At 41.9% G+C, this 72,089-nt stretch overlaps 1 long non-coding RNA gene across 1 annotated transcript; it reads left to right on the plus strand.

Annotated features, from left to right (window-relative positions):
- Window positions 1-8,878: 8,878 nt before the first annotated feature.
- On the plus strand, window positions 8,879-36,462 carry LOC127931050 (uncharacterized). Its single transcript, XR_008139662.1, has 2 exons — window positions 8,879-9,091; window positions 32,696-36,462. It is a non-coding gene; the product is annotated as an uncharacterized LOC127931050 (long non-coding RNA).
- Window positions 36,463-72,089: the final 35,627 nt, after the last annotated feature.

Consider the following 72,089-nt stretch of genomic DNA (forward strand, 5'->3'; position numbering starts at 1 on the left):
ATTTGTTCTTAACTGACATGCCTAGTTAAATAAAGGTTAAATAAAAAATAAAAAACGAATAAAAAATATATGCAATCAGCATGGAAAACTGATTGGATTTGAAAAAAGTCATACATTTAAGGGAATTTAATATTTTTTTCACTCAACTTTTAACCTAAATCCAATGACATTGTGAAATGTCGACAGAAGGTAACAAGTGATTCTCTAAAAGCTGTCTGAGTTTAAAACATCTTCTATATTACAGAAATGATAGCGTCAGAATTAGATTACTTCCCAAGCAAAGTTCATGTTTTGTCTTCTCGGCTATACAAGGTTGTAGATCAGACTCTAAATGTCATAGAAACTAACCAAAGATGTTCTTATATTCATCGGTCATGAATTTTTAAGGTATTTTACAGCTAGTTTCTAGCATAAAGCATCGCTGACCAAAGTGTTATTGTAGAGCACTTTATATAATAGAATCCATGTTATTTTCTTCAATATCTTAAGTTACGATTTTTGCCATTTGCTTTAACAAAAGGTAAGCCTATGGCATATCCTCACTTACCCCCTGCATTTGAGTCCTGGATTTAACTTAACACACCAAGCAGTTTACTGACAAGGAGGTAGTCTGTACAGTGCATGGTAGGTGGAGGATTTTTCCAAATCTATGGATAGCAGCCTATAGCCTAATTTGGTCTGTCAAACAAGTAAGCCTACCTCGCATTACTTAAATAGGAAGAAATAGGTTTCAACACCTAAGTCTTCTTGTTGCTAGTAAAGTCTAATTAAAATGAAGGCAGTTTAAATGAATTAGGTCTACTCAAATTTGCCTACTTTCAGCACCATGAGCTGTCCATCTCCGATTGGTTTAGCAGCGGCTGCTGCTTCAGGTTTCAGCACCACAATGTAAGTAATTGAATCTGGCTCATTGTGAGGTCAGTAACTCAGATAAATACCTTAATAGTGGGAAAGAAACATTGTTTTTACTCAAATCAATTATAGTGCTAGCAAGCTATCAAAGTTGACCCCGGTCTTCATCTGAACACTCTCCCTCTCAAACTAAACATAATATACAGTGGGGAGAACAAGTATTTGATACACTGCCGATTTTGCAGGTTTTCCTACTTACAAAGCATGTAGAGGTCTATAATTTTTTATCATAGTTACACTTCAACTTTGAGAGACGGAATCTAAAACAAAAATCCAGAAAATCACATTGTATGATTTTTAAGTAATTAATTTGTATTTTATTGCATGACATAAGTATTTGATACATCAGAAAAGCATAACTTAATATTTGGTACAGAAACCTTTGTTTGCAGTTACAGAGATCAGACGTTTCCTGTAGTTCTTGACCAGGTTTGCACACACTGCAGCAGTGCCAGAATGGTAAGTGTATGGTAATGGACCTCAACATCATTTTCTGACATGATAACACTATAATGTTAAACTTGCAATATTTTCAACTTCATATTAATTATCTTAAGCACCACCCCAACATCAACATATGTGAAAATGTTGTGTTTCTATGTCTTGTAGCAAAAAAAAGAGGAAGATAAGTGTTTCCAATGACATCATCAACCAAATAGTAGTGAATTCGTTGGCAATTAGTCGGCAATGTCTACTCATAGTTGGTTAAAATCACACGATGCACACCGGTGATGTCATTGGAAACACTTCTGTTCCTCTATCATTTTTACTATAAAACATAGAAAGTGCAATTTTCACATGTTGATGTTGGGTTGGTGCTGGAGATGGTGAGTTTGACATTGAAATATGACATATCCAGCCAACTTCTCAGACGAGCTCAAGCTAGGCGTTTATTGACGGTTCTTTGAGACGGATTCTGACCTGCTTAGTTGATATGTTGAAGCATGCCAAAGAGGGGTTTGTGCATCTCACCATGAGACGCCCATCACCACCCACCTCAGCCCACATTGCCACACAAAGTCTTCATGCACCTGAGGTAGATAAGCTGTGATGCCTTACACACCTCTATCATCTAAGAGACTACCAGCCCTGCTCTTGGCCTCCCATTTGGAAGCTGCAGAGGAAATAAAAGGACCTCCGTCATGAGCAGGAAGAGCACAGGAGGTCATTCTCTAGGCAATCCCAGCCTGAGTCACTGCCGTGGGAGCAACGTTAGCACCGCTACTCTCCTGACCATCACAGCTCTAGGCCCTTCCAACTAGAGCCATGGTCATTGCCACACCAGCTGATTCTCCCAGAGTAAGCCTGGCTACTCCCCTGAGAGACACAATCCCATGCGTCCTCTGCTAGCACATTTGCCACCTCAATGGGACCGTTGAGACTTCCACTATGTCCCAAGGTGGCCCAGCTATTCACCAGATCGTCATCCCTACAGGCTTCCCCGGCTAGACCCTATGTCGTATCTACTACAGCCTTCAGGGAGTGCCACTAAACCCCGAAGTGACCCAGGTGCTCTCCCTACTGACACACCACTAGGCCCCCACCGGCCTGAGCCACCAGAGCACCGGGTCCACATCTGCTTTCCAGACAATTCCAGTGTGCACAGTCCACCACACCAAGGTCTGCAGTCCCCTCAGCCAGATCCTTAACTAGGGAGACTCCTTCTCCAGTTGTGGAGAAGCAGTCAGCCGCTGCCATATGACATGTATTGGCTACCGTTGTTGTCCTCTCCTCCCAATGCAAACCCCCTGCTGGTCGAGACTGACAACCAGCTCGAGCAACAGCCTGCAGCTCTTGCAGAAGTCAAGTGCAGCCCGGACATTGAGGCCTTTCCAATCACAGCCTAGTTCGATGAGACCCTTCTTTCCTTCGAAGTTAAGCCTGTGGCCACAAGGACACGCTCCTGCTGGCCTTGTGCTGTCAGCCCCTGCCATGGTCGGACCCACCAGTACCAGGCCAGGGGTCCCTGCTGGCCCAGCCTGCTAGCACCCTGCTAGTTCCAGCTTCGAGGATCCTTCCAGAACTCACCTCAGGGGCCATTCCAATCCTCTCCTTGGGGGATCCGCCAGACATCACCCTGGGTGACACACAAGAAGTCCCCCATGATGTCCCCATGGACCTAGACGTCCAGTTCCCTGCCCTCACTGCAGGGTCAGATTCAGAGTTCCCTGCCCCCACAGTAGGGTTAGAGTTTCAATCCGGCCTACCCGGTAGGTGTAGAGGGCTCAGGTGTAGAGTGTCCCGCCTCTAAATTAGGGCTAGTGTATCATACCCCCTTGGTCTAGGGTTCCCTGCCTTCCTGGTAGGTCCAATGTATGTTTTCAGCCTTAGCTGGCCCTCAGTCTCTGACCCTAGTTGCAACCTCACACAATTCTGGCTTAGGCCCCTGGACTGCTGCCTTAATACTAGGGCCCCTGTTATCTGCCAAGTCCAAGGTCCCCTGCAGTAGTAGCCTCTAAGTTTTCTGCTCTGCCAGGCCCTAGGTATTCTACCCAAGTAGTCCCCACTTTTACGTCACCACCAGATCGGCAGTCTCCTGCCCTGCTCGGATCTGGGGCCCCTGGCGTATCATGTATACAGTTCCCTATTCTGCCAGGCTTAGAGACCCCTGCCATCTTAGGCCCTACATTAGCTGCCCGGTTTTCAGGTCTGCAGTCTCCTGATCTGCTCAGATTGCAGCCCCCTGCCTTAGTTGGTAGGCAGTTGCCTGGCTTGCCAGGTTTAGGGCCTCCTGCCCTTCTAGGCTGCAAGTTACCTGTACTATGTTCTCAGTCCTCAGCCCTCTTCAGCCCTCAGTCCCTAGCCCAGGTTGGTCATCAGGCTACTGCCTGACTATGCTCAGAGTGACCAGCTTCTCTAGTAGGGCCAGAGCTCTACCGCTCCCCTAGCTCTCGGTTTGTTTCCCAGTCAAGTCCAGAGACATTTTCCAGGTCAGGTCAAAGTCCGTTTCTTTGTCAGGCCAGGAGCCAGTTTCCCTGTCAGGTTCTGAGTCATTCTCCTTATCAGGTCCAGTCAGTGTTAGGTTTAAAGTCATTCTCCCGCTCAGGTTCTGAGTTGTATTTCCTGCCAAAGTTATCAGCACTCGGCTCCCAGCCTTCAGAAGTTCTAGTTTGCTGTCTCCATTCCTAGTCAGCCCTCACTGCTCCGCCAGGCTATAGGTTCTCTCTGCCCCACTAGGTCTGCAGTCTCTGCTCGCAATTGGTCCGCAGCCCCCAGCCTCAGCCGGCAAGCAGTCAGCATCCTCAGTGCTACTTGCCAAACCTCCTGATCTAGTTTTAGGTCCTGGGTCTCCTGTCCCACTAAGTGTGGAGTTATCTACTCCTCTATGTCTACAGTTCCTGCCCCAAGCCAGTTCGCAGTTCCCAGCCTCAGCTGGCACCCAGTTGCCTGTCCTGATGCAAAGCTCCAAGTTCCCTGCTCAGCTAGGTTTTCTGTCTCCGGCCACACCGAGCTTGCAGTCCTCAGTCTTAGTAGCAGGTGCTAAGTCCCTTACCCTGTCAGGCCCTGAGATTCCTGCCTTGTTTGGCCCTCAGCCCCTTGACCGGTGGAACGCACCATTCCCTGACCGGGAGGGGGGCCTGCTGTCTCCAGTTCTAGGGGGCCACTGTCCTCCTGCGCTGGAAGACCCTCCGGCCCTCGCACCTGGGGAACCATCTGACCTCTTCTCTTGGGACCAGCCGGTCCCTGCCTTCGAATCCCTCTTGAGACTCACCCAGGGGTCCACACCTGCTCCACCATCAGAGCCATGGCGAGCAGTGGTGAAAGAATTACCAACCTCTGCCGCAGCCAGTGAGCTGCCAACCACAGTTGTGGCCGACATGCCACAATCCTCCGCTGCAGCAGGAGTGCTCTGCCTCCAGCTACGGCCAGCCTCCAGTATAGTACTCTGTGCCAACTGATGGGCTCCAGCAGTCCTGCAGCAGCTGAGTTAGAGGGTCCTTTGCCACACCTGTGGCATTCCATGGGATGGGCCAGAAGTCTCTGCACCTCTGTGCACCTCCCTCGAGGGGCGGCCTCTAAGCTCCTTGTATGCACTTGAGCCAGCACCCTCCTGGCCACCATGGTCTTTAAAAGTGACAGTAGTAATCAGCTGCCCTTCTTGTTCAGCCAGATGCACACTAGGACTGCTGGATAGGATTAGGCCCTTTCAGGACTAAGCCCCTCATTGAGTCCTTTTAAGAAATCCAGGGGCTGTGTGAAAAAGTCCTTCATTAGTAACGTGGCTCTTAAAGACCTTCTCACATCTACTGGATCTCTCATAGAGCAGCCAACGTGTATCATTAGATGCTTTTTCCCCCTTCCACTTTATTCAAAGACCTTCGCTAAACACAGAATCAAGATGTTTAGGTTATGTGTCTGACTGTGACTGCCGATAACTTCAGAATGAAGTTAACTAGAAATGTAAAGTTGCCAAAGTATTTGCAATTGTTGCAAACTAGTGAAGGATACAATTATACTTCAAATGAAAACCGAGATGACTGCATTACAAGTTGGCTACATGGGCCTATATAACCTATTTCAATCATATTTCAACCAATTTCATGTTCAAAATTATATTTTGCGACTAAGCAGCTTTCTGTAATTTTTTGCCTTCATGTGTTTCGTAACGTGTGACAGACAACATGTGCGCAATGATGTGGCCAATCTGTGATTTAGTGCAATATTATTGGGTAAGCAAAATAAGTCGCCTAAATATCCCATTCGCAGCCATAGTTGGTCATATCTCTCTAGGAGATGATTTGTCATCAGTATTGTGGAATAATTCTAATGTTAAAGTAAGATTTGAACGCCGAAAGCTGATCCGAGACCAGCGACGCTTTTCTTTTGTTCCTATCACTATCGACACGTGGTCTAACCACACTTAGCGAACACTCTCTCTCTACGTGTTTTTTGGGGGGAAATTTAAAAAGTTGGCTCGTAAATAACGAGGCATCTGGAGCAATCATCATAATACGTAAATTACATCGCAACTTGGAAACAAGGCCCTGGGTTGGGTAAATTCCAATTTCATTTAAAATTCCAATTCAATTATTTTACTGATTAATGAAGTAGAATTTCCATAATGGTCAACTTATGAAATTGGAATTGAATTGGAATTTGACAATTTAGACAGTTTGAATTTGAATATAATTGGAATTGTAAAAACATTTAATAATTGGAATTTAAATGAATTGGAGTTCAACATTTGTACATTTCCAGTTAATGGAATTAATGCACATACTCTAGTATAAAAAAATGTACTGCAGTATTTGTTTAAATAATTTCAATTTGTAGTTTCAGTATAGCTAGGATATCTGAACAGTGAAATGATCAGCCTGAATGAACTGAATTCAAATTGGAATTTGTGGAATTATTGGGGATAATATTGAATTGGGATTTGAATTATTGGAATTGATGTTACATTGGAATTGAGAGGATATGGATTATATATTTGAATTCAAATACTATTCTGGAATTTGAATGGACTTAAATGGATTTCACAGCATGAGGTAATTGAATTAGATATATATTTGTGGAATTTAACCCCAACTCCAGTAATGACGCTTACATGCTGTGTTTCTATCTTCAAATGTTGTGCATCCATCAAACATGTCATTGTTGTGAAATGTGTATTTTGGTGTGTGCAATGTCTGACCCTCACAGGACTAGGCCGAGTTGTTTCGTTTAAGAGTTTCGTTTTTCATGGTTAACTTGTAGCTAATGTTAGCACTATTGCTTGTTCATGCATGCATTTTGTAATGCCATATACCTTATATACATTATATAAGTTTCCAGTAAAAGCCAGCTTGCTGTCTCTCGTGCTTCAGCGCATGTGCAGTAGCCATGCCTTAAAGGCCCTTCATGGTCATCTGACTTCTGCATTGGCCTGTAGCATTTACGGTGATATGGCCTCTGCAGAAGTCAGGGCATTCATACATACGTCTTGCGCTTCGTGGAGCAGTGCAGAGCTGTAAGTGAAGGAAGTTGTCAAGGAAGTGGGTTGGTGTTTACACAGGACCTCCCGCCCTCACCTACGATCAACGAATCTTGTCAATGTGGAGCTGTACTGAGCCCTCCGCATTGTTTGAACATTTGAGAGGGGTACGGCGATGCGGTACGAAGCCCAACGTGTCCTGCGTGCCTCCAGAGGCCCTGTAATTGCGTCACACCATCCATACGGGGCCTCCAACAACATAATCAGATCAAGCATTTATTGGCTCTTAGAGACGATTCTAGTCCCTTCTTTTGCTCCCGCACATGCGCGCTCTGTACTGCCGACATACAATCTGTACCCAGGCTGTGTAGAGAGAGCTGCGCCTTATTTGCCTTAAGGCTCGCACACACCTCACCGAATGTGGAACTAGCGCTCGTCTGCCGATATTTCAGCGGGCGGTGTTTTAGGGACCACCCACTTTAGACGTCTGACATTTTTAAAAGTAATTCTACATGTACATTCGCAATTTAAATTCAGAGGTGCTAAGTACTCTCGGCCAGAAAACGCTATTGGTGTGTCTGATCCCTCTTTCTGGTACCTGGTTATTTCTTATGATGTGTAAATATCCCCGTGTTGCATTTGTATAATATCATGCCTTATGTTTGTACATCTCCTTGCATGTAGACTTTGCATATTAGTACTATGGTTTATATGATTGTGATCCTAGTGATTGCGTACTCTGCCTTTTTTAGAATACACGATGTATGAAACATTCAAATGGAAGCAGCTGTGCCCGTGCATGTGTGTGTGGTGGTGACAAAGTGTATGGTAATGAGCCTCAACATCCCGTTCTGACAGTGCAACACTATAGCGAGCATATCTTACCGAATCACTTAAAGTTACAAGAGGATGAGAGAATATCCAGCCAATAGCTGGGACTATTTCCAGATAGATGTTTTTTCATAATAAGAATATTGGGAATAAGAAAACAAGTTACAAAAATAGTAGATTTCCCAAATCAGAAGAAAAGTTCCATCTTGCGACGGCTTTGCCATGCGGACTGTTTCCTTCTCAAAATAATCAACAATCGTTCCCTTCATGTGTCTGACAACAATGGAACAAGTGGCCAAACTATTACCTTGGGTGGTGAGACAGGTTTACACAAGCTTTGCCTACTAAAAGCAGTAGTGTAAACAGTGATATAGGCTACCGTCTGAAAACCCCGTCAAGTGGATGGAGTTTGGAAGGCTCTCGTCTTTTTTTATTTTATTTTCTTCCCCTCTTCAACTTTTCAAGCTGGTGTTAATTAAAGTGCTTTTAAGCGAGAAATGTCTCGCCTTTGTCCCGAAAGGCGTAGCCCACAAGTGTAGCCTAGTTTTGTCCCCTTGTCGATTTAACTCCCGAAGTGTTACGATATACTGTTACAATAGTAATATTTTAAAGTCCATGCAAATATATAATGGGATAAAATATACAATGGGATTAATTCATAACCCATTACGACAATAATACCATTAATCTTTTCATTACACATAATTAATTACATGGTAACATATTTATTTGGTGATGCCTATTTTAATATTCGTTTTCAATAATATCAACAACGACTTGAACATTAACACAACACTTGTTGTAGATAATATACCCTCAAGGGATATTCTATTAGTATTTTATTCCAATTCATGTAGTCAACATTTCGCTTAACGCAGAACAATAAATAAAATATTATCTTATTGCATACTTTTCTATCTTGTAATTTTTTTGCGTAACAATTTTTTTGTCGTTTTCCTCTACAAATGATTTGTTTGGACCAGGCGGACATTTGTCACTTGCCTCTCGCTCAAACACCCTGCAGTGTGCGGGTCAAGCTCCTCTCGCCCAACACGTCCCACGATGGAAACATATGTGAAGGCCTACATTTTAAACCATCATGTTGTCTATTCGGTGTCAGACAGACAGTTTCTGACTTTCTAACATCGAATAAGATGATCCAGTCTCTCCCTCTTCAGCGTGCTACGCAGGCAAGACCCAGAAAACTGGGCACATGTTCATTATCTAGGCATTTTGCCAAACTCTTTCTAGCACTCTACCTGGGTAGTATCTTAAATTACAGGAATACATGAGAAAACAGTAGAATCCAGTCGCAGTTGTAGATGCTACTTCACCCGGTCAGCTTCTACCCTCCGACCCGCCAAAGATGTATCCCTGGCTGGAACAGAAAACTTATCGAGACAGACATAGGCATTTTTTTCTGCTCAGCGCACAGTGAGTATGTACCCGCCTAATTGTCTAGAACGAAAATATTAAAACTGAACTATCGACTTCGAGAGAGTGAAAGGCTCAAAACGTTCTGTCCCGGTAGGGAAACGTCATAGAACGGACGTGGTGGATTTTCGCTTGAACTCAGGCATGCATATTTGGGGAAAGTTGGAGAAATGTGTTGTCCGGTTAGATTAGGGATTGGGTGAGTGGCTGTTCATGGTTTAGACGCCTAAAAGGAGGACTACCCTCTCCTCTCGACCCTCACTCAAGCAGCTGTGGTTTCACCTATTAGCCCCGATGTCTTTCCGAAAGGAGTGGTAGAGTTAAACATCCGACAATGGGCACGCCAGGGGGGCACTCGCCTGACCTATAACCGGTTTTAATAGTTTCATAGGAACTTCATTAAATAAATTACTTAGTGAGCACATCATCATGTATTTGTTATTAGCTGTGAAAAGCTTGATTTTTGTTACACCTTCAGAGAGGAAAACCCAGCGGGAATCGTTCGTGTCATACAAGTTATTTTTTGTTTGCCTTTAACTCACCTTGTTTTCACGGTGCACCAAAACCTCTCTCAACCTGGTATTCAGAAGATTAATTCAAAAGTAGCCTACTCGAAAAGGGTGTAAAGTTCATTCTGGTAACACGGTTTTGCGCCATACGTGTTTTCAGTTGTGAGGCATGCCTGATAACTTCAAAAGTAGCATATTTTGTATATTTTGTAAAACCGTCGAGGGGGCAATGCCAACATTAAGTCGACTAAAGTCACCATGTCAACGAAATATCTACTTTGAAAACTTCTCTTGTGACAGTTTATTATTCAGAAAAAGTGTTATTTTTCATTAAAGTATGATAAAAAGTGAAATAGTTGGATAGAAATATACATTTCTTAGGGTTATATAATACATATCCCACATATTACGGATGTTTATAGGCTTTGGGCTACATCCACAAAACAATCTTTTAACAAAAATGATCAACTGAATTTTCAATGAAATAGCCATGTATATGTCTAAACAACAACGTTGTATGTATTGCCTTTGAATTATTAATCTCAAGAGAATCACCTGAATTTGTTTGATGATCTACGTGCGGCTATTCTGATTAACAGAAATCGATTCAGTACTAGGCCTATCCATTAGTCCATTGCTTGTCAAGTATGAATACATGCAAATCAGTTAGGAACAAATTCTTATTTTCAATGAAGGCCTAGGATTAGCTGGGTTAGCTGCCTTGTTCAGGGGCAGAACGACAGATGTTTACCTTGTCAGCTCTGGGATTCGATCTTGAAACCTTCCGGTTAGTCCAACGCTCTAACCACTAGGCTACCTGCCGCCCCAGATATTCTAAAAGGCAAAGGACAAACCAAGTATCCATACCATTAATAGGCTTTTTCAACTGATAGAACTTACACAATATTTTTAATAATTATTGCAAATTGTTAAAGATAAAGTGATACTCTCCCCTTGTTGTCATTTTATGCTTAATCTTTGTGGACCTATTATAAATAATAAAATGTACAGTGGGCCGACGTGACAAACAACGCACCTACATAGAAGAAAGACTTGCTTCAATGCAAAAGGGGATAGAAAACTCTACAAGGCCATTTGAAGCAGAGTTTTCGCACATAGTTTTGAGCTATAGTTGGAATCAGCGTTCGATTATGTGTTAGGGTAACGTGGGGTAACTAGCCCCCCAGGGTAATATGTTTTAAGAGTCTGGTTGGATCCCTGACTTGCCCTCGACAAGATCAGCAGCAGACTCCATCACCGTCATTTACCATCCTCTAATCAGCTCACTCCACTCAAGCCATGAACTGACCCTCTCCATTTTAGGAGGATGCCACTTTCAAAGACTTGGCTTCTATTGGTTGACCTGTCAGGCTATTGCTTGTTTGTTTTTTGCTCCTGAAGTGCCCACATATTCTATGAAAAGCAATATATAAATGTAATGAATTATTAATTACTATTATTAGTTATTTCTAATCTAATTAAGTTAGATATATAAATATTTTGTATACAGTACCAGTCAAAAGTTTCAAGGGTTTTTCTTTATTTTTACTATTTTTTACATTGCAGAATAATAGTGAAGACATCAAAACTATGAAATAACACATATGGAATCATCTAGTAACCAAAAAAGTGTGAAACAAATCAAAACATATTTATAATAATATATGCCATTTAGCAGACGCTTTTATCCAAAGCGACTTACAGTCATGTGTGCATACATTCTACGTATGGGTGGTCCCGGGAATCGAACCCACTACCCTGGTGTTACAAGCGCCATGCTCTACCAACTGTGCTACAGTTTCTTTAAAGTAACCACCCTTTGCCTTGATGAGAGCTTTGCACACTCTTGGCATTCTCTCAACCAGCTTCACCTGGAATGCTTTTCCAACAGTCTTGAAGGAGTTCCCACAAATGCTGAACACTTGTTGGCTGCTTTTCATTCACTCTGTGGTGCAACTCATCCCAAACCATCTCAATTGGGTTGAGGTTGGGTGATCCAGCACTCCATCACTCTACATCTTGACTCAAATAGTGGAGGAATACTGGAGGAAACAGGAGGAAATATACGGGAGGAAACAGCACAATATCCGCTCCAGCTGAGATGTCTCCCCTAATCTACATTGGATGCACTCATAAATGTGCTCTAATACTCACAGCATTTGTTCAGTGATATCAACATATGATGCTTCAAACAACCAAGTAAAATACTGCCCGACTCGAGTTCTTTTCCTGTGTTTGGTCTGGACTGCGTTCTTAACTGCAGCAAATCATGTTATGACCACCCTTTTGAGCAAACCACGGTACGTTGTTTAGTGCACTCAGGAGTTTAATGAGCACCAAACGGACATAACCAAGGGGGTAAAAGCACCAGCATTCAGAAAAACTGCTCCAAAACAATTCAGTGTGAAAGCCCCAAAATAATTCAGCTAACAACACCATTACCATTGCATATTGTTGTGTGTATGGTTGCCTGTATGGCTACTTCCCACCCCATTCATCCACCCCAGTCAAAACCAAACAGATGCATCACTCTCCTCCTGCCTGTCTCCATACCAGAGAACATGACATAATATCTGGCCACTCTGTAACATCTGTGGGGGTAGAGACTTGGTGCCGGTCCAAAGGCCCCATCACCGGGACTGGGAGCCACTCCAAGGCAGTAGGTGAGGGTAGCAAGGTCGTCCATGGACATCCACATGAGCCGGGCCTGCTACCTGGCCGTACAGCCCACTGGCCAGAAGGTAGACACTTAAAGGGCCCGAGCTGCGCACGTAAGTGTACTACATCACTAGACTCTCCTCGTGTGTGACGGGGCCTCTCTAAAAGCCTGTAAACGCAGTTAGCCAGGTGGTAGGGGAACGTGGAACTGTGTTGCGGCTGGGTTGTATCCCGTGGGAGGAGGGAATGTTTTAGGAGATGCCGTTTTTTTCTTGGATGGTGTTACCGTGTTGCACTGGGGCCGTGTTTACCTTGAGCAGACCCTGCAGAAAGGTGTTGCTTAGCAGAGTTTTCCTTATTCAATCTTGTTCTGAGGGCAGGTCTACCTCAAGCGCAGAAATGAACGTGATGCTTAAATTGGTTAAGTTTAGGAAAGTAATCCCAGTTGGTTGAGGTTAGGGTTAGTGGTTGGGTTAAGTTTAGGCAATACATGTGATTGGTTTAGAGTTAGGGTAAGGTAAGAAAATAAAAACCACACCTGAGACAATGGGGTTGGTCTGTAGGCATTTCCTAGTAGGTACAAGGTAATGGTAAAGTCTAGAAAGGTTGTTTGCAACACAATCTCACAGTCAATTCATGCAAATATGTACAAAAAGTTTTTCAACAGATTTGGTTCATTTTTGTTTGTTTTTTTGTGTGGCATAATTTGTGTGAAAATACAGACATTTTTGTGTGACCTAATTTGTAGGAAAATACAATTCTTTCTGTGACTTCATTCATGGATAAATACATTTTTGTCTGGCAATCTTCGGAACAATCTTTTGAAAGTTAATGGAGAATTGCATTTTGGGCTATGGTGTTCAACACTCCCTTTTTCTGTGTTCCACATTTATTTATATAAAAAAACATGTCAACAACCCAATATTGTTAATCAACCAGGTTGTCACCGAAATACTTATAATATAACAGTAGCCTACATTTTTTTTATTAAACCACCTTTAAATTAAGTCACATAAAAACACACGAAAATGCAGAAAATCTGCTGAAATACTTTTTCTGAAATACTTTTTCGACAAACCCAGTCAGGTCACAGGTGATGAAGGTCAGTATTCGATGTCCACGTCTGAAGATGTTGGGAGATAACGTGGAAACCGGCCACTAGAGGCAACAGTGAGCACTGTTACCTTCAAGTAGATTTCAGTTTGCTAGTACATTGTGGATGGGGATGGCGGATGGGTGTAAGCATCTGATTCCAAAGGTTGCAAGTTTGAATCCAGGTATAGAAAGTTCTTCCTGAGATTTTTTAAAAGTCTATCCCAAACTTTAACCCTTACCTTAACCATTCAGAGTTAACACCTAACCTTAATATTTCAGAGCTAAATGCCTAAACTTGACGTTTGCAACAACTTTGAAAATTTGACGGTTGACAAACATCTAATTCTGATGTGTGACTGTGAGAGCTAGTTGGACAAAACAACACAACAGGTATTGTCACTGACTTTTTAAAGTAGTGTAGCACACATAGGCACACACACATGCAATGCAAAATCTGAAATTATTATTTTGGTTTTATAGGTTTTATAGCTATCAATGTTTAAAGGGGCAATCCGAACAAACAATATGTTTGCATTTCTATTTGAACATCCACTGCCAGAAAAAAAGTATGCAACCAAATTGTGCAAATCTTGAACTCAAAGTTGATTTTCAAATAGTTATTTTGAAACACATTATTGTGTAAAGATACAGTGTATTTGGGAAAGTATTCAGACCCCTTGACTTCTTCCACATTTTGTTATTTTACAACCTTATTTTAAAATGTATTAAATCGTTGTTCCCCATCATCTATCGACACACAATACTCAATAATGACTAAGTAACAATAGGTTTTTAGAATTTTTAGCAAATTTATTCAAAACAAAAACTGAAATATCACATTTACATACATTGATTCTTCCTTTAAAAGTTGCATAGTACTGCAGCACAGCTTGCAGGCTGCAGCAGAATTCTAAGGCACTTTATTTAAGTGTCAGCCATTGTTGGCATTAATGCTAGTTAGTGCTAGTTTGACCACCAGAGGGCATCTTTTGGAAGTTAAGTTATGAAAGGACATGGGTCCTGTTTACTGTAGCTGTTTTAGCGTAAATAACCTATTGGAAAAGCATACAGTACAAGTCATCCATGTCTTTAAATACAATCAAGCATTTTAGCTAGAAGATTAAATTACAAAGGGAGCCTTGAATAATTAAACAATGAGTAAACTGCAACATGTCGGCTAAAGCGATTTTATTCACAAATGCATTTGACTGTTTTTAATATTGGCTGTACTAAAGACTTAAAAATGTATATATTTTGTGAGAACAGACTATATGGGATTGCTATTTAGAAATGTAGCTTAATTTAATTAACCTTATGGTGTTTCTATTCAAAGAAAAACGAAAATTCATTTTTTACTGTAGTTGTTATAGCATAACTTACTTATTGGCATAAAGGCCTACTTCAATATACAGTATGTCAATCAATCACTCATTAATTTGTGCATGTTATCACACAGCATACAAGTCATCCATGTCTTTAAATACAGTCAGTACTTTGTTTAAGCCCATTTGACAGCGATTACAACCTCATGTCTTCCTGGTCCTGATGCTACAAGCTTGCACACCTGTATTTGGGGACTTTCTCCCATTCTTCTCTACAGATCCTCTCAAGCTCTGTCAGGTTGGATGGGGAGCGTCGCCGCACAGCTATTTTCAGGTCTCTCCAGAGATGTTTGATCAGGTTCAAGTCAGGTTCCTGGCTGGGCCACTCAAGGACATTCAGAGACATTGAAGCCACTCCTGTGTTGTCTTGGCTGTGTGCTTAGGGTCATTGTTCTGTCAGAAGGAGAACCTTCAAATCAAACATTATTTTCCACATGCACCGAATACAACAAGTGTAGACTTTTCCGTGAAATGCTTACTTACAAGCCCTTAACCAATTGTGCAGTTCAAGAAGAAGAAAATATTTACCAAGTAGGCTAACCTTCAACCCAGTCTTAGGTCCTGAGCACCCTTGGAACAGGGTTTCATCAAGGATCTCTCTGTACTTTGCTCCCTTCATCTTTCCCTCAAACCTGACTAGTCTCTAAGTCCCTGCCACTGAAAAACATCCACCCAGCATTATGCTGCCACCACCATGCTTCACCGTAGGGATGGTGTCAGGTTTCTTCCAGACGTGAAGCTTGGAATTCATGCCAAACAATTGAATCTTGATTTCATCAGACCATGGTCTGATCTGAGAGTCTTTATGTGCCTTTCGGCAAACTCCAACTGGGTTGGCATGTGCCTTTTACTAAGGAGTGGCTTCCGTCTGGCCACTCTACCATAAAGGCCTGATTGGTTGAGTGCTACAGAGATGGTTGTCCTTCTGGAAGATTCTCAGTTTGGAAGAGTATTGGTGGTTCCAGACTTCCATTTAAGAATGACAGAGGCCACTGTGTTCTTGGAGACCTTTCAATGCTGCAGAAATGTTTTGGTACCCCCTCCCCAGATCTGTGCCTCTGTTCACTGTACATTAGACTCCAACAAAATCAATCTCCAAATGTATTTCTTAACCTTTAAATTGATCCCATCACAATTCCCCGCCGCCCAATTTCAAATCTTTATCTTTTTTTGCTTTCTCCAAATCTGTATCTTAATGACACACCTTGTGGATGGGTCAAAACATTTCAACGTCACTTCTCGGATACGCCTTATCTCTCTCCCTCCATTCTCATCCCTCTTTTTCCCCTGCCGCCACTCCTTCCACCGTGGGCACAGATAGGGATCTCCACCAGATTTCTGTAGAACTATCACAGTCCACACATCAGAGGCCGGGGCCCTGAATGCTTCCCCTCTCGTTGCGGATAAGGTCAACGTCGAGAGTGGAGAAAATCATTCTCTCACAGCTGGAGAGGAGTTGAGGAGAGCAGGAACATCTCTCTGGCAAACAAGGAGGCCAGGATAAAAAAAAACAGAGGGAGAGGGAGGGGAGAGGCACAACCAGGCAGAGAAAGAAAGGAAGATAGAGAGAGGATGGCACAAAAGGTATGAGTGGCACAAAATAGATAGAGAGATAAAGAAAAGGATTAGAGAGAGAGGGAAATTGAGGGTGGCGTATGCAGAGAGAGAAAGAGAGGGGGGAGAGAGAGAGATAGTGAGAGAAATAAAAGCAGAGGCCGAACAAGACAGAGCCAGACAGACAGAAACAACCAAAAACCTAACAATGGCTAAATCCGACCAGCTCTAATGAGCTTGCGTTCAAGCAGGGGCACTCCACGTCCGGAGGCGGGGGGGTCTGACTGACTCCCACATTGTTTCCCTCCTCTGTCGCTCATTGTGGGCCTGTTTGCCAAGCGTGGTCCCCAAATAACCCCAAACCCCCATGTCTTCAATGGGGCTCTAATCCGGGTGCGATAAGCCCATAAGCTAGCAGTGAAGAGTCCCTGGCGCGAGTCAGGGCCTAATTGCGTCACCGGGGCCATGCAGAGTGGAGGTGGAGAGACCTCCCCCTGGCTCCAAGCTGTAGACCAGGACGGGATCCGAAACATCACTAGCAACAGTCACTCTCTCTCCAACTTACATGGGATAGACTATTACAGATATGATGCTGTATAGGCTGTAATAACTGATATGGTGTATGCAACAGAACTGGGATAGGTAAGAAAATAGGCAGAAGAGAGAGGCTGAGAGATTTAAAAAGGCCTGTGTGTCCCATACTGAACTGGACTAGGCTATACTAAGAGATATGCTGGCTTTGGCTTTCGGGGGCTTGCTCCAGATAGGCCAATGTTAGGCTAAGAGTCATCAGAGATGAATGAACATCATAATAGTTTCTTGGTACACTTTGATGTGGTGGACTAAGCCAGTACATGGTCAACTGTGCTACCTATGGGTTGTCGTTGGCCAACGACGGTCCCTCAGAAGGCCAACGATGCCCACTTGAGGATTTACAAATGACCTAGAGGTAGTCAGGTGTGATAAACATGTTTTCAACAGCGGATCATGTGACTTCAACAGCGGAATGGGTCACATCAAGTGTCTAATTCTTGGGTTTCGCCAAGAATTGGTATCTTACAGAATGTATCTATTGTAGTCTTCTGTTCTCTGGCCCCGAGACTGGATGATGGACTGAATTCACCCATCTCCTTCTCAGCGATCACCCCATGTAACATTCTCGCTATAGCTCTGCCTTTCTCTCAGTCACATCCATGGCTGGCTCCTGAATGGGTTTACTGTGCTATTTCTGTATTTTATTTTATTTTATTTTATGTCATGTTTATTTATACAGAGAAGTCCCATTGAGACCAAGTCTCTCTTGCAAGGGAGCCCTGTTTCACAATGTCATCGCTTTAAGATGGTCAAACAAAGGATCATTAAGCAATTTGATTTACAATTTTTGGAACCCTTTTAAGTATAAAACAAATATTGTAAAAAATGATGTGATAAAATATTGAATTTGGCGTTTACTACTATAGCCCATGGAAAGGCATTGAATAACGCATTCATAATTGGCAAAAGAAAAAGACAGTCAAATAATAAATCATAAGGAATATGGTTTTGAAGTGGAGATTTAAGAAAGCGCAGGAAATAGATACATATTTATTTGGGACATATTTGACCCCTTATTTTTGGTTTACCGCAAAATGACGTCAATTTTTTCCATGAACTTGTATGGGTTACCTTCAGATAAGTCCTGTGACACTTGTAGGGGTCATAGAGCATATTAGTTTGGGGCCCAAACGGTTCAGATGCTACAGACAGAAGTTGGCACATCAGTGCTACCGACTTCAGAGGACTCCACGTTCAGACACTACAGATGTTTTTGCGAGAAGACCCATTTCCGAGGTGCCTCCTGGTCTGACAAACAGCACTGTAGATCTGCCACCTTAGATGCAGCTCATGCAACATATATCAGATATCTCTAGCTTGTGTGTTATGTTTATTGGATTGATGCACAGGTGCGTCAATAGACTCTCCCAAGGATTTTAAGGAAATACTGACACAATTATGACAAACAAAGGCGAGAGCATAAAAATCCATCATGGGTTATTAACCAATATCATTAAATGGCCGAAAGGCACTGGGTATGTTAGAAGAGATGTGACATATTATGGTAGTTTATAATATGGTAGAGCAATGTGCCCTCACTACAGCAACAGAAAGGCTGAGAAACATACTTCTCTCTGTTTTGAAAAGGTCTCCCCCTTTAGAAACCCTAAATTCAACCTCATCGAACAAACCCTAAATTCAACCTCATCTAACAAATGAATAGCAATAAACTAGTTCACCCATCAGGGTCCAGTCCTCCTTGACATCCTATCAAGCTGATGATGGCCCTAATGTTGTGTCTCAGTCGGTCCCTCAGGACACTTAGGAGTGGACTGTCCCCATCAGAAGACTAATAGTGTAATTAGGCCACCCCCATTGGGGACAGGCACCTTTTGTCCCTTCCTTGACACTAGCAATGGTAAATGACAGCACATCTCTCCAACTAACACCATAGATCCATCTTAGGAGCAAGACATCTTAGCAGGCAGAGCACATCCTCAACCAGACAGTCCAACTTCATCTTTATAAGTCAAATGTATGTTGTTTTTGTTTTTTTTAAAGATATGTGCATTCTCACTTAGAGAAAGCATTCAATCATATTTACACAGACAGGAGGGATCTGTTAAGCATGTTCATTAAGCTAATGGCACCTGTATAGAGATGTGTGAGGTCACGCCATGATAGTTATAAGGGGTGATCAGTGCCCCTGGTACTGTCATCCAGAATGTAGGACTTGCACCCTTGCCTTGAGTAGCCTTCTCCCACATTTGACATGTGACCAATTGCACCGTAATTAGTTAAGTGGTTAGGCAACGTAAGATTTGTGGCTTTGGGAATAATTCCTCGGGGCTTAGCTGCATCCAGGCCCATAGACTATAGCATAGGCTACTCCTTGCAAATTGGTCCTGATATCGAGGGGGTCGCTGAAGAACTCTAACAATTCCGTAATTTCCCTACATTCCTCTCAAACATTCGTCCTCATCTCAAACATTCACATATACAACAGACCCCCTCCCCCTTTCGGCCTCACCGCGCGCATCATTATCGTTGTCAAAACTTGCACGCTGGACGTGAACTCCCGGTGAAAGGGCTGCGGCAGGCGTGGCCCTGGGGAGCCGGCAAGTGGAGGTGTCGGAGCGGGTTACGCCACCTCCTTACCCGGGAGGGCCCCACAGGAACCCTCATTATACCAGATCGTGGAGCAGTGAGCTGTGCAGAGAGGTGGGGAGAGGCGGAGGCGTCTCCACACCTGAGCGTCTACCACTCCCAACCGGACACTGGCAGTCCGTGACAGCTCAGATTCGAAACAGTCATGATGGAAATAATAATGAGGATAATATGAGCATGCTCTCGTATCAGACGACCGGATGTCAGTTGCCTATAGTGTGGTGGTCAATGAGTGAGGCAAAAGTAAACAAAAACGTTCTATAAACTCCAAAACAAGACACAACTGAGAGAGAATATACATTAAGCATGCTGTTTACATTATTATTAGCCTATGTGATATAGCCTACAGTGAGGTAGAGTAAATTAGTAATAATAATTTTACTACAACACTAAACGAAATTGACAGCTCTGACAGCTCTAATTTTTACTGTGGTGAAAGTACTCCACGGATGAAATAAGTTCATGAAAGTATAGCCGTGAGTTTTGAACTAAACGCCTAATTATTACAAGCCCCCAAAATAGTAGTTTGTGTAGGCCTATATAAAATACATTCGCCCAAGGTCTAACCAAACCAATATACCCATAATCCCTGCCCAATTCGGTTTACAACGTACAATATACAACAGAAAAATGGGAACTGAGTTTGATCCAAGTTTGATCCAAACTTCGACGCTGCATACTGTGCCGGCGACTCAGAGGGCAAGTGGAGCTTCATTAACTGTATCCCCATTTACCTTAGTTCTCTCCGGAGACTGCTCCATAGAGAGCGCATTAATGTCAGTTAGGCCTTACCTGTCATTTCTGCATACTATACACACAATATAACCTAGTGATGTTGTGAAAAGTTCACTGCGCTGTTGGTTATCACATTATAGGCTAAACTCGTTCTTCACACATTCTCTCCGAATGTATTCCGATGCAATATTGACCCATAATCAATTGTCAATCACTGTCACCAAGTAAATGGCTTATCTGCAACAAAATATCTCTTTGGAAGTTAGTTCCAAAGAAACATGGGACAATATAAAGTCATTTTCACAACTATAGACAACATTTCAAACGTCGTAATAAGTTACAAAAGAATAATGTTGCAATAAAACAATTTTAATAAGTTTCGCTATATTAAATGGCGAAGTAATTGATTCATTAATTAACCCCAATAGGTGCATTGCACTGCCCGTGCAATGGATTCCCCATTTGACGTTCTATAACAGAAAACCTTCTCACACAGACAACTGTAGGCTACTGTTAGCAGGTTGACTGTAAAGATAGCCTACCACCGTTATCTAATTACTTAACATGTATTAAAATACAGGAGCTAAATTGTTGATGCTGTCCCCATCAATTATCCATCACTCAGTAGAGCGGCGTCATCAGTAAGCTGCCATAACCCTATACAACAGAGGTTACACCTGAACGGAAACGCACAATAAGCAGGACGACCGCAGCTATAAATAGAACAACGTCTATGGTGGATTTCTCGGGAAATTAATAATGGTATGAATTGTGTCATTTCAACTAGAGTGTAAGTTCTATATCGACACTGAGAACAATTTAATTGCAAACAAAAAAAAACTGACAATTGAGCAAATTCCAAATAGGCTACTTGAAATATGTTGCCAGGTGCACTAATATGGCATGTAAGGAAACATTTAACACATTCTTTTTCGTTTACAATTGACTTTTGGAAGTCATAAATGGACATATACAAGAAGGGTTGCGATTTCAAACGGTAGGCTTTTTTTAGATTTAGGATTTAGGTTATTGGTTATACTCCAGGGATTCATTATTGGGTCATATTTCTGCGTTGAAGGATTGAGAAAATGATTCGTGTTCTTCACGATACATCCAGGCCTATGTTGATATTGCCAATCAAAAATTAGCAATGGCAGGTAACCTTACAATTTTCTCATATAGGCTCACAACTGAAAACTTTTGTCCATGGATAATGTGAAGCTTTTGAAGCTGAGGGTCTATAGACCTAGGTCCCGTTTAAGATAAGAGTCCTCTACTCCCGCTTTCACATAAAGAAAGTACGCTTGTACTTGATGGGTTACCGTGTTTAATTGGATTACCATACATGATGTCAGACCGAACTCTGAAGTACGGTCTACTGTATTTCCCGAGATATGAAGGAGGGTCAGGAGCGGTGTAGCGAAACATAATTCTACTTTTCAATTCACATGAAATCCATGCCATACCTTTCGTTGTGGATGGCAACTCGACAGTCTTGGTCCGCATCTCAAATTGAGCGTAAATATCACAGTAACCACTAGCCAGTAACCACAAATTATTCTCCAAACTTTTCTTCTAAAATATATAACACTATTGAATAACTCAACAATTCACAAACATGTATGCGAAGACAATGAAAGGGTTTATTTTCTCGTCTGTTTGCTACACTCATTATATTTGAGCTTCAAGACAAAAGCACAGAGTTGCTATAACAACATGGTCTTCACCAAGTAGCCTAACGTTAGCCTATAAAAAGAGTGAACGATTAACCCTCTCTCATATGAACACAAAAGTTCAGTAGGCCTACCTTAAAACATTACAACAAAGCAGGCTTCATTTTCTATCAACATCATGCAAATAATTGCGTGTGTTAAAAGCAAATAGCATTTGAAAAAGTGGTATAAGTGAATTCACGACGAGCTGTTTTATATGGATGCTCATACCTACCAATACAAAAATACTACAATAAAATGCCTCATGATTTGTCAACGTGCACAATTAGTCTGTGCTTCAGTCTGATCAACTGTAGCCTACTCATAAGAACCACAGCTGCAGGTAGCTTAAAGAAGCCTATACCGATCTGGGCCAGGGGAAACGTAACATCATGTTTTTATAGCCTAAGCTATTTATTTATAGCCTCAAACAGCCCCATTTATTTGTGTTCTGAGAAAATGTGAACCTGATCAAATTTGGTTTATATTCACACTTCGGGTGGCTAGGCCTTTTTAATCCTTTAAAAATGATTGACTAGAATTAATCAATCAAAACAATACTGATGACATACTGTATGTTTATCTTTTTAATTACCGATGCAATGACCTACAACAAGCTCAGCCATGTTAGTTTATGTCAGCTATTTTAAAAACAGTGATTTGCTATTACCATTTATACTGTAGGAGTGTTGGCTCAATGAGACAATTCTGTTCACACCTCCCTGCTTCAAGGGAGGAAATGGTCGGGCCAGTGTCACGCGCTTCCTCCAGAGGTAGAGGTCGAAGCGTAGCATATACACACGTTTACATTTGAATAATATTTGTAGTCGAAGGTATTTTTATGTAGTAAGTGTGAAGAGGCTGATATGACTAGGTTCACCCAGACAGGCACAATAAACAATAAACAATTATAAACAATGACATGTAAGGCCAATTAATCATGTACAAAACAACAACATCGTTTTAAGCCTATATTATGGAAATTGTTCCATAACAATTGATGTATTTATAAACGTGTGTGTTATGCATTGTGTGAGACCTACAACTTTGTATGACTTTTTTCCGACTAGACCTAGAAAAAAGCAATGCATCTCACCAATCAGCTACTTGAATTATGGAGGCAAAACAACAGCAAAAAGTTGGTGAAATCTTTGCCTCCATGTTATTTTATAGGTAACTGATAAAAACAGTTGATGATTCGTATGAAATCAGTCCCCAAACAGTTAAAAAATATAGCCTATATTATATTTCATTCAGAAAATCATTCTTCACAAGGACAACAAGTTATCACTGTTGCTAAGTGGAGTCCCCAGTTTCATTTTCTGTAAGTGTGTGACGTCAGCACTCCCATAACTTAAGACCTATAGCCTCTATTCTCGGTCATCAGGTGCTAATAAATAACTTGCAAACTTGAAATAGACTACATGAATGATCTTAATATCTATGGATGCGGTAGATTTAAGAATAACTTTTCCAGACATATTGTCCATGGGACAATGCAAGGCGTGCCTCAAATCAGTCCAGTCACACTTTACAGTTTATACAGTCGAAACTCATTAACGGTTTAGTTAACATTGACGTGTAGGACAAACATGAATACCACGATGGCAGGGATCAAGAAAATAGGGATGATGACATCCTTTGCTCTAGATCTCACTCTCTAAAAACACCCTGTTTGTCTATCGGTTTCTCTGTCTGTCTGTAGCCCAAATACTGATGAGTGCTAACTGAAACGACAGCGAGTGGAAATGAGCTAGAACTGAGAACATAAGCTCAACCCGGGGAACGGAAGAAGAGTTGGAATGTGATTGTTGGCCGAGCGTCTCGCTGTCTGTGGTCATGCGGCGGCGGTAATGACAAGGTGCGCGCAGCTGAATGCACAGGTGCCCATGTCGCGTGCCCGGCCTCCACCTGTTCCTAAGGCGCGCACTGGTGTGTGTGTGTGTGTGTGTGTGTGTGTGTGTGTGTGTGTGTGTGTGTGTGTGTGTGTGTGTGTGTGTGTGTGTGTGTGTGTGTGTGTGTGTGTGTGTGTGTGTGTGTGTGTGTGTGTGTGTGTGTGTGTGTGTGTGAGAATGTCTATAAAAAATGATATCATATTTATACCCTTTCATACACTATTGACGCATCCTCTTCAGATGGGGCAAGAGGAGGCCCGTGCACAAGTTTTCCATCTACGTTATTGCAGCATCATAATGACATATTTTAGGCCCTCTTGAAAAGTCATCCTGGATTGGATATCAAGCCAGCCAGGGGGATAGACAGGTAGTCAGGGGGATAGACAGACATACAGACAGACTCACAGACAAAAAAGGCCCTCTTGCACCATTCTCATTATCATGTCAGAATAACTTAGTTGGAGGAGATACTGACCGGTGCTTGTACAAATGGAGTGTTGGCTTTTAACCTGGCGTTTTAATAAGTGACGTAATCTGCTTTTTCAGTCAACACGATGCCTATTGTGCAATGGACACGCGGGGGATTAGGCTCACCTCTCCTCGTGCCCGTCCGTCCATCACGCAAGCAAAGGCATCTAATGGGTTTATAGTACATCAATAAATAATAAATACACATTTATCCACATCTTAATACAACTATAGGCCTACAAAGTAGGCCTATATTTTGCAAGATTTTAAGAATATATATTTTAAAGTAGTGTCATTTAAAAAAATAATAATACTTTGCCTTGGACCATTTTGTATTGGTACAAATATTGCTGTTTATCAGCAGATACTGTCGCCATGTTGCACCTACAGAGAAGGCACAGGATTAGGGCACAGTTCCTCCAGTCCCTATCCCTATCATCTCATCTTGGAAAGCGTTAGGGGTGGTGTCCATGGAAGATAGGCATATGTACACGTTCTATTGGCTTGTTGTGTCTGGATGCGACCCATCACATTTGTGCAGGGTGAAACAGCACGGCTAACAACAACAGCTTTAAAGCAACCATATTGAGACTGAACTGATGACGCATGCACTGTTCAAGTATCTTCGATCTGTGTCTAGAGGCAACTTCATCTTAATGGCATACCTTAGATTAGAAAGTCCGAGTGATGCAGCTACCATGTCTAATATAGCTGGCTGGACCTATCTGCAGAAAATCAAATGCATCACAAATGATGCAAACTGTGTCACTTTGCAGAATTGAATAAACTGAAGCAGCTTCATACAAATGAACGCATGCTATGCTGGGAGCAATACAGAAGCTTTGAGAAACGCACATTTGACTTGTCAGTTGTGTAATTCAATTGTACAACCAGAATGTTACAAATGAAACACAACGATCAGTTTATTATTAGGCTATTTCAACATTAGGCCAATCAATTCGTGTAGTTCATTTAGACATCTTTAGACATCTTAAACATACATGTAATTCATGTTCAAGTTAAGGCACTTTTTATTCTCTTGTGAGGAATACAACCTGAAATAAAATGCAGACCAAAATTAATCACTTGAACAATACAGAAAGCGAACCAGTTATAGGTGAAGTTGGTTAGACATATTTTGACATTTCGTCATGTTTTAAAGGTCCCTTGGGATATGTCCGGAAGTAGCGTCACTAAACAAATAACACTTTCCGCCTCCAAAGTTATTGAGCGTTCCATGAAAGGGCCTCCAGATCTGACAAGCAATATAACCGCGCCTACACCGAGCCCCAACGTATAAAAACAAAAGTTGGAGGGACTTTGTCACACTGTAATGACTCTCATTACCATTGGCCCCGACACCCTGGCTCAGTTTACTAGCCTCCTAGCAACAGCAGACAAAGCGGCAGGGTTTTAGTGGGCTCCGTCGGGGCCGGGCCGTCCTTTGATCTGTGCTAGTTGGAGAGCGGAGTCAGGGGAGTCGGAGCCCAGAGCACCCGGGGGCCGGGGCGCAGAGAGAGCGGACTGGCTGTCTTAGTCATACGAACTTCACAAGTCGCAGTCCATTGAAGGGGGAATTAGCTTTCACCGTAACAGTCAGACAGACAGAAAGACAGACAGACAGACACACACAGGCTATCAATTATACAATTATTAGGATAAACATAAAAAAATCCAACATCTGATCATTTTCGTTATGGTCTATTGGGTATAAATTATTATTTGGCAGCCTATGAAATAGACAATGCAGACCGTGCAGTCACTTTTGGAGCATTTTGTCCGCGGATGATTGCGCCGCCTCTCTCCGTCTGTCTGTCTGTCTTCCCACAAACAATAGGCCTCTCCAAATGAAGTTAGTGATGGACCACATGTGCCAAAACACTAAAGAGACTACTGCAGATTGACACCATATTTTATATTATGTAGGCTTAAATACACTTTGCAATGGAGATCTTACAATTCAAGCGGTTCTAGTGAGAAGCTATTTGTAAACGGGCCTATTACAATCATGAACAAACGAAACAAACATAAATTATAGCCTATAGGCCAATGTATGAAATTGTGTTCATTTGGAAGACGATAACCTATTTTCTATTAAATAATAATAATTTATATAGATCTATAAGCTACTATCAAACATTTTTACGCTGAAGGAGCATAGTAGCTCATTCGTTTTTTCTCTCTCTCAAAATCAAACACCAATTTCATTTTTATGTATATGTTTCAGCAATGGGTGGATTATTTTAAATCCTATCTTGTCTCACACGGGCCCTTTCATGAAAATAATGCACATGAATCAAAGAAATGTACTTCACCACTGTGACTTGCCCTCACACCCACAAGCCCATTACAAACATTTTGAATAAAGAGTGTTAATTAATAAAACATTCAAAGTCAATTAGGCTTCATTGTTCATCAATTTAAAAAGATTAATGAAAATAAACATATACATTATGACTAGTTATTCATTCATAAAAATACAAATAAAAGGACAAAACGAAAACATTACCATGTTGTTCAAATACTTGTTTCCAAATGGAAATACTTCATAAAACGTTCTCAAAAAAAAATCTCATCAAAAATATTGTCAAAGGAGAACAGTACCTCTCCTCACTACCTACAGATAAAAATGAAAGAGACATGGGTATAGTCTTCTCAAGAGACTTCTTAGTATCTAAACGAGTTAGTACTGAAAAATCCAAGCCTGCAGCAAATTGGGCTATATGTAGCCTAAGGAAATCTCAATATAGTCTAATTGAAGAGTTAACGAGTTAAATCACATTAAATGGAACACTGTATCATCAACTCATAATCATCATGTTACAAATGCCTCAAAATCATTGTAATTGTCAAACTGTGTGGGCAAAGACTCCAGCGCCTACAACCTTAACGAGTCGTTTTATTGCGTGGGAATAATCTTTTGTTGAAATTAGTTTGTCACATATTGTCATTAGCAGACTACTAAAACAATGAACTCGTTATTTGGGCATCCCCGGGCGGGAAATTAAGCGAATAAAACCGTCTTCTCCACCCGGGTCGCATCGATATTAATGGAAAAATATGTAAAACATTTCGTTTTAATTTTCCTCTGACACTGTTTTGCATACGTGCATGTTCTCTGCTGTGTCGCACGATCATAATTTATGAAAGCAATCTCGACCAACACATAACTGGGGCTATGAAAACAGTGCTCCCAGCCTAATAAATTCCTGTCTCCATTGTCTCCATTTTGTTGAGGTTATAATCGTGTTAATTGTAATTTACTCTCTCTCTGGGAATACTAGCAAAATGTATTTAAATAAATCTGTCAATGCGCTGGCTGAGAAGATTATGCCAATTCCATAATAGACATGTCTTGGAGAATTAGACTGGATAGATACACGGGAGTGATGGAGAGGCATTCAGGGGAATCTACAAAGATGTGTCACTTAAATCAATTACAAGTCCCATTCCCAGACATACTGTACCTCCCACCCCTCAATATTATAAAGTGAGTACTGAGAACCTATGCACATTGAGTTAACTTCCTCTTGAATAGGTCAGGAAAAACAGATATTATTTAAAAAAAAATAAAAAAAATACATGAAATAAAAGGAAACAAAATGTCAATGGACAACTAAATAACAACCGGTAGTTAACAGTAGGACACAGTTTAAGTATAGGCCAGATAACATGGAGAGAGCAAGGTAACCCTGAAGGTGTCATTGATTTGGTTGCCTAAACTTTACAACAGGTCAGCAGGCTGATATTCCTGACCTGATTAAGGGTTGTGTTGATTCCTGGAATTAAACCGAGTCACACTCAATTTCACTATAGTTAAGCCTTGAATCCGTTCTGTTTGAAGTGTACGACGTTATTGTATTCAGACAGAAACTAAACTGTCCATCTCATAATATGGCAACAGTTTCAGGTGGATCTCCACCTTGACCTGCACCTGGGGTCCAAATGTCTGCAACAAGGTCAAAGGTGCATATGTAGTAGACACGAGAAGTAGGCCTATTTTGCATACGAGTACAATGTGATTTGATATGACGATGTTGTGCTAGGAGAGTACCTGTTTGAAGCGGTGACAGAGGTGGAGAGTAGCCCCACCAGAGTGAGCCTTTCCTGGGTACAGACACAGGGCACAGACAGGTTAGCATGGGGCTCTGGTACAGACCACACAGCCTGCTACTGTATAAAGAGAATTGATGGGTTTTTTCCAATAGGGTTTTAATCATGCGGGCACATGCCTGGGGATGCTGACACTTTTATAATACAGTGTAAATGTGGGCACACCCAGAGCCATTGGAAAGGTCACTGTCGGTCTTTCCCACTGCTTCAGGGCATCCCAATAATCAATGCATACCTTGAACATGTCCAATATGTTTACTGTATTGTCAACACTCTTCTAAACAACTCAAGTTTCTAAACACACAGAACCATGATAATGAGTGATTTTCCATTTCGTATTTGAGGCTCTGAAACACATATAAATCCCGTCATTTCAAGCCTCCTGAACAGCCTGCAATTTGCACTATTCCTTCTTAAGAAATAACAATTATTTAACTATTTGAACACATGCAGGTCTGCTTTTAAGACACACACCTTCACACTCGGGTCCCCCTAAACTACACTAGCAGATTCACTTTCAAGCCTCCCAAACACACACACGCACACTATTCAGAGGAAGTTCCCTGAGCCCGCTTGTGGGATAAGCAGAAGTCAACTCCAGACGCTCCTGTCACCCAATCCTAGCGTCTCAATAGCAGGTAGAAAATGAGATTGAGGCGAAAACAAATAGAACACCATGACAAAATCAAAACGAAATGAGAGCGAAAGTTAAAATACGTGGGAAGGAGGGAGAGAGAGACACACAGAGAGAGAGAGAGAGAGAGAGCAAGGGAGATGGGGATATACGTGGCCAAATGCCAAGGAGATGGCTTTTTGTTGGGGTCTTTGGCTGGGCACCGTGGTGGCTTCGATCTTTTTGTCTGGCTTTGGCCTTGCACAGACCTGAGAGCCTGCTGCAGACACAATAGATCTAACAACACACACACACACACACACACACACACACACACACACACACACACACACACACACACACACACACACACACACACACACACACACACACACACACACACACACACACACACACACACACACACACACACACACACACACACACACACACACACACACACACACACACACACTGTACTGCCCTTTCATTACCATGGCCACTGATGGCACCATTAACAATTCAACACCTCCCCAATTATCCCTCAGTCCACACAGTCAGTCAGCTTGTGTCCCAAATGACGTCCTATTCCCTATGTAGTGTACTACTTTTGAACTGAGCCCTATGGGCCTAGATCGACAGTAGTGCACTACATAGGGGACACGGTACCATTTGGAATGAAGCCAGAGAGACAAAGCCCTGGTCCTGACCTGCTGAAACAACATCAGTATTAACCGTTTCTGACTTTAAACTCACACCACTTCACTAACACATGATAGAGTACCATTGAAGCGTTATTTGTTTTTGGACAAGTTGACTGTTCCTTCTGGTTTGTGATTGTTAGTTTTTTGTTGAAGGAGACTGGTAGATGGAGAGAGCAGCCGTTAGAAAAGTACCCTGGAAGGAGAGAAGCAAAAACAGAGAAATATTGGAAATGGTTTATATCCGTTTTGTGTATGTTAGTACGTATTTGCATCTGTGTTTGTATGCCTCTCTGGTGCGGAGGTCAGCGAGGGCCTGATGCCCAGTTCAATTGTATTCATATGGCCCTTCAAGGAGAACACTGGCTCTCAGTCCACACACAAAGACCCCTGCTTTACTGACAGGACTGAAACAAAATCTCAGATTTTTGCTTTAACTAAATGAATTGAGTCTCTTTAGCAAAGAGAGCTTTGATCTGGCAGAGCTTGGGGTCTGAGCGCTGAAGCCTGGGGCTGTGTGCGTATGTGTGTGTGTGTGTCTGTTAGTGTGTGTGTGCGTGTGTGTGAGAGAGAGAAATAGTTTGTGTGTGTTTGAGAGAGAGAGAGAGACATTGTGTGCGCGTGTGTGTGTGTGTTTGTCTGTTAGTGTGTGTGTCTGTGTGTGTGTGTGTGTGTGTGTGAGAGAGAAATAGTGTATGTGTGTGTGTGTTTGTGTGTGTGTGAGAGAGAGAGAGAGAGAGAGAGAGAGAGAGAGAGAGAGAGAGAGAGAGAGAGAGAGAGACATTGTGTGCACGTGTGTGTGCACACAGTGCTCAGCCTGCATGGAGGAACATCAGCATCTTGTTGTGTATGCTTAGCCTTTCCTCTAGCTGCCTGGACCCTGGATGTGGGTGAGCGTCCTTCATGACCCAGAAGAGGCAGGGGGCATGGGCACACACACACAAAACACACACAGGCATGCACGCAAGCACACCGATATGCCCATGCCCAAACACGCACACACACTGACAAAAAAAGTGCCTGCACCCTTAGCGTAACTCTGGATGCTCTATTACCATGGAAACAACTGCAGTTCTTAAATGGCATTTTCACATCATTGTGCAAACCCAAACCGTACTGTGCTCGGGCTTGAATATTTGTTCTCAAATGGCTCTTTGCAGCCTGGTTCCAGCAACTGTGGTGCATGCGCAGTAAAGTACAAGCTCAGCACGGTCAGTATTATGAAAAGGGTAAAAGAATATCCTCAACTATTCAAATGCATTTCATTAATCAACAATAATCAATTTAACAGACAAATCAACATCAATAAAACCTGGACTTCAAGTGACTTTATACACCAGACATAACGTGGGAAGTTCATGAAATGATAAAGCTGATCAATTTGGCTAGTCAGAGAGTTTGGCGTGTCCTGTATTTCCCCTCTCCTCTCGCTTATTCCAGGGTATACAGAAAAGTGCCACTTTTCACTGCCTCTTTTCTTGTTTCTCTCTCCTCTCATGTCACTTTTCTATCGTTTCCTCCTCCCAACTCTTCCTCCTGAGCGTCTCACTTCCCTGCGACAGCTGCAGCCAGCATTGCGATGCTCTGAGCCTGCTTCACTGAGGGCATGTCGATCACACTGCCCCGGAGGTGAAGGCACTCTGGAGACAGGAGAAAAGGTCAATGGAGAGTACTGGAGAAGCCAGAGTCACAATAATATTTCCACTCTCAAGAAGTGTGAATTTGTTCACTTCCCTTCATGGATTTGAAAGGGAATCACTGGTGTACGGAAACTCCCTGCTTAAAACCAAGGAGAGAAGGAAAGATTATTTGGGACACAATCAGAGAATGCAGCTTTCCTCCTCACCTTCATCGGCACTGATTAGAAAAGACTATACAGGTGAAAACAATATGGTGGAAGCTCATCACTAGGCTGGCTTTCGCCTGGTCATTTCGTTTAGATTGGTGAAACGAAGTAGAGAAGTCAAGGAATTAAGAAAGACACAATGGGTTCAGCACAGGCCAGCTCAGTGGGTTGTCACTAGTTACCACAGCGACAAAAGTCAAAATAATTTACATCTTAAAAATTCAAAAATCCTCCTTAGATTAAGGTTAGGGTTAGGCATAAAGTTAGCAGTGTTGTTGAGATCAGGGTTGAGGTTATGGTTATGTTTCAAATCAGATTTTAAGAATATAAATAGCAGAAATAGGTGGGGTTCTTCCATAGTTTTAACTTTGCGGCTGTGGTAACTAGTAACGTCCAGCACCGAGGGACAAACAGCTTGAGGTCTTGCAGATGTTGTTCCAAATTTGATGAACATTTGGGAGGTATAAGTTCACCACGAAGAGAGAACACGGTGCTACTTTCAGTTCAAAGTCATAGGTACCTTTACCAAAAGGGGGTTTTCTTTATTCAATTATACTTCTTCTATGAAAAGTGTTCACATAATCTCCTATTGAGATTAATGCATGATCTATACAAATGTCTTTGAGTTACACACTCATATCTGAATTTTCTATTGGTGCCCTGAAAACACAGAGTAGAGTACAGAGAATCCTAACGCTGGACATTTGGGAAAAACTAGGGCCAGAAATAAGCCTGGGTATTTCTAACACACTGCCCATTTCGGGGCAACCACAATAGGCCCATTGTTTCCCTTGAAGCCCCCATTATTATAGCCAAGTAATGGTCATTCTGCATAAAACAAAACGAAACAAAACCATTTAGACAGGTACACTTGGCTAAAAAAAGGAGCAGCCCATCTGGCATTCGTAGGAACTACCATATGGTTAGTTCATCCCTGCATTTGGGTATATTTACAATACATACAGTACCAGTCAAACGTTTGGATACACCTTATCTTTATTTGTACTATTTTCTACATGGTAGAATATTAGTTAAGACATCTAACGATGTAATAACACATATGGAATAACATCGTAACCAAAAAACTGTTAAACAAATCAAAAATCTTTTTTTATATTTCAGATTCTTCAAAGTAGCCACGCTTTGCCTTGATGACAGCTTTGCAGACTCTTGGCATTCTCTCAACCAGCTTCACCTGGAATGCTTTTCCACAGTCTTGAAGAAGTTCCCACATATGCTGAGCACTTGTTGGCTGATTTTCCTTCACTCCGTGGTCCAACTCATCCCAAAGCATCTCAATTGGGTTGAGGTCGGGAGATTGTGGAGGCCAGGACATCTGATGCAGCACTCCATCACTCTTCTTCTTGGTCAAATAGCCCTTACACAGCCTGGAGGTGTGTTGGGTCATGGTCCTGTTGAAAAACAAATGTTAGCCCAACTATGCGCAAATCAGATGGGATGGCATATAACTGCAAAATGCAGTGATACCCATGCTGGTTAAGTATGCCTTGAATTCTAAATAAATCACATACAGTGTCACCAACAAAGAACCCCACAGCATCACACCTCCTCCTCCATGCTTCACGAAGGGAACCACACATGCGGAGATCGTCTGTTCACCTACTCTGCGTCTCACAAAGACACGGCGGTTGGAACAAAATCTCAAATTTGGACTCATCAGACCAAAGGACAGATTTCTACCGGTCTAATGTTTCTTGGCCCAAGCAAGTCTCTTCTTATTATTGGTGTCCTTTAGTAGTGGTTTCTTGGCAGCCATTCAACCATGAAGGCCTGATTCACGCAGTTTTCTCTGAACAGTTGATGTTGAGATGTGTCTGTTACTGTTACTGTAACACTGTGAAGCATTTATTTGGGCTGCAATTTCTGAGGCTGGTAAACTCTAATGCATTTATCCTCTGCAGCAGAAATAACTCTGGGTCTTCCTTTCCAGTGGCAGTCCTCATGAGAGCTAGTTTCATCATAGCGCTTGGTGGTTTTTGACTGACCTTCATGTCTTCAAGTGACGATGGACTGCTTGCTTATTTGAGCTGTTAATGACATAATATGGACTTGGTCTTTTACCAAATAGGGTTATCTTCTATATACCACCCCTACCTTGTCACAACACAACTGATTGGCTCAAACACATTAATAAGAAGGAAATAAATTCCACAAATTCATTTGTAACAAGGTAAACCTGTTTTTTGGAATGCATTCCAGGTGACTACCTCATGAAGCTGGTTGAGAGAATGCCAAGCGTGTACAAAGCTGTAATCAAGGCAAAGGGTGGCTATTTGTAGAATCTTACATATAAATATACTTTGATTTGTTTAACACTTTTTTTCACTATTAAATGATTCCATATGTAGTTTTGATGTCTGCACTATCCTTCTACAATGTAGAAAATAGTAAACATAAAGAAAAACCCTTGAATGAGTAGGCATGTCCAAACTTTTGACTGGTGTATACCGTTGAAGTCGGAAATGTACATACACTTTGGGTGGTGTCATTAAAACTTGTTTTTCAACCACTCCACAAATTTCTTGTTAACAAACTATAGTTTTGTCAAGTCGGTTAGGACTACTTACAGACAGATTATTTCACTTATAAGTCAATGTATCACAATTCCAGTGGGTCAGAAGTTTACATACACTAAGTTGACTGTGCCTTTGAACAGCTTGGAAACTCCAGAAAATTATGTCATGACTTTAGAAGCTTCTGATAGGCTAATTGACATAATTTGAGTCAATTGGAGGTGTACCTGTGGATGTATTTCAAGACCTACCTTCAAACTCAGTGCCTCTTTGCTTGACATCATGGGAAAATCAAAAGAAATTAGCCAGACCTCAGAAAAGGAATTGTAGACCTCTACAAGTCTGGTTCATCCTTGGGAGCAATTTCAAAATGACTGAAAGTACCACGTTCATCTGTACAAAAAATAGCATGCAAGTATAATCACCATGGGACCATGCAGCCGTCATACCGGTCAGGAAGGAGACATGTTCTGTCTCCTAGAGATGAAGGTACTTTGGTGCGAAAAGTGCAAATCAATCCCAGAACAACAGCAAAGGACCTTGTCAAGATGCTGGAGGAAACAGGTACAAACGTTTCTATATCCATAGTAAAACGAGTTCTATATCGACATAACCTGAAAGGCCACTCAGCAAGGAAGAAGCCATTGCTCCAAAACCGCCATAAAAAAGCCAGACTTCAGTTTGCAACTGCAGATGATGACAAAGATCGTACTTTTTGGAGAAATGTCCTCTCGTCTGATGAAATGAAAATATAACTGCTTGGCCATAATGACCATAGTTATGTTTGGAGGAAAAAGGGGGAGGTTTGCAAGTCAAAGAACACCATCCCAACAGTGAAGCATGGGGGTAGAAGCATCATGTTGTGGGGGTGCTTTGCTGCAGGAGGGACTGGTGCACTTCACAAAATAGATGGCATCACGAGGTAGGAAAATTATGTGGCTATATTGAAGCAACATCTCAAGACATCAATTGGCTTGGCTGTGTGTGTAGGGTCGTTGTCCTGTTGGAAGACAAACCTTCGTCCCAGTCGGAGGTCCTGAGTGCTCTGGAGCAGGTTTTCATCAAGGATCTCTCTGTACTTTGCTCCATTCATCTTTGCCACAATCCTGACTAGTCTCCCAGTCCCTGCAACTAAAAAACATGATGCTCCCACCAAAATGATTCACTGTAGGGATGGTGCCAGGTTTCCTCCATACATGACCCTTGGCATTCAGTCCAAAGAGTTTAATCTTGGTTTCATTAGACCAGATAATCTTGTTTCTCATGGTCTGAGAGTCTTTAGTTGCCTTTTGGCAATCTCCAAGCGGGCTGTCATGTGCCTTTTACTAAGGAGTGGCTTCCGTCTTTCCACTCTACCATGAAGGCCGGATTGGTGGAGTGCTGCAGAGATGGTTGTCCTTCTGGAAGGTTCTTCCATCTCCACTCTACCGCTCTGTCAAACTTCTTCCATTTACAAATAATTGAGGCCACTACGTTCTTGTTGACCTACAATACCGGAGATATTTTTTGGTACCCTTCCCCAGGTTTGTGCCTTGACACAATCCTGTCTCAAGGCTCTAAAGACAATTCCTTCGACCTCATATGGCTTTGTTTTTGCTCTGACATGCGCTATCAACTGTGGGACCTTATATTGACAGTTGTGTGCCTTTCCAAATCATGTCCAATCAATTGAATGTACCACAGGTGGACTCCACATCAAGTTGTTGAAACATCTCAAGGATGATCAATGGAAACAGGATGCACCTGAGCTCAATTCTGAGTCTTATAGCAAAGGGTCTGAATACTTATGTAAATAAGGTATTTTTGTTTATTTATTCAAATACATGTTCAAATATGTCTAAAAACCTGTTTTTGATTTCTCATTATGGGGTATTGTGTGTAAAATGCTGAGGATTTAATTTAAAAAAATCAATTTTCGAGTAAGGTGGTAACCTAACAAAATGTTGAAAAAGTCAAGGGGTCTGAATACTTTCCGAAGGCACTTTATATCTTTTATTTTTGTTTATTTTCTAAGAAATGTAGGTCTAACACATTGCAAAAAGTTGCACTTACAATGACTATTGAAGAAGAGTGGAATTCAGAGTTATAGAATGTTCTAGAGTTTTGAACACTTGAAGACAAACAGCAAACTATTCATTTTCCACATGATATTTACAAGGATGAGAGGCATGTCAAAAATGGATTAACTTTATTTTTTTTAAATGTACTGAAAGCATTTGTGTAATATTTGGACCAAGCCCTAATGTCAGGCATATGAGAAAAAAAAGCCACTAGAATTACCACATTAGTTGTAGAAAATAACTTGTTACAGAGACCAAATATAAATCAATAAAGAGTTGACTGTGGCAGACCATATTATTCTGTGACGTGCATTTCATATTCCTGACTGTTGTTTGCCTCTTGCTTTGAAAATGCAGTAAAGTGTCCTCGGAAATGCCTTCATTGAAACTGCATATAATAACTCATAGCTAGATATGGTCTGTTTTGCTGTAAACACTATTCTGATCCTTCACGGTACTATGATATTTCAACATCTTTATTTAACAGTAGTGACATTTCTGATCAGCTCATCAGCCAGTTATTTCACAAGGAACCTAAAATATCCTGAGCTGAGTTTGACAAACGAGGATAAACATTTTTCGAAAACTAGACAGTATAAAGAAGAAAACATTTGCTTGGCATTCAGTCAATAACGACTGGGGGTGAACAGGAAGAAACAAACGCCGCTGGGGCACAAAAAGGGAATAACTGCTCTCTGCTCAAACCCCTTAGAAGGCACACACTCACACACACACACACACACACACACACACACACACACACATGGCAGGGCTGGGTAGGATGGGTCCCTCGGGCGATGCTTAGTGTAGGCAGGGCAGGGCAGGGGCAGCCTGCCAGAGAGAGGTATGGGGCAGATTGTGTATTACCCACTCTAGCTAGCCTCTCCCTCAACAGACAGACAGCCCACAGAGTCCTACACATAGGAACCAACCATGCACTAAATTAGCAACAATAATATTCTACACTTAATATACCCCTCCCCTCCACCCCATTCCAAACCCCAACCCCCCATATACTGTACTGACTCTGCAGTGCCACACTGGGGTATATAACGAAAAGGACATTAACAATTAAGTGTGTGTGTGTGTTTGCGCATGCGTGTGGTGTGTGTGTGTTTGTGTATGTACAAAGAGAGAGACAGTAAGTTGAAATGTCATAGAGCAGATATTGCTGACCCCTGGTATATCACTGTCTAACAAAAATGATATGATATGTGTTTGATTCTTTTTATTTGTTTACACATACTGTAATGGCATAGTGTGAAGCATCTTGTAATGTGTATTTTAATGCACTTATGCACAGATGTCATCCTGCAAATTTTTCTATATTGTCTTATGGAATGACATAAACACAGAATTAATAAACACAAAAAATGTATCTTTCCCTGCTTCTGGTGCTCGTCAAATGAAGAAATTAAGCCGACTTGACCCTCTCCTGACTGGAGGAGAACTCTTCCTGCACGGCCTGGACCTGTTTGGGATGGAACACCTGCTTAGCTGTAAAGGGAAAATGAGAATACATTTAGTGCATTCGGAAAGTATTCAGATCCTCTGACTTTTTCCACATTTTGTTACATTACAGCCTTATTCTAGAAGGGATTAAATCGTTTTCCCCCCTCATCAATCTACACATAGTACCCCATAAATTACTAAGTGAAAACAGACGTTTAGAAATTTTTGCCAATGTATTACAAATTTAAATGGAAATATTACATCTACATAAGTATTCAGACCCTTTACTCAGTACTTTGTTGAAGCACATTTGGTAGCGATATAGCCTTGACTCTTCTTGGGTATGACGCTACAAGTTTGGCACGCCTGTATTTGGGGAGTTTCTCAGATTCTTCTCTGCAGATCCTCTCAAGCTTTGTCAGGTTGGATGGGGAGCGTCGCTGCACAGCTATTTTCAGGTCTCTCCAGAGATGTTCGATCGGGTTCAAGTCTGGGCTCTGGCTGGCCAACTCAAGGACATTCAGAGATGCCAGCTTTTAGAAGAGTCTTGGTGGTTCCAAACTTCTTCCATTTAAGAATGATGGAGGCCACTGTGTTCTTGGGGATCTTCAATGTTGCAGAAATGTTTTGGTACCCTTCCCCAGATCTGTGCCTCGACACAATCCTGTCTCGGAGCAATACCTTCGACCTCATGGCTTGGTTTTTGCTCTGACATGATCTGTCATCTGTGGGACCTTATATAGACAGGTGTGTTCCCTTACAAATCATGTCCAATCAATTGAATTGACCACAGGTGGAGTCCAATCAAGTTGTGGAAACATCTCAAGGATGATCAATTGAAACAGGATGCACCTGAGCTCAATTTCAAGTCTCATAGCAAACGGTCCTAATACTTATGTAAATAAGGTATTTCTGATTTTTAGTTGTAATACATTTGAAAAAACCTGTTTTCACTGTGTCATTAGAGGGTATCGTGTGTAGATTGATGAGGATTTAAAAAATGTAATTCATTTTAGAATTAGGCTGTAACATAATAAATTATGGAGTAGGGGAAGAGATCTGAAAGCTTTCAGATTGCAGTTCAGCAACTTCAGGAAGTATTCATACCCCTTGACTTATTCAACATTCTGTTGTATTCCTTCAAATTGTTCACGTTCTCTCAAGTTGGATGCGACTCTAGTGTATTTTTGGCCTTGTGTTTATAGGTTATTGTCCTTCTCAAATTTGAATTGGTCTCCCAGCGTCTTTTGGAAAGCAGACTGAAGCAGGTTTTGCTCTAGGATGTTGCCTGTGCTTAGCTCTATTTATTCTCTCATCCTAAAACACTCCCTAGTCCTTGCCGATGACATAACATGATGCAGCCACTACCATGCTTGAAACTATGAAGAGTGATGTGTTGTGTTGGATTTGCCACAAACATAACTCTTTGTATTAAGGACAGAAAGTTATTGTCTTTGCCACATTTTTTACAGTTTTACTTTAGTGCCTTATTGCAAACATGTTTTATAATATGCTTTATTCTGTACAGGCGTCCTACTTTTCACTCAATTAGGTTCGTATTGTGGAGTAACTACAATGTTGTTGATCCATACTCAGTTTTCTGCTATCACAGCCATTTAACTGTTTTAAAGCCCCCATTGGCCCCATGGTGAAGTCCCTGAGCGGTTTCCTTCCTCTCCAGCAACTGAATATTTGTAGTGACATGGTACACCATCTAAAGTGTAATTCATAACTTCACCATGCACAAAGGGATATTCAATGTCTGCTTTAATTTTTTTTTTTTTTTACCAATAGGTGCTCGTCTTTGTGAGGCATTGGACAAACTACTTGGTCTTTGTGGTTGAATCTGTTTGAAATTCACTGCTCGACTGAGGGACCTTACAGATTGGGTATATGTATTGGGTACAGAGACGAGGAAGTCATTCAAAAATCATGTTAAACACGATTATTGCACAAAGAGTGAGCCCATGCAACTTATTATGTGACTTGTTAAGCACATTTTTCCTCCTGAACGTGTTTTTGGCTCGTCATATCAAAGGCGTTGAATACTTACTGATTCATTTAATCTGTTTTAAATTCAGGCTGTAACATAACAAACAGTCAAGGGGTGGGAATACTTTCTGAAGGCACTGTACATGTACATACAGACATTTCAATAATATCTCCAAGCGAATCACTTAAGAATGATCTACTTATTTGCATGGGGAAAATAGTAATATAGCCTAAATGATTCATATTGTGCATGCATAAAGAAGTGCCTTCAGTATTGAAAATAACTTACACTTCTGGGTTACGGTTACAGTCTATTTCAAGCTCTCTCAGTTGGTTGAAATCCTTCTGTGCCTTACTGAGAAATGCAACACACTTGCTAACTCCAGTACTTCATACAACATGGTACATGTTGGTGCTTTTGAAAGTATTTCTTAATAAATGAATCATAATCATTTTACCATGTTTTTTAAATCAGGAAACACCAGACATATAGTGGACTGTAAAATAAAATGTCACACATATTTTTGTAGAGACTTTTATATTGTTGTATTGAAAGGTAGCCATCCATGAGCCGCTCTTTCTCTGGCGACCGAGGGGTCAGTGCCCAGTGTGCACTGTGTGTCCGTTAGCCCCACGTTCAGCCGGTGTGTGTGTTCGACCGTTGTGTGTGTTTTTAGTCGGTGTGTGTAGTCGTTTCAGTAGATATGTGTGTTTAGACACGCACAAATTGTGTTCAGTAGATATGTGTGTTCAGTCGGTTTGTGTGTATGGCCAGTCTGTGTGTGCGTGTTCCGTCAGGGTCTCTCAGCCTGAGGAGTGTATCGAAGGGACACTGCAGGGCGAGAGGAAGTGATGCATCACAGGTATCATGTGGTGTCCCCTCCATTTTGTCCCTGAGCAGCTCCATTTCTTGGTTGTACATCGGCTGTGGAGGAGAAACTTTGCTCCACGCTTAGTTACACTTAAAGCTGAGCCTAAACACGTCTGGAACAGACCCCGACTGCTGCTAAACAGGCCTGTGAGAGCTCGAAGAAGGCAGGCAGGAAGAGGGCACACACACACACACGCACACACAATTCACTCCACAGCAATTTAGAAACACATAATAAAAACCATGCTATTTCGTAGTAATATTGTAATAATTCAGCTGTCAAATTGTAATTTAAAAGCATTCTCACTGCATTAAAAAGATAATGATTCAAATCAGATCAATTCCATATCACCAGTCACTCGTAGGCTCAGTCACTGGTATACTTTTATTTACAAAGCCATTTTGGGTTCACTACCTTTTTATTCGTGCATTTTTATTGTTCAGAAATGTGGCGGGTACTCTCTTCGTTCGCTGGACTTTATCCTGCTAACTGTTCCAAATGTCCGAACTGAATTTGGTAAAAGGTCTTTTATGTACTCTGCGCCATCGTCTTGGAACACCTTACAAAATACTTTGAAACTTGAAGAACTTGTCCCGATTGGTGTTTTTAAATCACTGATGAAGGATTTTGAGGCTGATTCCCTGACCTGTCAATGTTTTTAATTTGCTGTTTAATACTCTTGTATAAATGTTTTTTACTAGATTACTTGTAGTTTTCCATGTTGTCTGTCTGTATTTTTTTTGTAATGACTTAGTGCTGCCTATTTTGGCCAGGGAGCAATTGAAAAAGAGATTTTAATCTCAATGAGTGCTTCCTGGTTAAATAAAGGTAAAAAAATCTCTGTTTTCCCAAACCCTAAAAAGAGCATTAAATCTCCTAACCAACCAGTTCTCTCCGAGTCCAAGTAATCCCCAACCTTTAAAATAAGACAATGCTAGAAGATCGAGAAACACCACCTTTTCGCCCGTCTGTCTGTATTTTACAACTAACAAGGAGTTAAACCCATTCTGACACAATCCTCATTTTCCCATTTTCCCTATAAGTACTCAGAGTTACGTCTCGGAATGAACACACGACACTGAGCTGGCATAATCTAATGCACATTTACGGATCAAACTTAGTGATACATTAAGGTTATGAAACGTCTTAGGAGAGCAACAGGCCCTGGCAGTAGCCTGCAGGTTCTCATCACAATAGGTCTTAGCTCTGTCTCCCACCACAAATCCTTCAAGCTAGCACAGGATAGAAGAGGAGAGGAGAGGAGAGGAGAGGAGAGGAGAGGAGAGGAGAGGAGAGAGAGAGAAGAAAAATATTATCTACAAATAAAAAAGGAGATAGTAACACTATAAAAACAATAACAGGAGTACCAGTGCCGAGTAAATGTGCAGGGGTACGAGGTAGTTAAGAACAGCAGCAGCCCGTGTGAAGAGTGTGAAAGTGTGTCTGTGTGAGTGTGTGTTTGTGTGGCGTCAATATGCATGTGTATGTGTGTTTTCTGCATGTGAGCTCATGCTGTGTATGTCAGTGTAGGATGTGTGAGTGCATGGATAGAACCAGTACAAGAGAGTCAGTGCCAAAAACATGTAGATAAATGAATGTATAATGAAAGGGGTAAATGTAAATAGTCCGGGTAGATGAACTGTTCAGTAGTCTTATGGTTTGGGGGTAGAATCTGTTCAGGAGCCTTTTGTTCACAGACTTGGCGCTCCAGTACCCTTTGCCATGCGGTAGCAGAGAGAACAGTCTATGACTTGGGTGGCTGGAGTGAAAAAATGTTGGGCCTTCCTCCGACACCGCCTGGTATAGAGTTCCTGGATGTTCAGGGGGGAGTTGGCGGGGAGTTCGTCCCCAGTGATGTACCCTCTGTAGCGCCTTGCGGTTGGATGCGGAGCACTTTACTATACCAAGCAGTGAAGCAGTCAAGTTGCTCTCATTGCTGCAGCTGTAGAACTTTTTGAAGATTGAGGGACCATGACAAATCTTTTTAGCCTCCTGAGGGGGAAGAGGCGTTGTCATGCACTCTTCACGACTGTGTTGGTGTGTTTAGAACATGATAGGAACATGAAGCTCTCAACCCGCTCCACTACAGCCCCGTCAATGTGAATGGGGGCGTTTTCGGCACTTAGGGCTGTCCATGTTGGGTAAACAGCCTAAGGAGGAGTCCTTGCTCCCATGTCTGAATTGTGTGTGCGTGTTTCTTCTCATCCAGGGATAGACCCGCAGTTCTCTCACAACAGAATATGCAGCCTCCCTCTTCTGCCACCTGTTCTGCTGTTGGTGGGGTTAACAATCTGTGCGTGTCTATGTGCGTGAGTGTTTCCCCTCTTTACCACCCATTCTGGCACTTCCACAGTTAAAGACGAGGGACGGGAGTGTGTGTGTGTGCATGTGTGTGTGTGTGTCTAATGACGGGAGAGTGATAGAGCAAAGCCACAGACAGGGTGACTCAGGTCCCCTCACTCATTCCCCATTGGCTCTCCCAAAACGCATCACTCCTGCCCTTCAACAAATCCCAGACTGCCATGTGGTGCTGGTCTCCCATTGGAGGATTGCTATTTAGCAAAGTGCTCTCAGGCGAATCATGGGCAGGGTCCCTGGGACGTGAGTGAAATACTATTTGAAAAAAGCATAGAATTTCCACTGAGATTCGGATAAATGTTTTCTCTCTTTTCTTCTGCTGCTGATTTTTACAGTTAAAAGAAAATTTAACCGATGAAATAATGCTTTGCCACCGAAACAGTTTTGTCAAAGCACAGAAAGGGCAGCCATTTTACATTAACGACAGTAGGACTCAAAAACAATACACAGGCACAAAATGGACAATTTCAAGAACAACTTCCCTGGGCCTGGGATAGAATGGACTAGTAGGTCCTGATACGACAGCGGGTGTGTATGTTTGAGAAAAGTAATTACAATCAGCCCGGCCTGGCACATTACTGAGCAGCAACCTGGGGAGTCTGTGTGTGTGTCTCAGAGCAACATGGGGAGTCCACTCATGGACAACTGACTTAGCAAATAAAAACAAATGCCAAGCAATTTTACCTTGCCTCCCTTTCAGTGTGAAATGATCCTATTAATCCAGTACAACTGAATTTTCCTCTATTACATCAACTGTTATTTCTCAATAAATATATCACTCCAACAGACCAGAACAATCTTTGCAAAACAAAATTACTGTGTGCAAGATTGTAATGGATCATAATATACACGATGTAATACATTATTATTTCAATAATTAACCTGTGAAGCCCATGAGAGCTCCCTCCGTGGCCAGCTGTTGTAGACCTCCGTCCTTGTAGTCTATCGAGACCAGGTCTATGGCTTGTAGACTGAAGGCTTTGGTCATTACCACCACCTTATGACGGACATGTAGCAGCTCCCTGGCATCCTTGGTCGGTATCCTCCCTGGCATCCCTGGTAGGAGGGAGACACATGGAGAATTAATATATTAGGTTTAGATTGACCTCTTTTCTCTGTTGAGAACTCCGTGATCTAAATAGTCACCACACGATAGTTTTCTCCCGAATGGCGCAGCGGTCTAAGGCATTGCATCGCAGTGCTAGAGGCATCATTACAGACCTGGGTTCGATCACAGGCTGTGTCGCAGCCCACCGTGACCGGGAGACCCATGAGGCGGTGTACAATTGTCCCAGCGTCATCCTGGTTAGGGAGGGCTTGGCCGGCCGGGATGTACTTGTCCCATCGCGCTCCAGTGACACCTTGTGGCGTGCTGGGCGAATGCACCCTGACTTCAGTCGCCAGTTGTACGGTGTTTTCCTCCGACACATTGGTGCGGCTGGCTTCCGGGTTAAGCAAGAAGTGTATCAAGAAGTAGTGCGGGTGGAAGAATTGTGTTTTGGAGGATGCATGGCTCTCTATTTTTGCCTCTCCCGAGTCCCTCTGGGAGTTGCAGCGATGGGACAAGACAGTAACTTCCAATTGGGAAGAAAAAGGAGTAAAATAAAAAAAATAAAAAATAAAAAGGGGATGGAAAATTAATGATAAGCACTTTTTTAAAAGGTTTTCAACAATGATACTCGAATCACAGACAAAAGTTAATTATGACGACTTACTTCCGTTTGAATATTTGAGAAAAGTTTTAATTACATCAAAAACACCTATCTTACAGTTTTGATGTCCCCATTCAAAATGAAGAGAATGCACATGCTACATAAGTGATAATGCCCTCGAAGCCAGAGTTTGGAGGACATATTGACAGGGGTGGTGATAGGCCTGAGACAAAGACGAGGGCTGGCAACCGTGCCAATGTATCCTACAAACACCGGCTTTGAGGGCATTATCACTTTTATACAATAGGTTACCAACATATTCAAATAACGATTGACATATTTTAATACAAATTATTTGGATGAATTTATTCAATCTATTTCATCCTTTCATAAGAATATAGTCCAAACACAAATCTAGGGTTGATATCCAAGCCAGATGGTCGTTCGTTCTATCGGTTCAGTTGCCAGAGACAGGACACAGTCGATCGTTCTGAATGTTCCATTGCCATGTTGGCTGGCAACATTCTTATCCCTTGCTTGCTAGCTAGTCAGCTACGGCTAACTTACAGTCACGTACAGAGGGTAGAATAACAGCAAAGTAGGTGCATTTGCATTTGTTCAAGCTGTTTTCTAGTGACATTTATTTGGATACATCCATAGCAATGAGCTAAGGAGGCAATTTCGCCTAGCATAGGAAATGTGCTCAATCGTCAGGACTCTGTTGTTCAAAGGAGCTAGCCAACATCACAGCTAACACAATCACTTCAAATTGAAGCTGGAAAGACTGCAAATTTAGCTGCACTTTGTTTCGTTTGACCTTTTTTTCAATTGACATTTCTTTGTACATATCCATAAAAATGATGCAAGCTGATTCATGATTTCAACTGGCTGAGAAACGCTGCCTGCATGTCCGTCCATCTCATCCCAACTCCCGACACGTTCATTACTATGGGACAGCTGGAAATCTAATTGAATATTTTCAGGGAAGCGTAGAGGTGGATCAGAGACTCACCAGCAGCAAGAGCGACATCATTGATGTATACAGAGAAGAGAGTCGGTCCAAGAATTGAACCCTGTGGCACCCCCATAGAGACTGCCAGAGGCCCAGACAACATGCCCTCCGATTTGACACACTGAACTCTATCAGAGAAGTAGTTGGTAAACCAGGTGAGGCAATCATTTGAGAAACCAAGGCTATCGAGTCTGCCGATGAGGATGTGGTGATTGACAGAGTCGAAAGCCTTGGCCAGGTCAATGAATACGGCTGCACAGTATTGTTTCTTATCTATGGCGGTTAAGATATCGTTTAGGACCTTGAGCGTGGCTGAGGTGCACCCATGACCAGCTCTGAAACCAGATTGCATAGCGGAGAAGGTATGGTGGGATTCAAAATGGTCGGTTATCTGTTTTTTGACTTGGCTTTCGAAGACCTTAGAAAGGCAGGGTAGGATAGATATAGGTCTGTAGCAGTTTGGGTCGAGAGTGTCTCCCCCTTTGAAGAGGGGGATGACCGCAGCTGCTTTCCAATCTTTTGGAATCTCAGACGACACGAAAGAGAGGTTGAACAGGCTAGTAATAGGGGTGGCAAAAATTTCGGCAGATAATTTAAGAAAGAAAGGGTCCAGATTGTCTAGCCCGGCTGATTTGTAAGGGTCCAGATTTTGAAGTTCTTACAGAACATCAGCTGACTGGATTTGGGCCAAGGAGACATGGGAAAGGCTTGGGCGAGTTGCAGTGGGGGGTGCAGTGCTGTTGACCAGGGTAGGGGTAGCCAGTTGGAAAGCATGGCCAGCCGTAGAAAAATGCTTGTGGAAATTCTCAATTATATTGGATTTATCGGTGGTGACAGTGTTTCCTATCTTCAGTGCAGTGGGCAGCTGGGAGGAGGTGTTCTTATTCTCCATGGACCTTACAGTGTCCCAGAACCTTTTTGAGTTTGTGTTGCAGGAAGCAAATTTCTGCTTGAAAAAGCTAGCTTTGGCTTTTCTAACTGCCTGTGTATATTGGTTTCTAGCTTCCCTAAAAAGTTGCATATCACGGGGGCAGTTCGATGCAAATGCAGAACGCCATAGGATGTTTTTGTGATGGTTAAGGCAGTCAGGTCTGGAGAGAACCAGGGCTATATCTGTTTCTGGTTGGGGAAAGCTTATTTAAGATGGTGAGGAAGGCATTTAAAAGAAATAACCAGGCATCCTCTACTGACGGGATGAGATCAATATCCTTCCAGGATACCCCGGCCAGGTCGATTAGAAAGGCCTGCTCGCTGAAGTGTTTCAGGGAGTGTTTGACAGTGATGAGTGGAGGTCGTTTGACCGCTGACCCATTACGGATGCAGGCAATGAGGCAGTGATCACTGAGATCTTGGTTGAAAACAGCAGAGTTTAATGGCCTCACGGAGGCAATAACTACACTGTTTGGATTCAACTATATTCCCAGGCACCTTGCCATGGTTAAATGCTTTCTTAAGCAGAGACGGAAAACAAAGTGTGTAAATAATGACAAAGCATAGATATTTAGCCACTTAGGAGAGAAAATAGATAGTGTACGCTGGAAGAATCCGACTGTAACACACTGTTATTGACAGTCAACTGGGCCCGGTTGTCACGTTCTGACCTTTATTTCCTTTGTTTTGTCATTATTTAGTATGGTCAGGGCGTGAGTTGGGGTGGGCAGTCTATGTTTGTTTTTCTATGATTTGGGTATTTCTATGTTTCGGCCTAGTATGGTTCTCAATCAGAGGCAGGTGTCATTAGTTGTCTCTGATTGAGAATCATACTTAGGTAGCCTGGGTTTCACTGTGTGTTTGTGGGTGATTGTTCCTGTCTCTGTCTTTGCACCAGATAGGACTGTTTAGGTTTTCCATGTTTATTGTTTTTGTAGTGTCCATGTGTACATTTACGTATTAAAAGAACCATGGACACTTACCACGCCGCATATTGGTCCTCTGATCCTTTTAGCCTCTCCTCTTTGGAAGAAGAGGAGGAAATCCCTGACACCGGTTTCCCGATAGCGATGGAACTTAGGTTTATGAGTGTGTTAATAATGCATCTTTCCTACAGTGGCAGAAGATGTAACATGCATTCCCAAAAACACCTGTCAGAGAGAACTTTCGCTAAGTGGTCGTCATTGTGTCAATACTGCTCTCAGATTAGCGTCTTCCCTTTCCAATCTTACCTTAACATTAGAATTTTTCCATGATACTGACAACGGATCAACTCCCAGAGCAATGAATCACCTATGGCTACAAATATTGTGGCGGCTTATTCTATTGCTTACCCTATAATAATGAACTAAATCAATATTTGGCACATCATTGCGCACATGTTACACATCATGAAATATATTGAGGTAGTGTACAAATAGCTAAATACAACTAAATTGAATTAACACAAAATGGATTTCACTATGATTTAAATATATAGGTCCATGTAGCCTATACCGTATTCATCTTTTGCAGTCATCTCGGTTATCACTTGAAGCTTCTTTATTATATCCTTCGCTTGTTACACAAAGAAATGGGCAGCTTTGTATTTGTAGTCAGTCACATTCGTTCTGAAGTTATCAGCGGTCACAGACAGATAAACATCGTGATTTTGTGTTTAGCAGAGATCTTCTGTGTAAAAAGTGGCGTGGAAGGGCACACAAAAAAAGCAACTAACAACGGTACTTAGCTGTTCTACGAGTGGTCTGAGGCAGTCGTTAAATAACAAGCGTTTTCAAGAGCAACTTTAACAATGGTTTTGGGAAACAACTCGGAGAACTAACGATGCTCCTATAAAGGTTCTAACACTGAACGTAGCCTTAAGATGCTTTTGGGAATGCTTTTGGGAAACCGGGCCATGGGCTCTGTGTAGCAACCTGACTGGGATGGAACTTTGTGGTATACCAACGATAACCATGCCAAACAAAGAAAAGGACAGAACAACTAAAAATTCTACAAGGAGCTGTTACATCTGCAGGAGAATAACTTCAAAAGCTTTGTCCAAATACTGGTTGAGTCAACAAACAAAAGAATGGACAATCTGACCAGAGAGGTCCTGGACCCGAAAAACAGTCTGCACATAAAAAGGGTTGAAAAGGGACTGCAGCAACATATGACAAATCCATGAGAAACGACATCAGCAATGTCTGTGAATCTATGTTAACAATGACAGGAAACAGGAATAGCTTGAAAGACAATCGAGGCAAAATAACATTGTTGTGAATGGAATGCCAGTCTCCACATGAGACCTGGACGGAGTCTGAAGAGAAAGAGAAGAGAGTGATTGATGATAAAACTCCATCTGCAGCTCATTGCTATGAGTAGGGGGTGAAAGACTTTGGAGAAGCCCCAATCCGTTCAATTTATTGAACGGAGTGAAGTAATGGATCTCTAAAAAGTCCACATATGTAACTAAAGTGAAGGGTGAAATTGAAACTAGCTGGAGGAAACTCCAACACGGTTGCTGAGGTGAAGGATTAAATTGAAGCCTTAGCTGGAGGAATTGTTGTATTTCCAGTGTCGTTTTCGTTGCACTTTGCATTCAGTAAAATCTATGAAACACATTAGTATTATGAATAGTATTGACGTAAGGTGGGAGAACCGAGGACATTGTGGTTTCTAGTGTTTACAGAACAACTGGCTCTGAGCGATTAGGATCAGGATCTGAAATTGTAACAGTAAGCAACTGAAACAAAATGGATGACTGCAGTGTAGACGTTATTATGAGTACATGTTGCATGGGTTGCTAAGGCATAAGGTTAAAGTTATAGTTCTGTACCTGTTTTTTGATGTTATGTATTATGTCATTTTATGTAGTTATGCCCTTTGCCTGTAATTGTCAATTAATGTTATGCATTATGTCATGTTTTAAGTGTGGACCCGAGAAAGAGCTTTGGCTATAGCGAATGAGGATCTTACTAAAATACCAATACATACTAAATGGTTCGAATTGAAGACTGACATGGAGCCCTCTGGCCCAGGTGACAGACCCCAATGATTTGTGATAAGATTCCTGAGGTTCAAAGACAAGGTGGCTGTTATGGAGAGAGCCAAGAACTTAAGAGGAAACACCATCTTTCTTAAGATAACTTAAAAATAACTGATCCCAGCCATGACGGCTACCAGACAGTGCAGGGACATTACCACAACATGCTCATTGTCCACCCTCCCACAAAAACGCTTGAAGGGGTAAGAGAGCCAAGCAGATGGGTTCATAGATTCAGCCCTGAATCCAGATTGACAGCTTGCTTGTTTTTTTTTCATATTATATATATATATATATCTAAAAAGCTACCAAGGAAAGGGCCAAAAATAGCTCATATTATATATATAGCCTTAGAAATCAGGTTCATGGAATCAATAACTTTCTAACTTCAGATAACATTAATATATTGGCCATTAATGAGAGTCAGATAATTCCTTTGACTATACAATAGTAGCGATAACGGAATATAACATCCATAGAAGAAAAACAATGGGGAGGTGTCGTTGTAAATGTGAGATATGATGCTGTGAAGTTCAGAGAGGATCTCATTCCAAAGTGTGTTGAAGTGTTGTGGTTGCTGCTTCACCTGCCACATCTAAAGCCTCTTATTTTGGGGTGTTGCTATTGGCTTGTCACGCCTTCTCCCGCTTGAGCGCGCCAGGCGGCCCATCATTACACACACCTGTCACCATCATTACGCGCTTCGTGGGACTTACCTGGACTCTATTACCTTATTGATTGCTTCCCCTGTATCCGTCACGTCCTCAATTTCTTCACTGTGTCTGCATGAATGTTGTTTTGTTCCCCTTGTCCAGACACTGTCCTTGTTTTGTTTCATGTCCGTTATTAATTAAATATTCCATCCCTGTACTTGTCTCCCAGCATCTGTCCTCACATAGCCACCAAGTGATAGCAGTCAGTATCTGGATAATATGTGTGAAATGCTTGATAGTGTATGTGATTTTAACCTCTTGAAACCAGGGGGCACTATTTTTCATTTTTGGAAAAATAACGTTCCCAAAGTAAACGGGCTATTTCAGGACCAGATAATAGAATATGCATATAATTGACAGCTTAGGATAGAAAACTCTCTAAAGTTTCCAAAACTGTAAACATATGGTCTGTGAGTATAACAGAACTGATATTGCAGGCGAAAGCCTGAGACAAATCCAATCAGGAAGTGACTCTTATTTAGAAACCTCTGCATTCCTATGCGTCCCTATTGAGCAGTGAAAGGGGTATCAACCATTTTTCTATGGCTTCCCTAATGTGTCTAGTGTCACAAAGACATAGTTTCAGGCTTTTATTTTGAAAAATGTGCGTGAGCGACAACATTGCGTCAGTGGTCAGCTGGTGGCTCTCAGAGTGATATGTGCGTAATAGACAAATGCAGCCATTGTTTCTCTCGCTCCTACTAAAGAAGCCAACTGACCCAGTTGATACATTATCGAATAGATATTTGAAAAACACCTTGAGGATTGATTATAAAAAACGTTTGCCATGTTTCTGTCGATATTATGGATCTAATTTGGAATATTCTTCGGCGTTGTCGTGACCGCAGTTTCCGGTGGATTTCTCAACTAAACGTGAAGAACAAACAGAGGTATTTCAGCTATAAAAATCATCTTTATGGAACAAAATGAACATTTGCTGTCTAACTGGGAGTCCCGTCAGTGAAAGCGTTCCGAAGATCATCAAAGGTAAACAATTCATTTGATTGCTTTTCTGATTTTCATGACCACGCTTCCTGCTGCTAACTGGACATAATGCTATGCTATGCTATCGATAAACTTACACAAATGCTTGTCTTGCTTTGGCTGTAAAGCATAATTTCAAAATCTGAGATGACAGGGTGACCCTTGAATGAGTAGGTGTGTCCAAACTTTAGACTGGTACTGTAATTAAAAAAGTAAGTGTTCCACTGTATGCAAGGTCATCAGTAAATAGGGAAACTGGGATATGACAAAATTATTAATCAGGGTGATTTTTCCACTAATAGACAAGTATTTACCTTTAGCAAGATCTTATCAGTTTTTGCTAGCTTTCTATAATATTTTTCTTAATTGCGATAATTTATTTATTTCGGGATATGAATTCCGAATATGTCCACTTTACCGTCATAACATTTTATTCATTACTACACGTTAATGTAAAAGTTGTATTTTTTTTTGAAATCCAATACATCCAGAGAGATTAGAGAAATGATCTAGATCCTCTATGCGGTAGGGACACATATTGCGGATTTTAACTTCTTCGAGATAGGGGGCGCTCTTTTAATTTTTGGATAAAAAACGTTCCCGTTTTAAACAAGATATTTTGTCACGAAAAGATGCTCGACTATGCATGTGGAAAGAAAAAACTCTGACAGTCAGGTGATTCTTGTTGTCTCTGATGGGGAACCGTATTTAGGTAGCCGGGGTTTCACTGTGTATTTCGTGGGTGATTGTTCCTGTCCCTGTGTAGTGTTCACCAGATAGGCTGTATTAGGTTTCACGTTCAATTTGTTGTTTTTGTATTTATAAGTTATTTCATGTATCGTCATTTGTTTAATTAAAGACATGAGTAACCACCACGCTGCATTTCGGTCCGACTCTCATTCGACAAACGAAGAACGACGTTACAAACTGAGAGTCTCCTCATTGAAAACATCCGAAGTTCTTCAAAGGTAAATTATTTTATTTGAATGCTTTTCTGTTTTTTGTGAAAATGTTGCCTGCTGAATGCTAACGCTAAATGCTACGCTAAATGCTACGCTAACTATCAATACTGTTACACAAATGCTTGTTTTGCTATGGTTGAGAAGCATATTTTGAAAATCTGAGATGACAGTGTTGTTAACAAAAGACTAAGCTTGAGAGCTAGCATATTGATTTCGTTTCATTTGCGATTTTCATGAATAGTTAACGTTGCATTATGGTAATGTGCTTGAGGCTGTAGTCACGATCCCGAATCCGGGATGGCTCGACGCAAGAAGTTAAAGAAAACATGAATCGTCAGCGTTCAATGACGCCTTTGTACTTAAGCTCTGGATTTCTGTTGTATCTGATTTTATTAGCTAACATTTCTATGACCATAAATGATATGCTGATAGTGAACAACCTTGTTTTACTCCTCTTGACAGTTTAATACTTTCTCAGAAGTAGCCATTATTTACTATTGTACACCTAGAGTTAATATACTTAACTTTAACCATTGTAGAAGAGATTCTCCAAAATATAAATATTCCATGCATTTACAGTATATCTAAATTATATTCATACTTCATTATAGTCCTTTTCAAAATCAGCTATGAATAGTTTCTCAGATTTTTCAAAGTGTTCTATTGTTTCCAGTACTTGTCTTATATCATCTCCAATGTATCACCCATGTAAAAAACATGTCTGATTAGGATAAATAATATCCGGCAATACCTTTTTAATTCTAATAGGCCCAACCTGGGATTGAACCAGAGACTTTCTGAACACATTGATACGTGTCACCCACAAAGTAATGTTACCAGTCGTGCCACAAAAAAAAACACAGCTCTTGCAGAGCAAAAGAATCAACTACTTAGGTCTCAGAGCAGGTGACGTCACAGCTTTTGCACTGCTAACTAGTAGGTAGCCATTTCACATACACAAGGGTGATATTAAACCACCAATGTTCCAGAGACCTGCAAGCTTGAAACGGCTCCAAGAAAGCAGTGTCCCTTGTGAGTAGTCAGTATTTGCTAAACGTTATGGTCACTGCACTTTAATTCTACCTTAATTTGATTGAATTCTTATATAATGTGGCAGGACTTGTGTGATTATTACAACTTCCAGGAAAAAAAACGAGAGACGAACAAAAAAATATATTTTAATTTAAATATTAGCTTTTGTATGAAGCCAGAAATCTAATTTGACCTACTCAATTTCAATATACCCAGCTTGACACATGCTGGAGCACAGCTTTATTTTTAAATTTTAAATATTTTTTGTTGTTGTATTTTTCACCCCTTTCTTCTCCTCTTTTCATGGTATCCAATTGAAAGTAGTTACATTCTTGTCTCATCGCTGCAACTCCCATACGGAATTGGGAGAGGTGAAGGTCGAGAACCATGCGTTCTCCGAACACACAACCCAACCAAGCCGCACGGCTTCTGAACACAGCGACCATCCAACCCGGAAGCCAGCTGCACCAATGTGTCGGAGGAAACACCGTACACCTGGTGACCGTGTCAGCGTACACTGAGCCACTAGCCACAGGAGTCGCTAGTGCACAATGAGACAAGGATATCCCTGCTGGCCAAACACTCACTAACCCGAACGGCACTGGGCCGATTGTGCGCCGCCACATGGGCCTCCCGGTCACGGCCGGCTGAGACAGAGCCTGGAATCGAACCCAGAATATCTAGTGCGATGCAGTGCCTTAGACCACTGTGCCACTTTTATTTTTTATGTTTATTTTACCTTTATTTTACTAGTTTATTTTACCAGTTATTTTACAAATTCTTATTTTCAATGACGGCCTAGGAACAGTGGGTTAACTGCCTGTTCAGGGGCAGAACGACAGATTTGTACCTTGTCAGCTCGGGGATTTGAACTTGCAACCTTTCGGTTACTAGTCCAACACTCTAACCACTAGGCTACGCTGCCGCCCCACTAGGGAGACCTAGTACAGCTTTATTGATATTTTTTGGGACCAAAGGAAAGTGTCCTGCTGGCCTTTGGACACTACTTTCAGCAGTATCTGGTCTCCCATCCAGGGACCAATGAAGACCAAACCTACTCAGCTTCAGAGCCAAGCCAGCAGTTTTTCATGGAAGACATCACCCCTTTTCCATTCATTTAAAATTTACTGGAAGATTTTCCCAGACACAGATTAAGCGTAATCCTAGACTAAAACGCAAGATTAATGGAAAATCTCCAGCCAAAATTCTTTCTAGTCCAGGACTAGGTGTAATCTGTCTCTGCGAAACTGTTCCTTAAGCCTACATGTGACTTAATCTACTGCATAGGCCTACTCAGATTGGAAATGGACAAGGTAGTTGACATTTTTCGAAAATATTTTGAAGCTATACGTGATTTATGTTCCTGTTATAAACAATGATGTAACACAACCCTTATCTTTTGGGTTATAATAGGGTAAGACCATTGCTCTATGCTCTTGAGACATTTATAAATTATATTATTTTAAGGTTCAATTTGCATTTACTACAAAAATGTTTTGCCGTTTAAATTATGTACACACACCCATTGATTGAAGAATACATCTTGTATAATGAATACCTCATGAGTCCAATTGTCAAACCCCATCAGAACCCAACATGCAGTTGAAGTCGGAAGTTTACATACACTTAGGTTGTAGTCATTAAAACTCATTTTCAACCACTCCACAAATGTATTGTTAACAAACTATAGTTTTGGCAAGTCGGTTAGGACATCTCCTTTGTGCATGACACAAGTAATTTTGCCAACAACTGTTGACAGACAGATTATTTCACTTATAATTCACTGTATCACAATTCCAGTGTGTCAGAAGTTTACATACACTAAGTTGACTGTGCCTTTAAACAGCTTGGAAAATTCCAGAAAATTATGTCATGGCTTTAGAAGCTACTGACAGGCTGATTGACATAATTTGAGTCAAATGGAGGTGTACCTGAGGATGTATTTCAAGGTCTGCCTTCAAACTCAGTGCCTCTATGCTTGACATCGTGGGAGAATCAAAAGAAATCAGACATGACTTATAAAAAAATTGTAGACGTCCACGAGTCTGGTTCATCCTTGGGAGCAATTACAAATTGCCTGAAGGTACCACGTTCATCTGTACAAACAATAGTACGCAAGTGTAAACACCATGGGACCACGCAGCCGTCATAGGAAGGAGACGCATTCTGTCTCCTAGCGATGAACGTACTTTAGTGCGAAAAGTGCAAATCAATCCCATAACAACAGCAAAAGAGGTACAAAAGTATCTGTATCCACTGTAAAAGGAGTCCTATATCGACATAACCTGAAAGGCCATTTAGCAAGGAAGAAACCACTGCTCCAAAACCACCATAAAAAAGCCAGGCTACGGTTTGCAACTGCCGAAAAACACCATCGCAACCGTGAAGCACGGGGGTGGCAGCATCATGTTGGGGGGGGGGTGATTTGCAGCAGGAGGGATTGGTGCACTTCACAAAATAGATGGCATCATGAGGATGGAAAGTTATGTGGATATATTGAAGCAACATCTCAAGACATCAGTCAGGAAGTTAAAGCTTCGTAGCAAATGGTTCTTCCAAATGGACAATGACCCCAAGCATTCTTCCAAAGTTGTGGTAAAATGGATTAAGGACAACAAAGTCAAGGTATTGGAGTGGCCATCACAAAGCCCTGACCTCAATTTTATGACCCCTGTAGGAATACAAAAAATATACAAAATTATTTGAAGTGTCTGTCTTATATCTGAGAGATATAAGAAAACTCGACCCTTGTTTTGTCTCATTATTTTTCTCATTTTAGTGTGTGGATGTGGTAGAGCCAATCAACCCGAAGCTGTCGTGTTCATGGGAGTCTCCCCTTTCGATAGACGATGTCATGATGATTTTCTTGTCCAGATCCTCTCATGGGTAGAAAAGGCCACTTTCACAAGCCCCATGTTATGGAATATGTGGAAACTTTAGAATGGTGAAAAGACGGGATTGAGCTGCAACCTCTACACGAAAAAGTACATCTCTAGCATAAACACACAGGGAGCTATTCAATATTCAAAATGACATTACTGTTTGACGTTGTGGACCATCAATCGACTTCAGGGGGATATTATAAATACACTTAAATCAGTGTAGATGAAGGGGAGGAGACAGGTTACAGAAGGATTTTTAAGCCTTGGGACAATTGAGACATGGTTTGTGTATGTGTGCCATTCAGAGGGTGAATGGGCAAGACAAAATATTTATGTCCCTTTGAACGGGGTATGGTAGTAAGTGCCAGGCGCACCGGTTTGAATGTGTCAAAAACACATTTTTGCGCCTCTCAGAAGTTTGAATCCTAATCATCCCATTCAATGTGAGCACGTCTGTTCTTGAAGTGAAACTATACAGGTTTTAAACTGCGTATGCTGAAAATCCTTGTTAGTGCATAGGTCAAATTCAATTTTGTATTTGCTGTTTTTTTGGGCTTCAGCCAAAAGCTAATATTTTACTTATAACATAGTTAATTTTTTATTAATATATAGGAATACACAGAGGAAAATAAATCTGTCAGCAAATATACATACATGCTTACCATACATGGAAATATAAAGCAGATATGACTATATATGGCAAGAGAAGGATAAGTGTAAGTAGAGGAGGAAAAAGGTGATAAGAGGAGGGTAGATAAGGAATGGACAGGTGAGAGAGAATGGGGAGATAGAACAGGAAAGAGAAGGAGAGGAGAGGGCTGGTGAAAGGATAGATGACAAGTGAGAGGGGAGAGGAGCAGAGGACAGAGGACCTATGCTCAGTGGTGTAAAGTACTTAAGTAAAATGACTTAAAAGTACTCCTTTACTTTACTATTCATATTTTTGAAAACTTTTACTGTACTACATTCCTAAATAAAATGGTGTATTTTCTACTCCATACATTTTCTCTGACACCCAAAAGTACTCGTTACATTTTGAATGTTCAGCAGGTCAGGAAAATGGTCCAATTCACAACATTTATCAAGAGAACATTCCTTGTCAACCCTACTGCCTCTGATCTGGCAGTCTCACTAAACACATGAGTGTTGGAGCGTGCCCCTGGCTATCTGTCATTTTAAAAATAAGACAATGGTGCCGTCCTGGTTGGCTTAATGTAAGAAATGTGAAATTATTTATTATTATTTATACTTTTACTTTTGATACTTAAGTATGTTTTAGCAATTCCATTTACTTTTGATACTTCAGTATATTTAAAACCAAATACTTTTAGATTTTTTTCTCAAGTAGGATTTTACTGGGTGACTTTCACTTTAACTTGAGTCATTTTCAATGAAGGTATCTTTTCTTTTACCCAAGTATGACAGTTGTGTACATTTTCCACCACTGCCTATGCTGGCGCAGAAGTCGTCCGATCCAAACACCACACCGTCATTGTGGAGGCCAACTGTAGGAGCCAGACAACATACTTCCTCACACACAACCTTGTAGAAACACAACAGAGACACAGATGTGTGTGTGAGTGGCCAGAAAAGTGTGAACCTGGTCAATCCAGCAAATCTAGCAGTTCATGTTTCCCATTCAGACATGTACTTACAAACATCAAGTAATCACTATTTACTTGAAGACACACGCACACCCACATACACACACACACAGACCCTCGTCTGACTCTTTCTGCCTCCCTATGAAGACTGTGAGAAGCTGGGACTACCATACGACAAGAGGAGAAAAGGGGTGAAGGCCCAGGAATGTGATCCACTATTGTGTCAGCCATGGAGCGGTCGGAATGTGTCTGCTGCTTTTGTCCAAATTCATTTCGCTCCTTGCTGTGACACAGCCATACTTCCCTGTTCCGGTCTGGCCAAAGATACAGTGTTCTCCAGAAGCAAAACACACACACACACACACACACACACACACACACACACACACACACACACACACACACACACACACACACACACACACACACACACACACACACACACACACACACACACACACACACACACACACGCGCATACGCACACACGCATTCACGCACACACACACACACGCACACACGCACACGCATTCACACACGCATACACACACGCATACACACACGCACACACACACGCATACACACACGCACACACACACACACACACACACACACACGCACACACACACACACACACACACACACACACACACACACACACACACACACACACACACACACACACACACACACACACACACACACACACACACACGCACACAGAATTAGATAAAAGAGAGAAATTAAAAGAAAAAGGACAGCGTGTTACCCCACTAAAATCCCCCAAACTGTGCCCTATCCCCATCGCCGTTGAAGGTCAGGCTGAACTAAAACCAGTTTTGATGCCTGCCAAAAAAACTAATAAAAAACCCTCCTCAAATTAGATCACATTAAAACAGGTCTAATTAAAACATGTCAAAGTGAGTTTTTGGATGAGAGGAAAAACTCAGAAGAGACCTAAAAAACGAGAGCGAGCAAGCCATGAAGAGAGACTGTCCGGGCACTTGGAATCTCTCTCCTTTTTGGACAGTGACACACGGCGAGCTGTTTGTGTTTGGCACAGGCTTTAATCAACGGAGAACAAGGTAGTAAAATGCCTGATGCAGGCACTTTTCTGCTTTTGTTTGTGATTTACCTTAAACTTTAGAAATCTCACAGCGGTTTCCACCAAGGTGACTAGGTAAATGGGCTCTGTCAGCGCTCATCCCTTCAAATGGTGCTGAAACCTATCAACAAAGTGACACACACATACACACAAGCACACAGACACAAACACACATGAATTATGACCATTGCTCATCTGAAAATAGAGAGCAGTTCAGACATCACAATACATTATTTTATAGGGATACCATTACTCTGATGAAGGGATAGAGACACATCATACAGTGTGAAAACCTTGTGAAGACTTACAGAAAACCGTTGACCGTATTGAGATAAACTTTTGTTATTGACCAAATACTTATTTTCCACCATAATTTGCAAATAAATTCATTAAAAATCTACAATGTGATTTTCTGGATTTTTTTTTCTCATTTTGTCTGGCATAGTTGAAGTGTACCTATGATGAAAATTACAGGCCTCTCTCATCTTTTTAAGTGAGAGAACTTGCACAATTGGTGGCTGACTAAATCATTTTTCGCCCCACTGTATGTTATATGAGGGTATGCTGGAGAATTCATAATTGTGTTAATGTATGCATTAAGCATGCATTAAGTGTACATGTAAACTATTAACTACAAGTTGAAATCATGAACAGCTGGCTTTAAAGGTGTATTTTTCAATCTTATGGTCAAGAAGTTAATGTCATCATTATGTCTATTAGCAGTTTATAAGCACACATACAAATATAATGTAACCCAAATTGTTAATTAATACTAACATTATATTCAGGGAGAAACAAACACACTCAGGGAGTCTAGCCATTAATATAAACCCTACAATGGAGAAAAACATGGAGTGAAACAGAGATATCAAACTGTTTGTGTCAGAGGGAAATTGCAACCGTGAAAAATATTCAGGATTAAGGCTTTTTAAATAATAAAACTGTTTTTTATTTTATTTTAGAGACAGACAGACAGACAGACAGACAGAGAGAGAGAGAGAGAGCTAATGAGTGTGAGCGAGAGTGTGTGTGTGAGAGAGAGAAAGAGAGAGAGAGAGAGAGAGATTGGAGCTGCAATGCTGAAATGAATTACATTTTACATTTTCACCAGGGTTCCCCTCCTTCTGAAGCCTTTTCCTTCTCTCGCTCTCTTCTTTTACGACATGCTCCACCACGCACGCACGCACGCACACGCACACACGCACACACACACACACACACACACACACACACACACACACACACACACACACACACACACACACACACACACACACACACACACACACACACACACACACACACACACACACACACACACACACACACAAAGAAGAAAGAACAAGAAACAAGATTCGGTGCCGTCTGTAAGTGTGTTTCATTTCAGCATTAATTCCAGATTTCGTGTCCCCCCTTGGTGGAAGGGAATAGTGAGATTGGCGCGACAATCAGTGTTGTGATATGACACTTTGCCGAGGCCCTTTATTCTTCACGGTTCCCACTCACCTAAGAAGGGCTTTAAAAACCAAGTTTGGTTCTTTGAAGACCAAAGCATTACGTTTTTTTCCAACAGACCAGTTCACAGCGAGCTCTGGACTGCCAGTGGGGTAGCCCGAATTTTAAAATCTATCATCTGGAAACACACAAAAGTCCCTTTCAATATTCCCATTCAAAGCCTGTTAAAAAAGAAAGAGGGAGAGGGGGAGAGATGGAGAGGGGAAAAAAAGCCCAGTAGAAATCTGTTACTCCCTGTTCTGCTCCTTCCCTTCATCCTTCCTTCCTTTTTTCCCCTTCTCTCTCTCTCTCTCTTTCACCCTCCTTCTCTCGCTCTAACTTCAACTGGGTGAGGAGGGACGATATAAATAACCTCAGGTAAAGTGGTGCTATATTCCTAAATAAAGACACAAATATCACCCATGAACACACACACACACACGCACACACACAATGGATTCTCAAAAAAACTCAAAGAGTAACGGGTCCATTGAAGGATTTCTAAAATATGGGCAATTTTAATCATCTCCCCATTCAATCTAAGTTGGATAAATCATATCGTGGAGATTTGCATAAATACAAACCATCAAAGACTTCTCATCTTCAAAGGGGTTTTTGAGGCCCAATAGGCTTTGTACTGTAATCATCTGAGGTCACAACCTCACAAGAGACACGTTGCTACGGCAACATAAAAACTAACGCTGGCTGGCTGGGGGCTTAGCACAATATCACCCCCTTCCCCTTTTCCCCAAATACACACACACACACACACACACACACACACACACACACGCACGCACACACACACACGCACGCACACACACACACACACACACACACACACACACACACACACACACACACACACACACACACACACACACACACACACACACACACAGAGAGGAAGAGGGGATTTTGTATTCATATTTACAGGGCGGATCTTTAGAAAACCATCACAGGGGCCCATTTCTGGCATGTAGACAGACATAGTGCATAGTGAGTACACCCACAATATAACACACATAGATTACCCCCACTACACCATACAATACAACAGGGGATCCCAAACTTTTTTCACTCTGGGCCCCTCTTCCTGCATTCGGGAACTCCCCTCCCCCCTCAAATGCCAGGATCCCGGAGTCGCCTCTTCACTGTTGATGTTGAGACTGGTGTTTTGCGGGTACTATTTAATGAAGCTGCCAGTTGAGGACATGTGAGGCGTCTGTTTCTCAAACCTGACACTCTAATGTACTCCCACTCCTCTTTCTATTCTGGTTAGAGCCAGTTTGCGCGATTCAGTGAAGGGAGTAGTACACAGCGTTATACGAGATCTTCAGATTCTTGGAAATTTCTCGCATGGAATAGCCTTCATTTCTCAGAACAAGAATAGACTGACTGAGACTTTTGAACGGTAGTGCATATATGTATATATATGTACAAATACACTGTATAAATACAGTACCAATCAAACATTTTGACACACCTACTCATTCAAGGGTTTCTTTATTTTCACGATTTTCTACATTGTAAAATAATAGTGAAGATATCGCAGACAGTGTCATCAGCAAAGCACCCCCACACCATCACACCTCCTCCTCTATGCTTCACGGTGAGAACCACACATGCGGAGATCATCTGTTCACCTACTCTGCGTCTCACAAAGATACGGCGGTTGGAACCAACAGTCTAATGTCTATTGCTCATGTTTCTTGGCCCAAACAAGTATCTTCTTATTATTAATGTCCTTTAGCAGTGGTTTCTTTGCAGCAATTTGACCATGAAGGCCCGATTCACGCAGTCTCCTCTGAACAGTTTATTTATCTGGGCTGCAATTTCTGATGCTGGTAACTCTAATGAACTTGTCCTCTGCAGCAGAGGTAACTCTGGGTCTTCCATTTTTGTGGCGGTCCTCATGAGAGCCAGTTTCATCATAGCGTTTGATGGTTTCTGCAACTGCACTTGAAGAAACGACTTTTAAAGTTCTTGAAATATTCCAGATTGACTAACCTTCACGTCTTAAAGCAATTGACTGTCGTTTCTCTTTGATTATTTGAGCTATTCTTGCCATAATATGAACTTGGTCGTTTACCAAATAGTGCTATCTTCTATGTACCACCCCTACCTTGTCACAACACAACTGATTGGCTCAAAGAAATGTCACAAATGAACTTCTTACACCTGTTAATTGAAATGCATTCCATGTGACTACCTCATGAAGCTTTTTGAGAGAATGCCAAGTGTGTACAAAGCTGTCAAGGCAAAGGGTTGCTATTTGAAGAATCTCAAATATAAATCTACTTTCATGTATTTAACACTTTTTTGGTTACTATATGATTCCATATGTGTTATTTCATAGTTTTGATGTCTTCACTATTATTCTGCAATGTAGAAAAGAGTCAAATGAGTGGGTGTGTCCAAACGTTTGACTAGTACTGTATATACTGGTACTGGTACCCTCCCTGCCGACCCCTCGCGCTCCACAGTTTGGAAACCACTGCAATAAGAAACACTAATTGGGCTGGGATAATGTCTACCGCTGTAGAGAACCTTGTTTCCTGTTGCATTTGTTCTTTTGCCAGTGTCTTCTGTCTGTGTTGTCCGTTTTGTCTTAGATTGTTTTTCTTATTTGTTTTTTAAATCCCAGCCCCCGTCCCCACAGTTGGCATTTTGCCTCTTGCCAGGCCATCATTGTAAATAAGAATTTGTTCTTAACCTGGTTAAATATAGGTTGAATTTTATTATTATTATTAATATTATTATTATGGTCCTTGGTCCTTCTGTGGCTCAGTTGGTAGAGCATGGCGCTTGTAACGCCAGGGTAGTGGGTTCGATTCCCGGGACCACCCATACGTAGAATGTAAGTCGCTTTGGATAAAAGCGTCAGCTAAATGGCATATATATTATTATTTTTTTTTAGATTTTTTTTTTTACAAATTACAGGTCTAATCCTACTGGCTGTAGTGTAGCTGGTCAACCCCTTTCGGATTACATGATTATGTCCTTTGATTCATGTGGAGAGTATCCAGTCAAGCCAGGATACACATTGGTTGTGGACAGTGAGTGGGTATACCCATAAGATATCAAATGTGTTCAAGGCAATCTGGGATATTTTCTGCTCCTCAATGATCATTTCAATGGTCCCTCAATGATATATACCCATTTGAATAGGAAAGAATATCACCAATAAATACCTTATGATCTTAAACCATATGATATTATCGTAACCTCAAATAAAGTTGTATTACTCATTCTATATGTTGTCATTTGAGTCCGGAAACAAACCAGTATAACGGGGTGGTCCTTCTGTGGCTCAGTTGGTAGAGCATGGCGCTTGTAACGCCAGGGTAGTTAGTTCGATTCCCGGGACCACCCATACGTAGAATGTATGCACACATGACTGTAAGTCGCTTTGGATAAAAGCGTCAGCTAAATGGCATATATTATATTATAACGGCAGAACAATTATGTTAATTTCAAGGGCTGTCAGTACTTGCATCCTTTTCTCCATTGGTGAACCCTTTATACTTCTTGGAATTGGCCTATATGGATAGGGCAACTTGTAAATGTTTTTTTTTTTACAGAAGAAATATGAAAAGCATAGGCATAACCATGATAGTAATTGAAAGAGAATAGTTTGGAGATAATGGAAAATTAGATAACGGAGAAAGGTGAATACACAAACGTTCACCAGGCACAAGACTGAATCTGAAAATGACACTGTTGATTTTATGTGCATTTTACATTTACTGTACTCTTCGCCGCATTTGTTGACAATTACATCTGAAAATACTTTTGGAAATATTCCGTAAGATGATTTTTTCAAAATGTCTTTTTCTTTTTCTTAACCTTTATTTATCTAGGCAAGTCAAGACTGGAAAATGTGGGCTCGGTGCAACATAAGACAAAAAAAAGGGTTTGAGTGAGAGGACTAATTGGTGTCTCCAAGTGGCTTCCCACCTCTCCAAAGTGTGCACAGTTCCTAAGCAATTTCAATGCACTTTCATGACTCAAAGAAGTCAATTATGAGGTACTTTTTAAAATCTCCTCCAGTATCTGTGCCATTGAGGAAGTATAGCCTGCACAATTGTAGTTATATACTCTCCTCAAAAAAATAAAGGGAACACTAAAATAACACATCCTAGATCTGAATTAATGAAATATTCTTATTAAATACTTTTTTCTTTACATAGTTGAATGTGCTGACAACAAAATCACACAAAAATGATCAATGGAAATGAAATTTATCAACCCATGGAAGTTTTGGAGTCACACTCAAAATTAAAGTGGAAAACCACACTACAGGCTGATCCAACTTTGATGTAATGTCCTTAAAACAAGTCGAAATGAGGCTCAGTAGTGTGTGTGGCCTCCACGTGCCTGGATGACCTCCCTACAACGCCTGGGCATGCTCCTGATGAGGTGGCGGATGGTCTCCTGAGGGATCTCCTCCCAGGCCTGGACTAAAGCATCCGCCAACTTCTGGACATTCTGTGGTGGATGGAGCGAGACATGATGTCCCAGATGTGCTCAATTGGATTCAGGTCTGGGGAACAGGCAGGCCAGTCCATAGCATCAATGCCTTCCTCTTGCAGGAACTGCTGACACACTCCAGCCACATGAGGTCTAGCATTAGGAGGAACCCAGGGCCAACCGCACCAGCATATGGTCTCACAAGGGGTCTGAGGAGCTCATCTCGGTACCTAATGGCAGTTAGGCTACCTCTGATGAGCACATGGAGGGCTGTGTGGCCCCCCAAAGAAATGCCACCCCACACCATGACTGACCCACCGCCAAACCGGTCATGCTGGAGGATGTTGCAGGCAGCAGAACGTTCTCCACGGCGTCTCCAGACTCTATCACGTCTGTCACATGTGCTCAGTGTGAACCTGCTTTCATCTGTGAAGAGCACAGGGTGCCAGTGGCGAATTTGCCAATCTTGTTGTTCTCTGGCAAATGCCAAATGTCCTGTACGGTGTTGGGCTGTAAGCACAACCCCCACCTGTGGAAGTCGGGCCCTCATACCACCCTCATGGAGTCTGTTTCTGACTGTTTGAGCAGACACAAGCACATTTGTGGCCTGCTGGAGGTCATTTTACAGGGCTCTGGCAGTGCTCCTCCTTGCACAAAGGCGGAGGTAGCGGTCCTGCTGCTGGGTTGTTGCCCTCCTACGGCCTCCTCCACGTCTCCTGATGTACTGGCCTGTCTCCTGGTACCGCCTCCATGCTCTGGACACTACGCTGACGGACACAGCAAACCTTCTTGCCACAGCTCGCTTTGATGTGCCATCGTGGATGAGCTGCACTACCTGAGCCACTTGTAGACTCTGTCTCTAGTGTCTACCACTAGAGTGAAAGCACCGCCAGCAGTCAAAAGTGACCAAAACATCAGCCAGGAAGCATAGGAACTGAGAAGTGGTCTGTGGTCACCACCTGCAGAACCACTCCTTTGTTGGGGGTGTCTTGCTAATTGCCTATAATTTCCACCTGTTGTCACCATGTCATCTGGTAACTGTACATCAACCAGGCTCGTTCTGTTCAGAACAACCCAGGGTATGACACCATGTCATCTGCTAACTGTACATCAACCAGGCTCATTCTGTTCAGAACTACCCAGGGTATGACAACATGTCATCTGCTAACTGTACATCAACCAGGCTCATTCTGTTCAGAACAACCCAGGGTATGACACCATGTCATCTGGTAACTGTACAACAACCAGGCTCATTCTGTTCAGAACAACCCAGGGTATGACAACATGTCATCTGCTAACTGTACATCAACCAGGCTCATTCTGTTCAGAACACCACAGGGTATGACACCATGTCATCTGGTAACTGTACATCAACCAGGCTCATTCTGTTCAGAACAACCCAGGGTATGACAACATGTCATCTGCTAACTGTACATCAACCAGGCTCATTCTGTTCAGAACACCACAGGGTATGACAACATGTCATCTGCTAACTGTACATCAACCAGGCTCATTCTGTTCAGAACAACCCAGGGTATGACACCATGTCATCTGCTAACTGTACATCAACCAGGCTCATTCTGTTCAGAACAACCCAGGGTATGACAACATGTCATCTGCTAACTGTACATCAACCAGGCTCATTCTGTTCAGAACAACCCAGGGTATGACACCATGTCATCTGGTAACTGTACAACAACCAGGCTCATTCTGTTCAGAACATCCCAGGGTATGACAACAGGTCATCTGCTAACTGTACATCAACCAGGCTCATTCTGTTCAGAACACCACAGGGTATGACACCATTTCATCTGGTAACTGTACAACAACCAGGCTCTATCTGTTCTGAACAACCCAGGGTATGACACCATGTCATCTGGTAACTGTACATCAACCAGGCTCGTTCTGTTCAGAACAACCCAGGGTATGACACCATGTCATCTGGTAACTGTACATCAACCAGGCTCATTCTGTTCAGAACAACCCAGGGTATGACACCATGTCATCTGGTAACTGTACAACAACCAGGCTCATTCTGTTCAGAACAACCCAGGGTATGACAACATGTCATCTGCTAACTGTACAACAACCAGACTCATTCTGTTCAGAACAACCCAGGGTATGACACCATGTCATCTGGTAACTGTACAACAACCAGGCTCATTCTGTTCAGAACAACCCAGGGTATGACACCATGTCATCTGGTAACTGTACATCAACCAGGCTCGTTCTGTTCAGAACAACCCAGGGTATGACACCATGTCATCTGGTAACTGTACATCAACCAGGCTCATTCTGTTCAGAACACCACAGGGTATGACACCATGTCATCTGGTAACTGTACATCAACCAGGCTCATTCTGTTCAGAACATCCCAGGGTATGACAACAGGTCATCTGCTAACTGTACATCAACCAGGCTCATTCTGTTCAGAACACCACAGGGTATGACACCATGTCATCTGGTAACTGTACAACAACCAGGCTCATTCTGTTCAGAACAACCCAGGGTATGACAACATGTCATCTGCTAACTGTACATCAACCAGGCTCATTCTGTTCAGAACAACCCAGGGTATGACAACATGTCATCTGCTAACTGTACATCAACCAGGCTCATTCTGTTCAGAACACCACAGGGTATGACAACATGTCATCTGCTAACTGTACATCAACCAGGCTCATTCTGTTCAGAACACCACAGGGTATGACACCATTTCATCTGGTAACTGTACAACAACCAGGCTCTATCTGTTCAGAACAACCCAGGGTATGGCACCATGTCATCTGGTAACTGTACAACAACCATAGTCTTCATGAACGTTGACACTGTATATTACATGAGTTTTATGATTTGGAAATGTGAAATGCACATTTGGACTGGTGTTTGGCTTGCTCTTATGACATCGAAGGGGTATTTATTATACTCCTCAACATCTCATCTTTCGAAATACATAGTCATCTTAATTTACAGCATTTCCCTCCCTCAGACAACCAAACATTTATAAAAGTTGCCCAATTAGCAGGAGGTATGGGGGCAACTTCTTGTCAAGCACAGTGCTCAAGGCCAGAACATCAGCGATGTAAAGCGCAGAGCCAGAGCTCTGACGTCATGTATAGCATGTTACCGTACAGCCACTACATTCCAATTTAGGAGCGTATTACTGCCCAAATCTGCCAATAAAGCAAGGGATGTTTTTAGTCTGGTTGCTTTGTTCCAGCCCATTCCTTCTTTAAAGCTTTATAGCAAACTAAGTGGCGGGGCTGTCCTTGGGACTGAACACAAACTCCAGATTGTAGCTTTAAGCACTTGGAATAAATGTACCATACAAATCCACTCCTTTACAACCAATCATTATTCTTACATAGAGAACCTAATGGTTCTTTGCATTGAGAGGATACTTGTGCTTGTCTATTGTTCCTCTATGACAGAGAGACTCCATTCTATCGGTTAATAGCACTCAATCCGAGTACCCTTCTAGATGTTATTCACTATTGACCAAAAACACCTCTTCTCACCTCTTATACGGCGAAAAGGGGGAATTTAATGAAACGGATCACGAAGAGAAGGAGAAGAAGGAGGGAGAGAAGAAAAGGAGGAGAGCGATGTCGAAAAAGGCGGCAAGTGGGACAAGTTTCAATTAATTATCTTCAAAAGAGGCCCAGATTAAATGTTTCCGGCCAGCTGAAGTGTTAATTTCACAGAGGGGAAGCCGAGAAAGGGAGGACGGGAGGGAACAAAAAAGAGGAGGACGAGAAGAAGGCCCCTCTTTCTCTCTTGCTTTCTCCTTTCAATACCCAGTGCACACGCAATGGCATGGCAGCGAATTTGTGTGAGAATTGTCTGAGGACAAAGGAGGGAGTTCCGCCTGTTATCCTCCAATAAGCCTTGTCCGTCATACAAGGACTGGGAGAAAGGAGGAGAAAGGGCCGGCTAAAGGTTTCCACACAATGGGGAACAAGTAAGTCCATCTTTTAGGGACAAATCAGGACTGGAGGATCCTGGGCCTGTATCAAGAAGAAGAAGGGAGAGAGGAAGGTAAACAAGACAAGGATTTACAGCCTTACTGGCACAAGACCTTGGGGATAATGCCACACACACATGTTATTTAGGGACACACAGACACAAAAGCAGAAGGACAGACATACAGGAAGACAGATGGACAGACAAAGAAACAGAGACAGACCAGACAGACACAGACATGGTTTTGCAAGGTCACATGGTACACGAACCCAGGTCGACAGACAGAAGCACGCACACATCATGAGACTGGCTCTGACATCTATTGCATTCCGAGTACCAGTTTGTGTGTGTGTCTCTGTGTGCGTGTGTGCGCACGTGTGTGTGTGTCTATGTAAGAGAGTTGAAGACCCAGAAATGTATTATAGATATGTCGAGTAGCAAAAATGCTAAATAAAGTGATTTAGGCAGGACTACTGCTGTGTTCTATCAATTCGTACTGGTGCTCCTGTAATTGCTATTAGTGTACCGTTTGTGGTGTAAATTGAACACCAGGGACACCTGAAGTCAATATTAAATGAACCTCGCCTTATTATCCCGGCCGGGGAGGTTCACAGACTCAATCCAAGCTTGATGGAAACTCTGAAAAGCGTGTTCCCTTTCAGTCCTTATATACGGCTACACAAACAAGTCATATAAGCATGATTGACATTTATTCATTATTCACATTGGTTCCTGCAATGTGACTGACTGATATCTCACGAGCCTTCTTCTCTCAAAGCTAGGACCTTGAAACTGAGATACTCGTTTTGGTTCCTAAAGCAATGTTCTGGCGTACTGCAAATTGCGGCTCAGCGATATTATGGTTTACCCCTGTGTGTAGTCTGTCACTCACATGAACCCAACCAAAACATGTAGTTGAAAAGCAGCATTATTCTAAACGTATAATCTGATACACACAGAGAAAAGGTCCATCACACGTCTTTAAGACATTAGTTTGTGTCCCTGGCCTACACCATCACTTGATCCATTTACTGTTTTTAAAAAACACAAGTCCCAAAGAAAAACACCTTGTTAAGTGTGAAGAAAAGAAGGGAGTGAGTGGAGAAACGGCTGACTGGGGCAAGAGGTAAGAGAAAGAGTGGAACACCTGTTGCCAATTACCCAGTGGAAGAAAGAAAGGGAGGGAGAGAGGCAGGGTAGGCAGCAGGAAAGAGACGTGTTCTAATTAAAAACACTAGTTAAAAACTTCCTGCTTCTGGCCCCAAGACCTGTGCGTGTGTGTGTGTGTGTGTGTGTGTCTTTGAGAGAGAGAGAGAGCAGGCAAGAGAGAGACCAGACCACGTTCAACCTTTCCCTCTCAGTCAACAAGATCTCACAATCTCATTTCAGTATTGGAACATTTGTCCAAAAATGTGAAAACTCATCGGTAAAGTTTAGGCTTGAATTGTGACTGGTAAGGTGTGGGTTTGGAATCAAGTTAAAACTCAAATAACTCAAATGAGTGCCTAGTACTGGGATAGAACCTGTGCTCCTTGGACCCATAGCTTGCTGTTCAAGCCCTTCCTCAACCCCCATCCGAACACCTTAGCAAGCTGTGAGCCTACTAGATGGTAATAGGCACTCACGTTGACCCTGGTGGCCGGTATTGAAGGCATCTCCTGACGTCATGGGGACCTGGACAAACGTTGAATACTGACGTGGATCTGGTGTGACTTGGCACTTTGCTTTCCCTACTTCGCTTCTCTCTCCCTCCCTCCTTCCTTCCATTTCCATTCTCCCTCCATTGCACCTTCTTTTATTGTTTCCCTGGCTCCATTCATGCCTTCTCTAGCGTCCTCAATTCCCTCCTTCTCTTCAAAGCTCCTTCCACCTAGTTAAGGCATTGCAACTCCTTTCAGGTCTTTTGAAAAGTAATGCCGAGCTGCTGAATGGTGAAATATTTCTGCTCAGCAGTGTGTTATTTTTAAAATTATTTAACCTTTAATTTAACAGGGAAAACATATTGAAACCAAGGTGTCTTTTTCAAATCTGCCCTGTATAAAACAATGTCAATATACACATTATACACAATATATATATATATATATATATAATACAAAAACATAGTCATGGTAAGCACAAATAAAACAGCACAAACCACCCAATCAAATAAGTCTCCAATCAATCATTTGAATTGCTTGAAAGGCACCAGAACAAGATGACATGTATTTAGAATTTTGTTTCAGCAATAAGGTGCATGAAATGTAAAAGCAGATTTACCTTGCTTGGTGGAGACCCTAGGAACATCAAGAGTTACCAATCCTGTGAACTGTTTAGCCAACTCAGGTGGCTATACTTCAACAGCAAAGTTAGATGATAAGATGGAAGTTTATGAATTAGGGCCTTGTAAACAAAAAGGGAGTAATGTAGTGATCTACTGGTCTTTAGCGAAGTCCAGACAACCTTTTGATACCGGATGCAGTGATGGGTATGTAACAGTGTAACAAAATGAAGGACACTACGGTAGATGGCATCCAAAGGTTTAAGTGTAGTAGCAGCTGCACTTAAATAATGTGTGTGTGTGTGTGTGTGTGAGACAGCTCTTGGCCTCTCCCAGTTTCCCAGTTAGTGACCCATATAGAGGTCATCACAAACACACACATGCACACACTTTTAAGGGTGACCTACAGCAGATGGGACAGACTATGGTATCTTGTCAACGGGGCTGAAGAAAGTGAAGGTGTACACTATAAACTCCCACAGCATCACGTCCGAATTAAACGTTCATCCATGTTTCTCAAATGTCAAATTTTTACAATGTTCCAAATGTCAAATTTCGAAGTGTTTAAGTTTAGGTTTAGGCATTAAACTCCGAATTTGTAAGGTTAGGGTTAAGTTTAGGCATTAACCCATAAGAATTTCAGCCGGGGGAGGGGGTGAAAAAAATGTTTTGGCCTTATTGCTATTAGACGATACAAACGCATTGAATAACAGATTCACTACATGGAAAAGCAGATAGTCCCCCAACAAAATCAAAAGGAAGTCTGTTCTGAAGTGCTGTCCTATATCCGAGAGAAGACAGTTCAGGAAACAGTTGTTCTTTTTCTAGGTGTCGTAGAGCAAAACAACTGACATGTCCTTGTTCGTGAGAGGGGTCATATGAGTGTTTAGCCCAAACTGTTCGGAGGCTACAGACAGAAGTTGGCAGATCGGCTGTACCGACTTCAGACGAGTCCCAAGATGCTTGTGGGGGTCATGGAGCAAACCATCGTGTTCATGAATCTCATCTTTCCAAAATGAAGGTAACAGTTTGTAAGCCAAACCGTTCAGACGTTGCAGAGGATTTTTGTGTTTCATGGTCTGACAAACACTGCTCTATCTCTGTCACCTTTCACCGCAAATGTGGAATTTTGACATATGCAGATGTGGTGGATTGAG

The sequence above is a fragment of the Oncorhynchus keta genome, chromosome 7, assembly GCF_023373465.1.
Source record: "Oncorhynchus keta strain PuntledgeMale-10-30-2019 chromosome 7, Oket_V2, whole genome shotgun sequence".
NCBI lineage: Eukaryota > Metazoa > Chordata > Actinopteri > Salmoniformes > Salmonidae > Oncorhynchus > Oncorhynchus keta.